Genomic DNA, 72,089 nt, shown 5'->3' with positions numbered 1-72,089 from the left:
TATATTCCCTCAAACTGGAGCATCTTTATTAGTGGCTGCATTATTTCCCCAGGAGTGTTTTAAAGTACCACAAGATGAGTGACTTAAAACAACGCAAATTTATTGTTTCATAATTCTGGAGGCTTGAAGTCTAAGAGCAGGGTTTCTCATTTCCAGTGGTTTGCTGGCAATCTTTGGCACTCCTTGGCTTGTAGATGCATTATTCTTATCGCTGCCTTCATCCCCACACTGTGTTCCCCCTGTGTATATGTTTGTCTCTATGTCCAAATTTCCCACTTTTTATAAGGACACAGTCTTATTTGATTCAGGTACATCCTAATGATCTTTTAACTCTATCGTCAGCAAGACCTTATTTCTAGATAAGGTCACATTCACAGGTACTGAAAATTAGGGCTTCAACGTATTGGGTGGGGTGGGGTGACACACTTCAATCCCCAACAGTGGCTAATGATTACATTCTATGAATTGGTCTAAATAGGCATTTAAAGTTCTTCTTCCTGTGAGATTTATGAGCTAAGCAGTGGAGATGCTAAGGAACTCATTTAATAAAGAGAGATGTATCTAAACTAACTCTTGGAATGCTTTTTTTTGTGTAACTCAATGAAAAATTCTACTACATCATGTAAATGTTGTATCATTTACTTACACCAAACTTTCAGTGTTTTCACTCTCTCTTTTATCTACCATTGCAGTTCCAGTGGAGATGTCTTTCTTTTTCAGTACTTTCAGGCTCCCTGGGTCTTATCATTCTCCTAGATTCTCAAATTCTCAGCTTTCAGAATCATCTAGTATCTTGACTTTTCAATGGCTTTTTACCTCACAGTATTATAATACATTTTAGCACTATAGACACAATAAAATTTTAAATTGTTAGCCTGATTATGCTGTTTTCCTACTTAAAGACAGTCAAATATAAAGAAATACCTCCTCATATTTGTAGGTTCCTATGATTCAAAATTCAATCAATATGCGTAGCATAGTATTCAAAACCTTGTTTAACTATCTCTAGATTGGGTCTCCAGCCATAGAAAATATATATGCAGCACAAACATGCCATGCACAGCCATACTTTTCCTTTTTAAGAAAAGTTTTTATCTTTATTATTAATTTTGTGGTAATTTTGCATTGTTACACTTACCCAAAACATATTTAAATTTTAAAAAGTTTGTAAATATGGCAAAGATAAAATAATTTTGCAGTAAACATCCATATACTCACAACCTAATTCCTATCATTAACATTTTACTGTATTTATTTATGACCTCTGTATCCATTCATTTACCAATCCGTTAAGTTTAAAGGTAAATTGTAGTCACCAATACACTTCTCAATAAAACTTCAGTATGCATATAATTAACTACAATTTAATATTTGTAGGGTTTTTTTCCCTTTTGATGTTAAATTTACCTATGGTGAAGTGTACAGATCTTGTGTATTCTCTGAGTTTCTCAGATGTGTAGATACCAAGTCCTTAATAAGTGGTGAGCTGATGGAGCACTTTGGTGGCTCAGTAAGTTATGTGTCCAACTCTTGGTTTCAACTCAAGTCATGATATCTTGGTTCATGGCACCACACTGACAACACGGGGCCTTCTTGGGATTCTCTCTCTCCCTCTCTTTCTGCCTCTCCCCCACTCTTGCTCTATCTCTTGAATTACAGTGTAATTTCAAGGCCTTAAGCACAGGGATATTCACTTAGGCTTCCACACTAACGTTTATAATCACCTTTATCTAAAGGAAAGATGTTACTGGAAAGACTTTTTATATACAGCATAATTTCAATAAGGTCTAGTTCTTTGATAACTTAGATATACATACTGCAGTGTTGCTGAATGTAATCAGAATAGTATTAGAGTTCCAGGAAGTATTCATATTGTTGTTGCAAGTTTGTAACCTTTGGCCAGTATCTTCCCAATTTACTCACCCCTAGCCTCTGGCAACTATCATTCTGCTCTGTTTCTGAGTTTACCTTTTTTTATATCTCACATTTAAGTTATATCACACAGTATTTATCTTTCTGTGCCTGACTTATTTAACTTAGAAGGCCCTCAATGTCCATCCATGTTGTTGTAAAAGGCAGGATTTGGTTCTTTCTCATGGCTGAATGATATTCATAAACAACTTAGATTGTTTCCATATCTTGGCTATTGTGAATAATGCTTCAATAAACCATGGAGTATATATATATATATATATCTTCAATATCTTGTTTTTATTTCCTTTATATACTCAGAAGTGTGATTACTTGATCATATGTTAGTTTTATTTTTAATTTTTTGAGAAAACGTCATACTCTTTCCATAATGGCTGTTCCAAGTTTACATTCCTGTCAACAGTACACAAGGGTCCCCTGTTCTCCACCATCCTTGACACTTGTTATAACTTATCATTTTGATGACAGCCGTATTAACAGGTGTGAGGTGATATCTAATTGTAGTTTTGATTTGCATTTTCCTGATGATTAGTAACATTAAACATCTTTTAATGCACCTGTTGATCATTTGGAGGCCATATTTGAAAAATGTCTATTCAGTTCCTCTGTGCATTTTTTGATTGGATTGCTTGTTTTTTTTGTTTTTTGTTTTTAAATTTAAAAAATTTTGAGTTGTGTGAGTTCTTTATTTATTTTGGACATGAACTCCTTATCCAAGACAAAGTTTACAAATATTTTCTCCTATTCTGTAGGTTAACTTTCTATTTTGTTGTTTCTTTTGTTGTGCAGAAGTTGATGTAGTCCCATTTGTTGATTTTTATTTTTGCTCTTGAATCTAGTGCTTTGTGTATCATATCTAAAAATTGTTGCCAAGGTCAATGCCAAGGATATTTTCACCTATATTTTCTTCTAGAAGTTATACAGTTTCAGCTTTCATGTTTAAGTTTTTGATCCATGTCAAGTTAATTTTTATGAATGGTATAAGAGAGGGGTTTGATTTCATTTTTCTGCATGTGGTTATCCAGTTTTCCCTACACCATTTATTGAAAAGATTATCTTTTCTTGTTGAGTATTCTTGGCTCCTTTGTCAAATATTAGTTGACTGTAAATGCAGGGGTTTATTTCTGAGCTCCTTATTCTGTTCCATTATTTCTATTTTTATGCCAGCATCATGTTGCTTAGATTACTATAGCTTTGTAGTACAATTTGAAATCAGGAAGTATGATGCCTCCAGCATTGTTCTTATTTCTCATAGTTGCTTTGCAGATTGCTTTGATAAATGTGGGATCTTGTGTGGTTCCATACAAAATTGAGAGTTATTTTTCTATTTCTGTGAAAAATGCCTTTAGAATTTTGATAGGGATTATATTGAATATAGATAGCTTTGGATAATATGAAAATTTTAACAACATCAATACTTCCAATCCAGAACAGTGATATCTTTCTTTTCTTTTTATTTTAATTCCAATACAGTTAACACACAATGTTATATTAGTTTTAGGTGTACAAAATAGTGATTCAACAATTCCATACTCATCATGACAAATGCACTTTTTAATTCTGTTCATCTATTTTACCTACCTACCCTCTATAACCTCTCTGGTAGCCATCTGTTCTCTTATAGTTAAGAGTCTGTTTCTTGCTCTCTTCTCTCTTTCTCCCTCTGTCTCTTTGCCCTTTGCTCATTTGTTTTTGTTTCTTGAATTCTACATAGAGGTGAAATAAAATGGTATTTGTCTTTCTCTGATTTATTTTGCTTAACATTATACTCTCTAGCTCCATCCATGTCATTGCAAATGACAAGATTTCATTCTTTCTGTGGCTGAACAGTACTCCGTGTGTGTGTGTGTGTGTGTGTGTGTGTGTGTGTGTGTGTCTGTGTGTTTGTGGATAGTAAGATATAGATATAGATATAGATATAGATATAGATACCACATTTTCTTTATCCATTCATCAGTCAATGGATACTTGGGCTACTTCAGTACTTTGGTTACTGTAAATAATGCTGCTATAAACATAGGGGTTCATGTATCCCTTTGAACTAGTGTTTTTGTAATTTTGGGGAGGGAGAGTAAATACCAGTACTGCGATTACTGGATCATAAGGTAGTTTTATTTTTAACCTTTTTAGTAACTTCCATACATTTTTCTACAGTGGCTACACCAGTTTGTGTTCCCAAGAACAGCATAAGAGTGTTCTTATTTCTCCACATCTTAGCCACCATTTGATGTTTGTTGTTGTTGTTGTTTATTTTAGTCATTCTGACACATTGGAACTGATATCTCATTGTAGTTTTGATTTGCATTTCCCCGATGATAAGTGATGGGAAGCATCTTTTCATGTGTCTGTTAGCCATCTGGATGTCTTCTTTAGAGAAATGTCTGTTCGTGTCTTCTGCCCATTTTCTTACTTGGATAATTTGGGGTTTTTTTGTTGGGGGGGAGTTGACTTGTACAAGTTCTTTGTAGATTTTGGACACTAACTCTTTATCATTTATGTCATTGGCAAATATCTTCTGCCATTCTGTAAGTGGCCTTTTAGTCTTGTTAATGGTTTCCTTCATTGTGCAGAAATTTTATTTTGAAGTAGCCGCAACAGTTTATTTTTGTTTTTGTTTCCCTTGCTTCAAGAGATCTATCTAGAAAAAAGTTGCTATGGCTGATGTCAGAGAAATTCCTGCCTATGCTCTCTTCTAGGATTTTTATGCTTTAAAGTATTACATCCAGGTCTATAATTCCTTTTGAATTTATTTTTTTGTATAGCGTAAGAAAGTCATCCACTTTCATTCTTTTGCATGTTGCTGTCCAGTTTTGCCAACACCATTTGTCGAAAAGACTTTTTCCCATTGGGTACTCTTTTCTGCTTTGTTGAAAATTGATTGACCATGTAATTAGGTTTTCTATTCTGTTCTACTGAGCTATGTGTATATTTTGTGACACTATCGTATTGTTTTGATTGCTACAGCTTTGTAATATAAATTGAAGTCTGGAAGTGTGATGCTTCAGCTTTGCTTTTCTTTTTCAAGATTGCTCTGGCTATTTGGGGTCTTTTTTAGTTCCATACAAATTTCAATACAAATTTCTATTGAGAAATCTCCAGCTTGCTTTATGGGTCTTCTCTTGTAAGTTAAGGACTTCTTTTGTCTTGTTGCTTTTAAGATTTTTCTTTGTCAGTATATTTTGCAAATTGAATCATAATATGTCTTCTTGTTGGCCTGCTTTTGTTGATTTTGATGGGAGTTCTTTGTGCCACCAAATCTGGATGTTTTTTTCCTTCCCCAGATTAGGGAAGTTTTCAGCTATTATTTCCTCAAATAAACTTTCTGCCCCCTTTCTTCTCTCCTCCTCCTCCTCCTCTTCCTTCTTCTTCTTCTTCTTCTTCTTCTTCTTCTTCTTCTTCTTCCTTCTCCATCTGGGACTCTTATAATACAAAGTTATTGTATTTGATGGAATCACTGAGTTCCTAAGTCTATTCTCATGTCCCAAATTCTTTCTCTCTTTTGTTCAGCATCATTATTTTCCATTATTTTGTCTTGTATATCACTAATTCATTCTTCTGTTTCTTCTGACATCCTGTGCCTTGCATCAAGCCTGTTTCCAATCTCAGTAATTGCATTCTTCCTTTCTGACTCAAACTTTGTTAGCTCTTTTATCCCTGTGGTAAGGGTCTTCCTGAAGTCTTCCGTTCTTTTCTCAAGCCAAGTGAGTATCCTTATGATTATTGCTTTAAATTATCCATCAGGCATGTTATTAAATCTGTTTAGCTTAGGACTCTGGCCATGGCCTTATCTTATTCTTTCATTTGGGTTGAATTCCTCTGTCTTGGGATCTTGTCTAGGTCACTGACTTTGTCTCTGTGTTAGAAAAAAAGTTATGTTTCCTATTCCTGAAAGTAATGGCTTTATGAAGAAAAGGTCATGTAGCTTCCAGGGCCTGGCACTTCAGGTTGTCTCTGGTGTGTGTGTGTGTGTGTGTGCTCTCCTGTTGTGTTTGGCTGCTCTTTCCTTCAGACCAGCTTTCTGCAGAGGCTCTCCTTTCCTGCAGTGGGCAATGTTCTTTCCCTGGTCAGAGTGTGCCAAGTGTGAAATGAGACCTAATGCTGCTTCCAGTAAAACTGGAGTCCTGCAGAACTCTCTGGTTGGTAGAGGTGATGTGGGCAAGGGTTTCTGCTGATATTATGGGTAAAGAGCCTGCTACACTGGGACTGAGCAAGCCTGACTGAAAAAGGGCAGTACTGGCAGAGCAGTGAAATACAAGACATTAGTGGAAAATTCTTAAACATTCTGCCCTTCTATCACAAATTCATGTCTCTTTTTTATTTTATTTCCTTTCACAGTGAAAATGATGTTCTACTTCCTATAAATTTTCTTTCCCTTTCTTGATTAAAAATTTTATTTCCTTAGATTATTTTCTCTTTAAAATTTCCTTTATCACTTAACATCTTTCTCATTTTTTTCCATATCCCTTTTACTATTCTTTCCTCACATAAAAGTCCTCAGTTCACAACATTACTAATAATAAACTACATTTATTGTGTAAAAGTCAAAATCAACAGAAAAAAGGAAAACTAAGTTTTCCATTATATGTGGTGTCTCCATACATTTTATCATCTAGGCACTTAGAGAAAAAAAAGCACTGAATAATTACATTAGAGAAAATGGGGTACATGTCAATATATCTAATCTAAATCTCATGTTTTTTTATCCAATCCTTACATTTTTTAAAATTTATTTTATTTTAGGGACATCTGGGTGGTTCAGTCAGTTAAGCATCCAACTCTGTTTTGGCTCAGGTCATGATCTCATTGTTCATAAGTTCAAGCCCTATGTCAGGTTCTGTACTGACAGTGTGGAACCTGCTTGGGATTCTCTCCGTCCTTCTCTCTGCCTCTCCCCTGCAAAAGGGACAGAGAGAGAGCAAAAGGGGCAGAAGGACAGAGAAAGGGAAAATCTTAAGCAGACTCCACACTCAGCACAGAACCTGATGCAGGGCTTAATCCCATAACCATGAGATCATGACTTGAACTGATATGAACTGGACACTCAACTGACTGAACCATCTAATCCTTACATTTTTATTCAAACTCCTTGAAGTAGTTGTCTATAGTGGTTGTTCTCAATGGAAATGATTTTGCTCACCCAGGGGACATTGGTCAATTTCTATTGATAGTTTTGTTTGTTATATCTTGGACATTGCTATAGACATCTGGTGAGTAGGGACCATGGGAGTTGACCAGTATGTCAATAGTCATGATGATAAGAAACCCTGATCTATAATAAGTTTATATTTTTCCAGACTAATCTATTACTAAGATTTCAGTGAAGGCTTTGGACATGTTTCTATACATAACTACTTTGACTTACAGTATTTGATATGAGAATCCATATAATCTCTGAAATCTAAACCATCCTAGTTATCTATGATACTGCATATTTTTGTCAGTTTTATTTATTTCACCATCCTTTCTCCATCAAAATTTTAAGAGAAAATTAAGCTCTAGTAACTTAAAACATTATATGTAATGGATTAACTTCCTCCTTGTATCTACGTTCCTTTGAGATCGACAGAATAGTCACTCAAATAATTTTCTGTAGGGCCTAATTCTTTTGTGGAAGATAAGGAGAGAAAGGGTGTACTAGAACATTAAAAAGGACATAATGAATAAAAATTCAGTAGGCAAATAGAAAGCAAATATGAAATGCTTAAACAAAGAAATGATAACAAAAACTAAGTGTAATTTAATTGAACTCTCCAGATAAAATACAAACATATCTATATTAGATTTTAAAAATGAGCTCCTGGAATATACACTGCATAATATTATTAATTACCATCATAAGACTGAAGAGGCAAAAGTTACAAAATAAAAGAATACACATGGTTATATCATTTAAAGAAAAGGGTTATATGAAGAGTTATAGTTATACCATATACCAAAGTAAAGCAGTTGTAAATTTATCAAGTAAATGGAACAAATTAATCTTTGAGACAAAGGCATTTTGAAAAAAAAAAAAAAAAAAAAAAAAAAAAAAAAAGAATTCAATTCATTAGAGGGGCCCTGGACAGCTCAGTTGATTAAGCACACAATTCTTGACTTGGCTCAGGTCATGATCTCATGGTTTGTGAGATGAAGCCCCATGGCAGGCTCTATGCTGTCAGTGCAGAGAGATTTGGATTCTCTTTCTCCCTCTTTCTGCCCCCCTCCCTCACTCATGCACCCATGCTCTCTCTGTCTCTGTCTCTCTCTTCAAAATAAATAAATAAACTTAAAAAAAAAAGAATTCAATTCACTAGAAATGAACACACTTTTAAGCTTGTATGCATCAAATAATAGAATTTCAGCATATACAATTACAGTTGAAAGAGTGTAAAATGTATAAAACCAGTATCATTGTGATGTTTTATTAAAATTTACTCTGTACTTATGAACTGAACAGACATTATTTAGTTAAAAATGTAAGAAGATTTCATTAAAACATATAACAAGTTAATATTGTAATTGTATTGATTTAGTTTACGTCTAAAATAACATTCAAGATTTTTGAGTTTTGACAAATATATACACCTCTGTTTCTACCAACCCCAAAAAGTGATGGGATTTTGATCATCCCAGAAAGCTTTCTTACGCCCATTTCCATCCACCCCTCTACCCTGAAGCAAATATTGTTCTGATTTCATTCATCATAACTGTTTGATGTTGTTGAATCTACCAGAATTTTGTTTCCATTATTGGTATTATTTCACCATGTGAATATATGAAAATTGCTTATCCACTTACCTATTGATAGACATTTATGTTATTTCTAGTATTTGGCATTTATGAATAATTCTGCTTAACCTTGTTGTACAACTTTTTTGTGTATATTTGTTTACATTTTGCTTGGGTAAATATCATGAGGGAAATTGTTACCTCATAACAGAGAAATAAGTTGAAATTTGTAAGACTCTGACAAACTGAATTCCAACTGGTTGTACCATTTTACATTCCCAACATCATTGTTTGAATTCATTGTAGTACAATGTAAAAACCAAAGAATTACAATGAATACAACCCATTTTATTCAGATATGACCAGTGTTACATGCACTTATATTTGTGTGTGTGTCTAGTTCCATGCAATTTTATCACATGTATGAATTCATATAACCACCAGCTCAATCATGACACGGAGCTGTTGCATCACCATAAGGATTTCACTCATGCTATCCCTTTATAGCCATGCTAAATAGCCAGCGCCAATCTCTTCCTTCTGTTCCTAACCCCTGGCAATAGCTAAACTGTTCTTCATATGTATAATTTTATAATTTTGAGAGTTTTTCTGAGCGTGTATATGGAGAAAAATGAAGAATTTGAACCATTATTGAAGTTAGCATACCACTCAGGAATGAAGCACATTAGAAAGTGCTAACTGCTAAGGGAAAAGAAAATATTAGCAATAAATGGGGACTACTGGGAGCTGCAAGAGAAGGTGGGGTTCAATTTGAATCGATCAGCCTGGACAGGCTGAGTGAGAAGATAATACTTGAGTAAAAACTGGAGGATGTAAAGGAGTTATCTAAGTGGATTTCTGGATGAAGAATTTTCCAGTCAGAGGAAGCAACCACAACAAAGTTCATAAGACAGGAACATGCCTGGTGTTTTTAAGGAATGGAAAGAGTCATGTGACTGGTGTGAAGGAGACAGGAGTACAGTAATTGGAGAAGAGGTCAGAAAAGCAACAGATCATATAACATCTAGTAATCTAATAACAACTTTGATTTTTAACTTGAGTGAAATAGGGAATGTTTTGGGTCATTGAGTAGAAAAATGACATGTTCCAACTTATGTCTTTAGTAAGACATTGAACAGTTATTATTGCTGTTGTATTAAGATTAGTCAGTACTGGGAGGAAAAGAACAAGGAGACTATTGTTAAAGTGATCTGGGCAATAATATATGGTATCTCTGTCTAGTTTATGGTTGCTAAAGTAGTGAATTGTGGTTGAATCTGGAGCAATTTTTCCCTTAAATTTTCCCCTTAATGACTAGACATTAAGGAGAACATAAATATGGGGATGAAATATCATTTCGACCAGAATTAAAAGGACTAAGAATGCATCTGAGACAATGTCTGAAAACCGGAGAGAGGAAGAAAAGTGAATAGAAAGAAAATGTGAGACGTTGCCAGAAAAGAAACCTCTGTCTAATTGCATAGTTGTTTATTGACTAATCAGAAGGCTTCTAAAAGGCAATTATTTATATAAGAATTTATTAGATGAGAGTGTAACTTGGCCTTGTGTGGTAGATCCTAATATTAACCCCTTTGCTTTAATATTTGCTTTCCCTATTGATTTGATTTCCCACACCTTTTCCCTCCCTTCAGCTTCCAGAATATTGGTCTCAAACCCACATGGCTTAGCCATGATCTAATAAGAAAAGTCAGTCACATGACAGGTATCTGGGTCTAACCAATTAGCAAGACTTAGTTCTGATTCTATCTCCCAACTTTTGGAAAACAGGAATGTAGCATATCTTAGTATTTCAATCATAAATTCTGATAAAAGGATATACTATAGAGTTTGGGAGTTTTAATCATTGTTGGAACAGAGGGAATAAAACTCATGTGCAATTGAAATAATTATATATTTATTAACTGCAAAAAAATTCCACAGTTAAATTATTGGAATTCATGAGTTTATAAAGTTATTAGATATGAGAATAATATTTAAGAACTAAGCACTTCTATAGAACCAAAATATACAGAACATACAATTTGAAAAAGGGATACAATTCACATCATCAAAATTACAAAATACTTGGAAATAGTATTTATATTCTTATATCTAATATCTATTCTTATATCTGTAACCTTATATCTTATTCTTATATTCTTATATCTAATAACCTTGATAAACTCATTAATGCTAATAATTTAACTGTGGAATTTTTTGCAGTTGCTAAATATACAATTATTTCACTTGCACTTGAATAAATACTAAGAAAAAGGCTCAAAACTTCAATATTCTAAGTTTATGTTTAAAATATTTGATCACAGGAGGGACAAAGATGGTGGAACAGCATAGAAGTTCTTTTTGTCTCTCATCCCTGAAATGCATCCAGATCAACACTAAACCACCTTGCACACCTAGAAAACTGATTTGAGGATTAACACAACGATCTGCACAACCTGAACAATGGAACTCAGCAGGTACACAGTGTGGAGAGGTGAACTGGGGGAGAGAGAAGCTGCGGAGGGCAGGGAGCTGATTTTTCATGCAGAGAGAGGATGGAGATGGGCATAGAGTATGGAAAAAGCACCCTCTCCCCCAAAAGCAGCTGGAGAGAAAGTGGAAGAGTAGAAACAGCTGCAAGAGACTGAATAAAAAAGGGAAAAAGGCAAAAGGAGAGGGTTTAAATTCAATTAAGACTTTATAAACAGGGGGAGTGCAGAGTCTGAAACTCTGCAGCTTGATAACTGGTGGTGATCTGGTGGGAAGAGTGAATCCCCAGGAGCAGAGTGGGGTCCGGGAGGTTCTCGGGCCACACGGGGAAAAGCGGTTCCACTGCTGGAAGGACATTTGGTAGAGACTGTTGAAGCTATCTATATGCTGTTTACAAAAGACCCGTTTTAGACCTAAAAACACCTTCAAATTGAAAGTAAGGGGATGGAGAATTATAAGTCATGCTAATGGTCACCAAAAGACAGCAGAGGAGCCACACTTATATGGGACAATCTAAATTTTAAAATAAAGGGGCGCCTGGGTGGCTCAGTCGGTTAAGCGTCCGACTTCAGCCAGGTCACGATCTCGCGGTCCGGGAGTTCGAGCCCAGCGTCGGGCTCTGGGCTGATGGCTCGGAGCCTGGAGCCTGTTTCCGATTCTGTGTCTCCCTCTCTCTCTGCCCCTCCCCCGTTCATGCTCTGTCTCTCTCTGTCCCAAAAATAAATAAACGTTGAAAAAAAAATAAAATAATATAAATTTTAAAATAAAGATGGTAACAAGAGATGAAGAAGGGCATTATTTCATAATTAAGGGGTCTATCCACCAAGAAGACCTAACAATTGTAAATATTTATGCTCCAAGTGTGGAAGCACCCGAATATGTAAATCAATCACAAACATACAGAAACTCATAGATAATAATACCATAATAGTAGGGGACTTCAACACTCCACTTACAACAATGGAAAGATCATCTCAGCAGAAAAATCAACAAGGAAACAATAGCTTTGAATGATGCACTGGACCAGATAAATTTAGCAGATATATTCAGAACATTTCATCTTAAAGCAGCAGAATACACATTCTTCTCCAGTGCACATGGAACATTCTCCAGAATAGATCACATACTGGGACACAAATCAGCCCTTAACAAGTACAAAAAGATCGAGATCATACCGCACATATTTTCAGATCACAATGCTATGAAACTCGAAATCAACCACAAGAAAAATTTTGGAAAGAAAAGAAATACTTGGAGACTAAAGAACATCCTACTAAAGAATGAATGGGCTAACCAAGAAGTTAAAGAGGAAATTAAAAAGTACATGGAAGCCAATGAAAATGATAGCACCACAACCCAAAACCTCTGGGATACAGCAAAGGTGGTCATAAGAGGGAAGTATATAGCCATCCAGGCCTTCCTAAAGAAGGAAGAAAGCTCTCCAATACACAACCTAACCCTACACCTTAATGAGCTGGAAAAATAGCAGCAAATAAGACCCAAAATGAGCATAAGACATAAAATAATAAAGATTAGAGCATCAATGCTACCAAAACAAACAAACAAACAAACAAACAAACAGAACAAAACAAAACAGTAGAACAGATCAATGAAACCAGGAGCTGGTTCTTTGAAAGAGTTAACAAAATTAATAAACCACTCTCCAACTTGATCAAAAAGAAAAAGGACCCAAATAAATAAAATCAAGAATGAAAGAGGAGAGATCACAACCAACACTGCAGAAGTACAAAAAAAATAAAAAGAGAATATTATGAGCAATTATACGCCAATAAAATGGCAACCTGGAAGAAAGGGACAAATTCCTAGATACATATAAACTACCAAAACTGAAACAGGAAGAAACAGAAAATTTGACATGTACATAACCAGCAAAGAAATTGAATAAGTAATTAAAAATCTCCCAAAAAACAAGAGTCCAAGGCCAGATGGCTTTCCAGGGGAATTCTACCAAACATTTAAAGAAGAGCTAACATCTATTCTTTTGAAGCTGTTCCAAAAAATAGAAATGGAAGGAAAACTGGAAACAAACTCTTTCTATGAAGCCAGCATTACCTTCATTCCAAAACCAGACAGAGACCCCACTAAAAAGGAGAATTACAGACCAATTTCCCTGATGAACATGGATGCAAAAATCCTCAACAAGATACTAGCCAACCAGATCCAGCAATACATTAAAAGAATTATTCACCACGACCACCTAGGATTTATACCTGGGATGCAGAGCTGGTTCATTATTCACAAAACAATCAATGTGATACATCAATCAATAAAAGAAAGGACAAAAACCACATAATCCTCTTAAAAGATTCAGAGAAAGCATTTGACAAAATTTGGCATCCTTTCTTGAGAAAAACCCTCAGGAAAGTAGGGATAGAAGGATCATACCTCAAGATCATAAAAGCCATATATGAAAGACCCACCACTAATCATTCTCAATGGGGAAGAACTGAGAGCTTTCCCCCAAAGGTCAGGATACCCACATGACAGGGATATGCACTCTTGCCACTGTCATTCAACACAGTATTGGAAGTCTTAACGTCATCAATCAGGTAACACAAGGAATAAAAGGCATCAAAATCAGCTAGGAGGAAGTAAAACTTTCACTCTTCACAGATGACATGATACTCTGTATGGAAAACCCAAAATATTCCACCCAAAAACTATTAGAACTGATCCATGAATTCAATAAAGTCACAGGATATAAAATCAATGCACAAAAATCGGTTGCATTCTTATACACCGGTAATGAAGCAACAGAAAGAGAATTCAAGGAATCGATCCCATTTACAATGGAATAAAACCAAAAACCATAAAATGCCTATGAATAAACCTAACCAAAGAGGTGAAAAATCAATACACTGAAAACTCTACAAAGCTTATGAAAGAAATTGAAGAAGACACACACAAAAAAGGAAAAATACTCCATCCTCCTGGATTAGAAGAACAAACATTGTTAAAATGTCAATACTACCCAAAGCAATCTACATGTGCAATGCAGTTCATATCAAAACAACACCAGCATTCTTCACAGAGCTAGAACAAACAATCCTAAAATGTGTATGGAACCAGAAAAGACCACAAAAAGCCAAAACAATCTTGAAAAAAAATCCAAAGCTGGAGGCATCACAATCCCAGACTTCAAGATGTATTATAAAGCTGCAATCATCAAGACAGTATGGTACTGGCACAAAAACAGACACTAAGATCAATGGAACAGAATAGAAAACCCAGAAATGGACCCACAAATGTATGGCCAACTAATCTTTGAAAAAAGCAGGAAAGAATATCCAGTAGAATAAAGACAGTCTCTTCTGCAAACAGTGCTGGGAAATCTGGTCACCAACATGCAGAAGAACGAAACTGGACCAGTTTCTTACACCATACAGAAAAATAAACTCAAAATGGATGAAAGACCTAAATGTAATACAAAAAGCCATCAAAATCCTAGAGGAGAAAACAGGCAACAACCTCTTTGACCTCGGCCACAGCAACCTCTTACTCAACACATCTCCAGAGGCAAGAGAAACAAAAGCAAAAATGAACTATTGAGACCTCATCAAAATAAAAAGCTTCTGCACAGTGAAGGAAACAATCAGCAAAATTAAAAGGCAACCGATATTTGGTAGAAGATATTTGCAAATGACATATCAGACAAAGGGTTAGTATCCATAATCCATAAAGAACTTATCAAACTCAACACTCAAAAAACAAATAATCCAGTGAAGAAATGGTCACAACACATGAATAGATACTTTTCCAAATAAGACATCCAGATAGCTAACAGACATGTGAAAAAATGCTCAACATCACTCATCATTAGGGAAATACAAATCAAAACCACAATGAGATACCACCTCACACCTGTCAGAATGGCTAACATTAACAACTCAGTTAACAATAGATGTTGGTGAGGATGTAGATAAAGAGGAACTCTTTTGTACTGGTGGTGGGAATGCAAACTGGTGCAGCCACTCTGGGACACACTATGGAGATTCCTCAAAAAATTAAAAAAAGAACTACCCTACAACTCAGTAATTGCACTACTAGGTATTTATCCAAGGGATACAGGTGTGCTGTTTTGTAGCAGCACTATCAACAATAGCCAAAGTATGAAGAGCCCAAATGTCCCTCAATGGAAGAATGGATAAAGAAGATGTGGTATATATGTATACCTTATATGTATATATATGTATACCTTATATGTATATATATGTATATATACACACATACAATGGAGTATTACTTGGCAATCCAAAAGAATGAAATCTTGCCATTTGCAACTATGTGGATGGAACTGGAAAATACCATGCTAAGTGAAATTAGTCTGTCAGAGGAAAACAAATATCATATGACTTCACTCATATGAGGAATTTAAGATACAAAACAGATGAACATAAGGGAAGGGAAGCAAAAATAATATAAAAAATGGAGACAGGGACAAAATGTAAGAGACTCTTAAGTATAGAGAATAAACAGCAGGTTTCTGGAGTGGTTTTGGGAGGGAGGAAGGGATAAATGGATAAGGGGCATTAAGAAATCTACTCCTGAAATCATTGTTGCATTATATGCTAACTAACTTGGATGTAAATTTAAAAATAATAAATTAATTTTAAAAAATAAAATAAAATATTTACTATTAAAAGAGATTTAAATTCTCAGAAAATTGGTATATGGATTCAATGAAATCTCAATCAAAATCTAAGCATAAGACTTCTGCTTTCGATCAAGATGGGGTAACAAAGGCTTGAAATAACAACAACGACAATGACAACAACAACAACAACAACAACAAAACCCTAAATAAAATACATGAAACAGTAAGTCTTGAGACATTCATCGTCAGACATTGAAGGACAATGATATCTGAGAGGTAGAAAACAAATGAAGGAAGTCCTACAATTATTCCAGCTGACTGCCTAGAGAAAGTTTCCAGGAACCCTGGAAAAACCTAACTTTCTCTCTCTGATTTGATGAATCAATCTAGGAATCCAGGGAAACCAAAAGTTGCTAGAGTTTGCAAAGTGCCAGAGAAGAAATAACTGCACACACACAGGGAGAAAATATCCCAGAAATCTGCAGAAGATTTCCCTTCAGTCTTCAACTGAACATTGAACAGTGAATATATATAAGGAAACTACCCAAGGTTGGAGAAGAACCACCTGAGAAGATTAGAGGAAACAATCAATGGAGTCCACACAGGGTCCAGAATAGTTTTTGTTTCTATTAGTTGAAGTGGAAAACCTCACAACTCATGAGACATCAGGTAGAGTACTCAGAACAGTTTTACCTTAGTAGTCAGGAGAATTTAGCTCTACACTAAACACAGTTTTTGATTCTGCCTAATAATCCTAAAAATAATGCCCCAAAGGATCACATCATGCCAAGAAATTGTGTTTTAGAACAAATGTCAAAACTATGGAATGCAAAAATATATATCATCTAATAAGGAAAATTAACAATGTTTGACATCCAGTTGAAAGTTATCAACTATTCAAAGAAGCAAGAAAATATGACCCACAAATAGGAGAAAAATCAACCAATTGGCAAGTAACCAGAAGTGACATAGATAATAGAATTAGTAAAGGCATTAAAAGTTAGTATAACTATATTTTATATGTTCAAGAAGATTAGAAAAGATTGACCATGTTAAGTCAAAATCTAGAAGATACTTTAAAAAGGCCCAAATCAAAATTCTAGGTAGGAAAGCTAAAATGTTAGACATGGAAACTACATTAGCTGTGATTAGCTGCAGGCTAGACATTGCAGAAGAAAAAATTAGTGAGTTCGAAGACAGAGTCGATACAAAATGAGATACTGAGAAAATAAGAACTTGGGGGAAAAATAAACATTGTATCAGTGAGCTGTGAGACAATTCAAATGTGCCAAAATATCTGTTTTGAAAAATAGTGACCCAAATTTATCTCAAATTCGATGCAAACTAAGTCCATAGATCATCTCTACAAACACTTAAAGCAAAGAAAACTAAACTAAAGCATGTTATAATCAAATTTCTCAAAACCAGGGATTTAAAAAAATCTCAAAAGCATCCAGAGAAAAAAGCAACATTGTATAAAGTGGAAAAAATATAAGGATGACAGCATATTTCTCACTTAAAATAGTGTAAGACAAATGAGAGAGGAATAATATTTTTAAAGCATGAAAAGAAATAAATATCATTGCCATCCTAAGGTTTATGTGAATTTCAAGAAATTCCAAGTAACTAAAACAATAGTGAAAAACAACAAAGATGCTGTGTCTGGCTCTCATAGCCATTGCAGTACAATGAGCTCAATAGAGATAGTTTGGGGGCAACTGAGAGTCAGCGAGGCACTGGGCAATTCTGTGCCTCACTGAGGAAAATAATTAAACATTTGCAGAGGAAATCCTAAGAAGCAGAGAGGAAATGTCATCATATGCATTCTCTGTGCAAACTTGTCAAGAGAGACACAAAAAAGAAGCACATAGATGTTTCAGTCAACTTCTCAGAGTTTTCTAAGAAGTGCTGAGAGAACTGGAAGATCATGTCTACTAAAGAGAAAGGAAAAGTTGAAGACATGGCAAAGGCAGACAAGGCCCATTATGAAAGAGAAATGAAAATTTATATCCCCCCTAAAGGGAAAACAAAAAAGAAGTTCAAGAATCCCAATGTACCCAAAAGGCCTCCTTTGGCCTTCCTCTTGTTTTGTTCTGAGTATCAACCAAAAACCAAAGGAGAAGATGCTGGCCTATCCATTGGTGACATTGCAAAGAAACTGGGAGAGATGTGAAAAAACTATTGCAGATGACAAGCAGTCTTATGATAATAAGGCTGCTAAGCTGAAGGAAAAATATAAAAAGGATATTACTGCCTAGTGAACTAAAGGAAAGCCTGATGCAGCAAAGAAGGGAGTCATCGAGGCTGAAAAAAGCAAGAAAAAGAAGGAAGAGGAGGAGGATGAGGAAGATGAAGAAGATGAAGATGAAGAATATGATGGTGATGAATAAGTTGGTTCTAGACATTTTTTTTTGTCTATAAAGCATTTAACCCCCTGTACAACACTCAGTCCTTTTAAAGAAAAAAATTGAAATGTAAGACTGTATAAGATATATTTTTAAACTGCACAGTGTCTTTTTTGGTATAAATTAACACACTACTGAATGTGTCTTTAGAAAGCCCTGTCCTGGTGGTATTTTCAGTAGCCACTAACCTTGCCTGGTACAGTATAGGGGTTTTAAATTGACACGGACATTTAAAGCAGATTCTTGTTAGTGCATAGCACAAATTAGTTACGTTGGGGATGGTAGTTTTCTTATCTTCCAAAGCTACTTATATGAAATAATTGTTCTGCTAGCTGAATAACAGCTCTGTATTTGAAAAAAAGAAGTTATAGCTGCTTTGTTGACATTCTGAATGCTTCTAAGTAAATACAGTTATATATATATATATATATATATATATATATATATATATATACCCTCAAAGATGGTGGACTCACACTTTATGATTTAAAATCTTACCACAGAACCATGGTAATCAAAGAAGAATGGTACTGGCATAAGGATAGACACATAGAGCAATGAAATAGAACAGAAAGCCCAGAAGTAACCTCTCACATATATGGTAAAATAATTTTTGATGAGGTTGCCAAGATCGTTCAATGGGAAAAGAATAGTCTTTTCAACAAATGGTGCTATGAAAATCTGATATCCATATGCAAAAGAATAAAGTTGGACTCCCACCCTTATACCATATACATACAAAAATTAATTTAAAATGGACAAAAACCCTTAAATTTAAAGTGTTTTTTTAATGTTTATTTATTTTTGAGATAGAGACAGAGAGACAGAGTGCAAGCAGGGAGGGACAGAGAGAGAGAAGGAGACACAGAATCTGAAGCAGTCTCCAGACTCAGCTCTCAGCACAGAGACCTATGTGGGGCTTGAACTCACGAACCATGAGATCATGACCTGAGCTGAAGTCAAATGCTTAACTGACTGAGCTACCCAGGTGCCTCAAAAAACCTTAAATTTAAGAGTTAAAACTATAAAACTATTAAAATAAAAGTAGATAAAATCTTCATGACTTTGAATTTTTGTAATGATTTCCTCCATATGACATCAACAATACAGGCAACAAAGGAAAAATTACATAAATTAGATTACTTTACCTTCTGTACATCAAAAGACACTATCAAGAGAGTGAAAAGCCAACCCACAGAATGGGTTGCACAGATGAAAGAAAGCTAATGAAAGTAGTAGTAAGTCAAAACCAGTAATAAATCAAAACCATAATACATAATGAACAAATACAGTTTAATCCTAGAAATGGAAGTTTTGTATAGCATTAAAAAAAGAATGAATGTGATTCACTATATTAACAGAATAAAGCAAAAAGAAAAAGAAAATTAAAAACAAATAAATAATGCACAAGTAACGACAAAAACTATGTGATCTTAGGTGGTACAAAAATTTTTTGACAATAAATGACAAGGAATGAAAATAAAATTATAAGAGAAATTAAATAGGTCCACAATAGACTTTAAAGTGAATGTTTATAGCAGCTTTATTCACAGTAGCCCGAACCCAGAAACATTCCAAATGTCCATTAGCAGGAAAATGGGTGGAAAAATTGTGGCATATTCTTATCATGGACTTCAACTCAAAAATATAAAAGGAATAAACTATCTACATATAAATAGTTTATACCATATACATGGTCTCAACAAAATTATTCTGAGTGAGAGAAATTAGATACAATAGTGTATTATTACAGTTATAAGAAGTTCATGAAAAGGCAAAAGTAAACCTTGAGGATAGAAAGTAGACCACTGTAGCCTGGGGAAAATTGATATCCTATATCTTCATTGAAGTATGGTTTATCTGGGTATGAACATTTGTCAAAATTTGTCAGTTTATACTTAGGATCTGGGCTTATAAAGGTATTTGTCTATAAATTGTACCTCAGTCATAAAAAAAAAAAGAGGTACTTGAACAATTTTCAGTTTGAGGGCAGAACCCCCAACAATCCTACTGGACCTTTAAGACTATTGAATTATAAGAAAGACACATCCTAGTTCTCTTTATGACATTAACATCTGGCTTGGAAGAGAGAAAAAAGAAAATTATTTTTCACCCTTTCATTGTTACCAGGCCTTCTCATATCTGCAATTTCGTCAGTCTCATATTTTTAAAAATTCTGCTTCACAAACATGGAACAAAGCCCTGAAATTCTCCCCTAGGAATATCATCTTTTCAAAAGAAAGAAATTCTATTTTACTACTATAGTCCTGTAGCAGTAAGATGTGATTTTCTTGTAAAATATGGCAATCCCTCTATTTTATGTGAGAAACAGAATATACAGACAGGGAGAATAAGGTTTATTTTTAAAAATGCAAAGCTACTGTCACCACTGGGGCAGCAACTAATGAAAATGTTTTGCTTTTTGGGTATGGTAACCAGCCTCCACAATGGCCCCAATGGCCCTCAACTCCCAGTAACTACACTCTTGCAAAGTCTTCTCCCACATTTTACCAAAACTGGTCTGGACATCTGTATGATTAACTGAAAGAACAGAAGTGATGGTATATCACTTCCAAGAACAAGCTATAAAAAACATTACACCTCTGATCTCTTTTTTTCTCTCATCACTTGCTCAACTGCATGTCTTGAAGATTATAGATAACTCAGTGGAAAGGCAGGCATGTTGAGGAACTGAGGTCTTCAGTCAATAGCCACGTGAATGAACTTTCCTACAAGCAGATCCTCCATCCGCAGTCAAGCCTTCAGATGACTGCAGGTCTAGCCAAAAGCTTGATGGCAACCTTATGAAAGACTACAAGCCAAACTACCCAGCTAACCTGTCCTTGAGATTACTCATGTCAGAAACTAGTAGAAATAATATGCATTTGTTGTTTTTAAGCCACTAGATTTTGGAGTATTTTATTACACAGTAGTAGGTAACTAATTGGTATCCCATCATAATTTCTGTGGATTACAGTTACTCACTTATCATCATGGTCCCAGAAACGCATGCCTATGTCCAGAATTCATCCAGTATTTTTTCTTTAAATGTAGCAGCTTTGCACTTGATATATAACTTTCTTTCAGCTTAATTACATTACATATTTGAAGACACAGAATACCCTGCCTTGACCTGCAAAAAATAATCCCCATCTCCTCTGATACAAGAATCTCACTGTTATTTCCAAAATACTGCTTATCATGGCATTATCCTAGCTTGATGTTTGGTTGGTAAATCATAGACATTCACTCCACTATAGATAACTAGTAATTTCTATGTGAGATTTTGCCTCCACAAATGCCAATTTCCCTTGTTCTACATGCCTATCCAAGAGCCTAAGTCAATAATGGGAAGAAAATGAGAGAAAGAAAGGACACTGAGTTCTTATAGGACTATTATGTATTTTTGCCTTATACCTCATTCTATCCTAGTTATAGATGACTTGGGCCTAGGCACAGGATAATTTGGGACAGCACAATTAAGTGGTTTATCCCATTAATTTGAAATGTAAGTTGTCAATCAAAAGTATGGAAAAGTTTTAGGTCTCTTGACAGTACCTGAAAGAGAAAGGTTATATTTCCTCTTTTCCCTTAAAGTCTCTATTTAACCTATTGATGGTAAGGAAATGCTTGCCTGGAAGGAATGTACTCACCAGTGTTATTTTCCAAGAATGTTCACCCAAAACCTAAAGCAGAATTCGTCTATACTACTTGCCTCAATCTTTCTTAGGCAGTGACAATTGGAGCTTTACCTTCTTCAAATATTTTCACCTGTCCGGCTTTATGTATAGAAGCTTTATTTTCTTCTTTCTTTCCTAACCTTTTAGAAAGACCAGGAATAATCTTAATAGAGGAAGTATCCTCTAATGTATCCTATTATTCTTGAATTAGGATAATTCATAACATCTCTTATCTGCCTTGGGTGGAATGAGAAAGCAGGCAGAGGAAATGGAGTTAGGAAAAGAACTGCAGACTTCTTCTATATCACAACCTTCAAAAATTATAAATTAATCCCAAATTCTGCATAGTAAGAATACAAAACTTTTTAAATGTTTGGTCAGCCAACAAGCCATGTACCAATTTTCATTGTCCTAGCTTAGAGATATATATTCTAACAGCACAATAAAGCCTGGCATCAAAGTCCATTTGGCTACTCAGCTGGTTTGAAATATTAATCCTATTTCTTGATCTGCAGTACTCAACTCTAACTTCCTGCTAGGTTTATCTGAAGAGCTTTACAAAAAGTACCATTGCCAAGGTCCCACCTCAGACTAATCAAATAGAAATCTCTTGGGACTGTGGGAGAAAAACAGAAATTAGGGCTATGAATTGGTAATTTACAAAATATTCTCAAGTGATTTTACTGTGCACCCACAGACCTAGGCTGACATGTCCATGCCTCCTATTCTTTATCTAGTGGCTCAGGCTGAGCCTTCAAGGCAGAGTGAGGTGGAAGGGAATGCATAGTTCAAGGACCCTCTTATCAATATTGGAACTCTGTTCTTCTCATTAAGAGCTTCACCCACAATTAACTGAGTGTTCTTTATCAATATCACTATCTTCATGAGTGTAAAGATACTGTGGTGCCTCAGGGTAATTAAAGTATAACTGGCCTTGGAGTAAAGTTATGGTAGAGTCCTTTGGTTCCATCTTGAATGTGTCATTTCCTTTTCTTTATCTTCTAAATACTTTGACTTCAAAGAATACATTAGTCAAGAGTGACCTTTGAAATAAGATTGCACAAATAAGAACTTGCTTATGAAGAAACTGAAGGTCATTACTCTGTAATTACACCAAATAAAATTTATAGCCATCTTATAAATGTAGAGAAGCCAGTCCAGACTTCCATATGAGAACAAAGGCAAAAGAAATCTCGAAAAAAAAATTAAACTTCCTTATAACTTACAGCCCATTGACAAGTACTTGCGATGAGGCAGGGTGACCCTCTTCCAGGAACACAACTGGGTCAATGTTAATACTTTGCTAGAGGCAAAAGGCAACCTCAGCTTGACATTAGACTGATCTCCAAGATCCTGTAAAAATCCCTGTGGAAACTTCCTTCATCTCTACCACCCAAGATATATGATAGCAATCATCCTCTAAACATATGGCCCACTGACATACATTTGAAGTGTCTCATGACTAAGGTTTTACATACACAGTAGATGACCCCTCAAGGTCCTGAAAACTTTGCTTCCAAATTCCATAGAGACTTACACTATCCCTAACCGTCTCCCAACTTGAAAGTATATAAACAGTCACTCCTCACAACCCCAGTGCAGCTTTCTGCCCACATGTCTTGTACCCATGCTTTAATAAAGCCACCCTTTTTGCACTAAAGACTTCTGAAGAATTCTTTCTTGACAATTTGCTACTGAACCCAACATTTCACATGACTTATATCTATTATATTAATTAGTCTACTTAATTTTTTTTTCCTGAGGGGCACCTGACTTCAGCTCAGTTCATGATCTCAGGGTTCATGAGTTCGAACCCCACATTGGGCTTGCTGCTGTCAGCACAGAGTTCACTTTGGATCCCCTGTTCCTCCTCTCCCTCTGCACCTCCCCTGCTCATGCTCTCACCCTCAAAAATAAAGAGAGAGGGAGGCAAACCATAAGGGACTCTTTAATATAGAGAACAAACTGAGGGTTACTGGAGGGGTTTTGGTGGGGGGATGGGCTAAATGGGTGATGGGCGTTAAGAAGGGCACTTGTTGGGATGAACACTGGGTGTTATATGTAAATGATGAATCACTTAATTCTACTTCTGAAATCTTATTGCGCTATATGTTAACTAACTTGGATTAAAATAAAATTAAAAAATAAAATAAGCAAATGAATAAATAAAACATAATATTTTTTCCTGAGTTATTTATAGATAAATTAGAAGATTGGGAGCTCTATTTGTCATTCTAGCATGTAAGTTTATAAACTGTGGATAATCTTCTGATGAGGACCTTCATTGTTTCTAACTTGAAATATTCTGTAAAAGAAAAAAAAAAGGAAGAAAGAAGGAAATATTCTGTAAAGTGTAGTATATTGGAGTGTCTACAGTTTTTCATCTCAACTTGTAACCTTTAGAAAAATCTTCTCGTGATCTCAGATCTACTGATAACCATTGAAATTCCATCTCTACACCAAAATTGGAGGATTTAAAAAGTTGTGGTCTGAAATATAGACTGCTGAACATTTCAGACATCCTTTTTTTGTCTGTCTGTAAGCTTAGAGAGGAATTTCTATTAAAAGAGGAAGAAATTCTAACTCCAGCCAGGCTACTAATGTCTTAGATACCATTTTTAAATTTCCAAAACAAATGGCTTGATTTTTTTCCTTCGTGGATTTTCCAAAATTATAAATGTAGCTTCAATCATTACTTAATAATGGGTCACTTCTGGTGGTTTTTGTTTTGTTTTTAATAGTCCACAATGGATCCTTGAGTATAGGACGGGGCGGTGCAATAGATGATCATAAGGTAAGTACCCTTAATAAAAAGGACTGCAGTATAAGGGGGTTTGCATGGCAATGGTCAAGAAATATTGGTCTGCACTGCATCCTGACATTTGGAATTACTGGTCTCAGGACAGCTGCATTCTCTGTGTTTTAAACATCCTCTCTGTAGTGGATAGTGAATGCTGGAGCTGAACTAGTTAGAGTTTGATTTACCATTTTCCAGTTTATACATTTTAAGTCTTGCTTTCTTCACCTATAAAATGGAAATAATACCAAATTCACGAGGTATTGTAAAGATCCAATGAAATGCTATACATGAAATTACATAGTATTGGGCGCCTGGGTAGCTCAGTCATTAAGCATCTGACTTCAGCTTAGGTCTTGATCTCATGGTTCGTGAGTTCAAGTTCCACATTGGGTGAGCACGAGACCCACTTCAGGTGAGTTCGAGCTCTGCTTCAGGTGAGCATCAGCCTCGCTTTGGGTGACCTCGAGCCTCTCTTCAGGTGAACTTGAGCCCCACTTCAGGTGAACACAAGCCCCACTTCAGGTAAAAAAACAATAGGCACCACGCTTCGGGTGACCTTGCTTCTCTCTCTCTCTCTCTTTCTCTTTCTTTCTCTCTCTCTCTCCCTCTGTCTCTCTCCCCTCCCCCACTCTGTCCCTCATGGGATTCTCTCTCTGGCCCTCACTCACTTATGCCCTCTCTCTCTCTCAAAAAAAAAAAAAAAAAGATAGAAAAATGTTAATTGGGCACTGTGAAAACACTGAATATTAGTTTTGGCTTTGGTTATTAATTGTCAAAAGGATACTGGTATTAACAAGAAATCCACAGGCCCAAAATGGAGCCATTTGCCCCCAGGACAGCAAACCATGACTTAATTGCAATTTCAACTTGCCAAGAGTAGGATTTTAAGCCAATCTATCTGGAATTTTCCAGTCAGCATCAATGAGGTGATTTGTCACAAGGGTCCTCGGCCTCCCAAAGGAAAATGAGGTAATCCATGTACTAAGACCCCTTGCCCTGACCTTTCAGGGAACACGACCATGTTTGAAAAAAATTTTTTTTCTTTTGCTAATAGCCTCTTCAGCATATTTCTTCCATTGATGTTTAGTTATCACAAACTACCTATGCATTTTTGCAAGCAGTGATCTGAGAATGTATATAAATGCCATTTTTATTACTTTATATGTAATCAGAACCATAGCCAACCAAAAAAGGCCTGGCATTAATTTATGGGTAAATTATATTGTTCTTGTCTTTGATTCCTTCCTGACTTCATTATTAATACAAAAGTTTTCAATTTTATAACTGTGCATCCTTGGTTCACCTGCATAGCTCTCTTAGAGTAAGTGAATAAATGGTTAACTTCATAAATCGGTCAAGACACTTTCACCAAAAAAATTCATTGCACGGTTAACCATTTTTTTTCTCTTAAACTGGCAGAACTCCTGTTCAAATAGTATACAGTACATGATTTTAGATATCCAACAACACAAACTATATTTCAGGAAAAAGTGTGATTTTCACAAATAAAATCTTGATGCAGATATTGTAGCTTTGGTCTCCAAAATCAAGAGGATAGTGGAATATTGTACACCTGAAACTATATAACACTGTATGTTAACTATATTGGAATTAAAATTTTAAATAAATAAATAAATAAGTAAATAAATGGGACTGTGGAATGCCCTCGTGTGGGGGATATGGAACACAGAACTGACTTCAGCGAGTCTAGATTTATATGATATCACTGGCGGCATTTGCCATTAAGCAGTGGCATAGACTGCTTGAAAAAAGCAGAAGGAAAAGAAAATCCTTGTAGTTACCAAAATAATTCCCAATGTATTAATTATTCAGCAGCAATAATAAATAATATTGATATATATGCTAGAGATTTATATTTTTTAAAATAATGAAACATCTAATTTATGCAAAAAATGAATTTGGTGTCTTCTGTGACAGAAAACAAATGCCTTCCAGATGTGGCATGATGGCAGGACCATGCCTCCATCTCTTGGTTCTGCTGTCCTTCAAGTGGACTTCAGATCAAGTTAGGGTCCATCTTTAGGGTAGTCCACAGTATTGCTAGCCTCACGTCTTAACAGATTTAAGTCCAATAAAAGATACAGAGCTTTCCATCTTAAAGCTCTCATAAGTCCAGAATTTCCTCTGAAGAGATCAACTTGGATAGAATGCTTCTTCCCGAAATAGTTACTGTGGCTGAGGAGATTTGATATATGAACTGGTTCAGCCTTAATCACTTATTTTTTATTGAAACAATTTTTTAATGTTTATTTATTTTTGACGGGGGCAAGGGGCAGAGATAGAGAGTGAGAGAGAATCCGAAGCAGGCTCCAAGCTCTGAGCTGTCAGCACAGAGCCTGATCAGGCTCACAAATGGTGAGGTCATGACCTGAGCTGAAGTTGGATGCTTAACTGACTGAGCCACCCAGGCGCTCTGTGCCTTAATCACTTATTTAACCCAAAGTCTGGGGTTTTGAGCCTCACTCAAAATTCATGTGTCAAAAATATGAAAACAAGATTTCTCAAAAGAATTTTGGCGTTCTCAGGAGAAAAATTGGGAGAGGATGCTTGGTGTGAAAATATAACACATATTTATTTTAAGATATAGAGTAGAAAATACCAACTATGGAATGTTAGAAAACTCTCGCTCTACTTTCACATTGGCCATGGTATATATATAAACTTTATTTTTTTAGTCAAAACATTACTCTTTGAACCCTGCTGTTTCCTCTTCTTTCTTATGGGCTCTCACTGGGGGCTTTGCTTATCCTTCTGGGATAGGGAAACTGAAGGGGCTCCATGAAAAATAAACTGTTTTTATCTGCACCTCCACCTTAGGCCTTATGGTTCAGATAATATATGTCTTCCTTATAGAGGTCAAGGAGTTAGTGATTTCTTTGGAGTCTTCCAGGGCAGTAGATGACATCTAAGGAGTGACTGGGTGGGGTCATCATTTACATTTTCCAGACCACTGACACCATGACCCGTGGCTCCCAGGCATAAATGGCTTATTGAGGACACCTAAACACTCCTCTTTGTTTTAAGCAGCTCCTGGATACCTGAGAAGATAGGTACACCAGACCACAATCCTCAGTAAAAGCTCCAGGCCCCAAGAAAAGATGAAACTCTCTCTCCTTTCCTTTCTGAGTCTCCCAGACACTCTGTCTATATCTGCTCTCTATGTCTTCCATAAGCTCTGCTCTCACTTTCTCTCAGCTCATGTTTGATTCCACCCTGTGCAAAGCCAAGGACCCTTTGGGCTGGTTCTGAGGGAACCCCGTCTGGGTCCTTGGACCCAGCCAGCCTGCATCACTTCTGTCACAGATGGTTCTACTACCTACCTCTTTTCTCTTTTCCTTTTTCCTAAGCAGATATTAAAGCATCCTCTAGTCCTCTGCCTTCAAATGCCTAATTTAAAAGGTGCTATTGGGGCACCTAGGTGGCTCAGTCAGTTAAGCGCCCGACTCTTGATTTTGACTCAGGTCATGATCTCACAGTTCATGGATTTGAGCCCTGCATCGGGCTCTGCTCAGACAGTACAGAATCCTGCTTGGGATTCTCTCTCTCCCTCTCTCTCTGCCCCTCCCCTATGCTCTCTCTCTCTCAAAAATAAATAAATAAATAAACAAACAAATAAACTTTAAAAATTTTTAAAAATAAAATAAAAATTGCTATTAACAGTACAAAAATTTCCAGCATTAGTTTTCTCCCATTATTCCAGGGATATATACTAATTATTATTGTGTATGTCTTACACATAAACAGAATTTACTACTCATAGAAGACCTACTTTATACTGTTAAATAACAAGATTCAACCAAGTAAATTTGAAGATCTAATTAGCTTTAATAAACAATTCATGAATCAGGGAGTACCCCATCTAGCAAGTAAAGAGGTGCTCTAAAGGAGCAGAGTTGTACATTTTATTAAACTCTTCACTCCTTATGACTTTCCTCCACATTTTCTCCCTACCACCCACTCAAACGTATTTGTCCAGTCTTTTTTTGTAAGTTTATTTATTTATATTTTAAGTCATCTCTATACCCAACTTGGGGCTCAAAATCATGAGTCTCCAAGATCAAGAGTCTCATGCTCTGTGGACTGAACCAGTCAGATGTTGCCCCATTTTACACCAGTTACACTTTTGCTTCTATATTGTTAAGGATATTAATATTGATATTCTTTTTTGTATACACACGTCTTCCCTTTTTCTAACTGGTTACCTCCAATCTGAGTACTGACAGAAAACATTCACTTTATGATTATATAAAAGTTGCTTTTTTTGTTTTTCCAGGTTCAGTGCCATAACTCCTGGGTAGACTAATGGAGTCTAGTATCATACCAGATCATGTATCTGTTCTTATACTTCAGCAATCGCTTAAGATCATGCCTTATACTTCTTTAAAATACTTTGATTTTTGTCAAACTATCTTTTCTACCAAGCTCCCCATTCCTACATATGTGTGTGTGTGTGTGTGTGTGTGTGTATATATATATATATATTTTTTTTTTTTCCAGGATAATTTGTTCTCTGAATGTTATGCACTTACATCTTGGACAGTTGTCATTTGTGGTCTTCCACTGTCTTTGAACACTCTCCCTAGTTACTGTAATCTTCCCACATTACAGGCTTTCCCGTCTTGGTGGAATACAGACAGTGGTGATACAAGGTGTTTCCACTAAACAACTCCTATGAGGGCGAGGCGTTTTATTACTGCCCATGTTCATCAGAGTCTAGCTTTCTAATTACCAAGTAGTTTGTGTGCCATGTAATATCCTTTAAGACAAACCTTTGTAGCTAAAACTTGGCAGAAGTAGATCCTTTCCTTTCCGGTTTATAATATTGATGGAATCACAGTTTCCCCAAACTTGAAATATTTTCCTCTGAAACTCTGGCTCTTTGTTACTTTGAAATTCTTTTCAGTTTTCAACTGGGTTGGATCCATTTTCTTGGTTTAGGCTTCATTTCTCTGGAGTATTATCTTCAGGATCTTCCTAGAGGCACATGCAGTAGGTAAAATTTCTGCAACCATACATAACTGAAATATTATTTTCCCTAAAATACTATTTAATTTATACTCTAGCTAATTATTAACTTCTTAAACACTTCATAAATTAGAAGACATTGTTCCACTGGTTACTATTACATAATGTTACTGATGGAAAACGAGATGCCAGTTTGATTCATGTCCTTTTATAGGTAGTTTTTTCATAGAGATTTACTTGGTGAAGTTTTCCCTCTGTCCCAGTATTCTGGCCATCTGTTGAGTGTTTTCAATCTGAAGACTCTGATCTTCCCTCATTTCTGGAAGATTCTCTTCTATTAGGTGCTGAATATTTCTTTATATATATATATCATACATATATAAATTATGAGTATATTATACATATAATAATATATTATGTACAAATATTTTTATTTCTTTTTACTGTTCTCATTTTTAATAAATTCTTTCTTAATTTATAAATAAGTTAATGAATTTTAAGAATGGTGGACTCCACTATGTGTCTATTTACATGCATTTATAATAAATTTTTATTGAAGTATAGTTGGTGTACAATATTATATTAATTTAGGTGTACAACATAGTGATTTGACAATTCTATACATTACACAATGCTCATCACAATAAGTGTAGTTGCTATATGTCACCATATATTATTACAATATTATTAACTATATTTCCTATGCTGTACTTCCCGTCCCCATGATAACTCTATTTTATGACTGGAAGTTTGTACCTCTTAATCCCCTTCACCCATTTCGCTCATTCCTCCAGCCAATTTTAGAATGGTTTTAGATTTATAGACGAGTTCAGAGTGAGTGCAGGTGTTGCCATGTACTCCATCCTCCTTTCCCCTCATTAGCATTTTTTACATTTGTGTGGTGCTATAGTCCCACTAATGAACCAATGTTGATGCATTATTATTAACTGAAGTTCATATTTTATTCAGATTTCTTTAGTTTTTACCTAATTCTCTTTTTCTGTTCTAGGATTCTGTCCAGAATACCATATGACATTAATTTGTCATGTAAACCTTGGATACTCTTGGCTGTGATAGTTTCTCAGACTTTATTTTTAAAGTTCTGACAAAGCATTTTATACAATGTCCTTCAATTTGGGTTTGTCTTCATTTTTCTTAAATGGTTAGACAAGAGTTAGATATTGGTGGATGAAGCCCACACTCTGTTGAATGAGGACAGTTCTCATCACATCATTTTGAAGATATATAAAGTCAACATGACTTATCACTTTTAATGTTAATCTTCATTGCTTGATCTTAATCTGGATCATCCTAATCCTCAGAATCTGAAAAATATGTTATATTACAGAGCAAATAGGGATTAAGATAGCAGAAAAGATTAACGTTGCCAATCAGCTGACCAAGAAGATTATCCAGGGTTATCTGAGTGGGCCTAATGTTATGACAAAGATCTTTAAAAGTGGAAGAGGGATGGGGCACCTGGGTGGCTCAGTTGGTTTAACTTCCTACTCTTGATTTCAGGTCAGGTCATGATCCCACAATCGTGGGACCGAGCCCCATGTCAGGCTCTGTGCTGATAGTGTGGAGTCTGCTTGGGATTCTCTCTCTCTCTCTCTCTCTCTCTCTCTGCCCTCCCATTGCATGCTCTCTCTTTCTCTCTCAAAATAAATACTAAAAAAAAAAAAAAAAAAGGGAGATGGAGATAGAACAAAAGGTCAGAGTGATGCCATATGCGATGAACTTAACCTACCATTTCTGGTTTGAAGATGAAGGATGGAGACCATGAGCCAAAGAATATGAGCAGCCTTTAGAAGCTGGAAAGCCAAGGTGACAGATTCTACACTACAGCTTCCAGAAGGGAAGAATGGAATCCTGCCAACACCTTGATTTTAGCCCAGTGAGACCTGTCAGACTTCAGAAATTTAATATGATAATTTGTGAGATAATTTGCAAGCTACTAAATTTGTGGCAGTTTGTTAGAACAGCAATATAAGACTATTATAAGGGTGTTTAAAACTCAAACTGTTATAGTTTGTCTATTTCTCTATTTAGTTCTATAAGTTTTTGCCCCATGTACTCTGATATTCTGATGTAGGTTCATATGTGTTTAGGATTATTATTGTTTCCTCAAGTTTTTATGTAAATTCCAGTTAGGTAACACATAGTGTAATATTAGTTTCAGGTGTAGAATTTAGCGATTCAACACTTACATCTAAGGATTGTTATATCTTCTTGGGGAATTAACTCATTTATCCTATGTATTGCCCTTAATAAAATTAATATAAATTAATCTAAATACTTCGGCTTGTTTTCAACTAATGCTAATATGATTTATCTTTCCTTATCCCTTTGCTTCTAAGTATCTGAGTCTTTATCATTTAAAGTGAGTTTCTTAGTGACAATGTATAGCTGGGTGTTGTCTTTTTTATCTATGCTGACAATCGCTGTCATTTGATTGGTGTATTTAGCCCATTCATATTTAGGATACTTTTTTATATAGTCAGATTAGTATCTACTATCTTTGTAACTGTTTCCTGTTCATTGCATTTTTCTTTTATTTTATCTCCTTTTCCCTTTTTCTGCCTTTTCTGGTTTTAACAGAACTTTTTAAATGATTGCGTTTTACGGTCTCCTTTAGCATATCATTTATACCTCCTTTAAACCTTTTAGGGATTTACCTGAAGCTTAACATATATATTTTTAAATAATCTAAGCTCACCTCAAATAACACTATATCACTTCATGTACAATGTGAATATTTTGTAATAGAGTACTCCCAAATCCTCTTTCCTATACCTTGTGATATTGCTGTCACTCATTTTATTTATCCATATACTGTAATCACCCAAAACACTGTTATTATTGCTTTGAGCAGTTATATTTTATATCTGTTAATCATAAGAAAAAAAAGAAGGTTTAATTTTATTTTCATTAAAATTTTTTTTTAAAGCTTGTTTATTTTTGAGAGAGAGAGAGACAGCATGAGCATGGGAGGGGCAGAAAGAGGGGGTGGTGACACAGAATCCGACGCAGGCTCTAGGCTCTGGGATGTCAGTACAGAGCCCAATGCAGAGCTCAAACTCAGAAACCTCGACGTCATGACCTGAGCAGAAGTCAGACATTCAACCCCAATACTCAGGTGCCTGAGCCACCTGGGTGCCCCTGACCTTTCTTTTTTTATGCAGATGTAATTTTCTGATCTATGTCATTTTTTTTTTCCTGTCTGAAAAACTCCTTTTCACATTTTTTTTGCAGGCCAAGTATACTAACAGTGAATTCCTTTGTTTTTTGTTTGTCTGTAAATCTTTTTTTTTTTTTTTTCAGTTTTGCTACATTTTAATAGTAGGTACTTTATGGGATTAGTTTTTCAGTCTTGTGAGCAACATCAAGCAGAAGGTACTGAGTACCCCGCAGGGTACAGAATGCTGCCAAGCACCTCAGAACATTTACACAGCTTGGAGAAGATATGGTTCTTGCCCCCTTGAGTAACTGACAGTCTGGGGTCTGACAACTCCCAGTCAAAGTGTTGAGTAAACAACAAAGTAATTTATTAAGGCAAATTATTCATCCCTCTGAGCTATTGTGGACTGAATCATTATGGAATTAATCTAATCAAGATGAGAGACAAGACTAAATTTGGTTGAGAATTCTTTTAGACTCAAAGTTTTTAACATCCCTCTTAAACAGAACTAACAGACAATTGGGGCGCCTGGGTGGCTCAGTCACTTAAACATCTGACTTTGGCTCAGGTCATGATCTCACTGTTTGTGAGTTCAAGCCCTGAGTTGGGCTCTGTGCTGACAGCTCAGAGCCTGAACCCCCGCTCTGTATTCTGTGTCTCCCTCTCTCTGCCCCTCCCCTGCTCACTCTCTTTCTGTCTTTCTCTCTCAAAAATGAATAAACTTAAAAAAAAGAAAGAACTAACAGATAACTGAAAGTAAAGACCAGCTTTTTTGAAATGCAAGGGTTAGAACACTTAATTGTAACTACTTATTTTAAAAAGCAAACATTGAACAGTATGACTAGGGTTATTACACTAGTTTAAAAACAGTCCAAGTATTGGCGCTGCATTCTCCTCATACTAGCATTGGTCATTTAAAACAATGAATATTAAATATGTGAGTTCTACATATAACCCACAGAAAGCCCACCCCAAATCTTAATCTATGTATCCAATATCTACCTCATGTGTGCTCTGGAAGTTTTATTTATACTCCATTAAGTTGAAAGTAATGTAAATAGGGGCACCTGGGTGGCTCAGTCAGTTAAGCATCTGTCTCTTGATTTCGGCTCACGTTATGACCTCAGGGTAGTGGGATCGAGCCCCATGTCAGGCTCCGTGCTGGGCCTGGAGCCTGCTTAAGATTCTCTCTCTCTCTCTCTCTCTCTCTCTCTCTCCTTCTGCCCCTCTCCCCTGCTCACACACTCTTTCTCTCTCTCAAATAAATAAATAAATAAGTACATACATACGTAAATAAATAGTAGTATAAATAGTCAAATTATAATAAGCTAATGACCTGTGTATTTAAATATGGTTGAAAGTCAATACATCTAAATAGGAAATAATTGACAGCCCTATCTACCTATATAAAGAAACAGCAGAGGAACTCCAGATTTTGCACACTCACCACTTTAAGAAGAGGGATGCAGGCTTTAAGATTTCAGTCAGTTGTCAGAAAAATAGCAGTTACTACTACAGTATCTCATTAACATTAGCATCTGACTCAAATTAGATTACATGACTTAGAAGACATTATAAAACCACTAAAAATCTGTAATTGTTCTGAGATGGTTCCATCATTAACCCTAGAATCACTATCAGAAGGAATAACAATATGATGTTAGAACAGCAGCTAGTCAACATGAGTACAAATATGCTCTTTCAGAAAAACAATCTGATCACCTGGGAAAATCACAGTCTCCTGAAGGGGACTTCCTACTCACGAAGCAGTCAGTCTTCATTACTTCCTCTCTTCATCCCTCGAAACCAGTTCTCTGCTTCTTGTCTGAGCCATTCCATGTATTTCATATAAATTGCATTGTACCATTTGTGACCTCTTGTATCTGGCTTTTTTTACTTAGCACACTGTTTTTGCTGGATATATAATTCATTCCACTCTACTGAAAGATTCCAATTCACTCTCTCTCTCTTTTTTTTTTTTTTAATTTTTTAAATGTTTTTATTTTTGAGACAGAGACACAGCATGAGCAGGGGAGGGGCAGAGAGAGAGAGGGAGACATAGAATCTGAAGCAGGCTCCAGGCTCTGAACTGTCAGCACAGAGCCCAACGCGGGGCTCGAACTCATGGACTGTGAGAACATGACCTAAGCTGAAGTCGGATGCTTAACTGACTGAGCCACCCAAGCGCCCGTAATTCACTCTCTTCTTGCTTACATGGTTTCCAACAAGAAGTTAGCTGTAATTCTTACCCTTGTTCCCCTATGGACAATATGTTTTTCTCCTGTAGCTTCCTTTGAAATTTTCTATTTGTCTTTGGTTTTATACAGTTTGACTATAATGTGCTTAAATGTGATGTTTTTAGTGTTTATCCTTTTTTGGGGTGTTTTTTGAGCTGTCTGTATCTGTGTCTCTGTGTCTGTCAAAAGGTTTGGTAAGCTGTCAGCCATTATTACTTCAAATATTTCTTCTGCTTTCTCTTTTCTCCTTCTGGTATTCCAACTACACAGATGTCACATATTGTGTCACAATTATTGGATATTCTGTTCTCTTTTAGTCGTTCTTTTTTCTTTTTTCTTGGATTTTATTTGGGAAATTTCTGTTCACCTCTCTTCAGTTTCACTGACTTTTTCCTTGGCCGTTTTGAGTTTACTGACAAAAAAAAAAAATGCCATCAGATGCATTCCTCATATCTGTTACTTACCTTTTACTTCTAGCATTTCCATTGGGTTTATTTTTATAATTTCTGTGCCCCTGCTTATATTACATGTTTCTTTTTTTCCCTACTGGAACCCTTACCATTTTGTTTATAATTATTTTAAGTTTCCTGTCTGATAATTACAACTTCTATGTCATATTTGAGTCTCATTCTGATGCTGAATTTGCCTCTTCAGACTTTTGTTTGTTTGTTTGTTTTTTGTTGTGTGTTTGTGTGTGTTATTTTTGTTTTGTTTTTGCCTTTTGGCATGCCTTGCAATTTTTTGCTGAAAGTCATAAATGTTGGATGAGGTAATAGGAACTAAAGCAATTAGGCCTTTAGTGAGAAGATTTGTGTTAATCTGTATTTAATGTTTTCTGTAGCATAGGCACTAATGGCTTTAACTTCTTCTGCTGTCCTCTGTTGTCCTAGGCCTTGGGGTTTCACCATGTACTGTTTTCTAGATTCCAATTCTAATTTCCTTTCCTTCCTTTCCTTTCTTATTTCTTATTTGTCCCCAAGTTTATAGAAGTATGTTATTTAGTTTCCAAATATGTGGGGATTTTTGCAGGTATCTTCCCAGGTTGCTTTCTAATTTAATTTTACTGTGAACAGAGAAGATACTTCCTACAATGTGAATCTTCTTAAATATATTGAGATATAATTTATGGCTCAGAAAATGATCTCTCTTTGTAAATATTCTGCATGAATATGAATAGAATGTGCTTTCTCTTGCTGTGTGGTATGTTGTATAAATGTCAATTAGGTCATGTTAGTTGGTGGTTTCATTCAAGTCTTCTATGTCCTTATAATCTACTTATTCCATCAATTATTGAGAAAAAGGTATTAAAATCTTTGACTATATTTATGGATTTGTCTGTTTCTCCTAATTTTATCAGATTTTTATTTATAAAATTTAAATGACTGTTAGATAATATTCATCATGTATTGTTTATGTTTACTGCAAATGATTATTGTTATCTAAACATTTAGTATTGTAATGTTCTCTTGATGAATTGATCCCTTTATTGTTATAGAATGACCTTCTTTATTCTGGATAACATTCTTTCTTTGTTCTGTAATCTACTTTAATGTTAATAGAGCCATTCCAGCTATCTTTTCATTAATATTTGTAAAATATGTCTTTTCCCATCCTTTTAATTTTAACCTATTTGTGTTTTTCTATTTATTTTTCTTGTGGTCAGCGTATATTTGGGTATTTCTTTTCTTTTTTTAAAAAATTTTTTTTTAATGTTTATTCATTTTTGAGAGACAGAGGGAGACAGAGCATTGGCAGGGGAGGGGCAGAGAGAGAGGGAGACACAGAATCTGAAGCAGGCTCCAGGCTCTGAGCTGTCATCACAGAGCCTGACACAGGGCTCAAATTCACGAACTGTAAGATCATGACCCAAGCCGTAGTCGGACGCCCAACCAACTGATTCACTGAGGTGCCCCAGGGATTTACTTTCTTAACCAACCCAACAATCTGCCTTTGTATTTAATGTCATTATTGATATGGTTCAAGTCTATCATTTGTTTATTTTCTATTTGTTCTATCTATACTACATTAACTTTTTCCTCTTTCTGTTTGAGTTAGCTAATTATTTAAAAAAATTAATATAATTTATTGCCAAATTGGCTAACATACAGTGTGTATAGTGTGCTCTTGGTTTTGGGGGTAGATTCCCACGATTCATCGCTTACATACAACACTCAGTGCTCATCCCAACAAGTGCCCTCCTCAATGCCCATCACCCATTTCCCCCTCTCCCCTACCCCTCATCAATCCTCAGTTTGTTTTCTGTATTTAACAGTCTCTTATGGTTTGCTTCCTTCCCTCTGTTTGTAACTATTTTTCCCCCTTCCTTCCCCCACGGTCTTTTGTTAAGTTTCTCAAGTTCTGCATATGAATGGAAACATATGATATTTGTATTTCTCTGACTGACTTGTTTCACTTAGCATAATACCCTCCAGTTCCATCCACGTTGCTGCAAATGGCAGGATTTCATTCTTTCTTTTTGCCAAGTAGTATTCCATTATATATATAAACCACATCTTTAATTTTATTTTGAGAGAGAGAGAGCATGAGCGCGTGAGCAGGGGATGGGCAGAGAGAGATGGAGAGAGACAGAATCCCAAGCAGGTCCCTTGCTGTCAGCATGGAGCGTGATATGGGGCCCAAACTCACAGACTGTGAGATCATGACCTGAGCCAAAACTAAGAGTCCTATGTTTAACCAACTGAGCCACCCAGGTGCCCCAAGCTGATTATTTTTTAATGATTCATTTTATTTCCATTTCTGGCTTAATAACTGTAATTTTTTGTTATTTTAGTGAATGTTCACAGTTTATAGCATTCACTTTTAACTTACAGCGTTCTAACCTCAAATGCTGTTAATACTACTTCATGTCTAGTAGGAGACTTACAGCAGTATTTTTTCATGTCCTCCCTCCTGGTTTTTGTGCTCTTGTTGTCATACATTAAATTTTTTCTTCTGTTATAAATCCCATTCTTCATTGTTATTATTTTTGTTTAAAGTGTCTCTTATCTTTTAAAACTTTTAAACAAGAAAAAGAAATCATTTTAGAATTCCTTATACAGATACCATTTCCGGTGCTCTTAATTCCTTTGTATAGATACAAATTTCCATTGGTTACCATTTTTCCTTCTGTTTAAAGGGACTGCTTTTACCATTCTTGTAGTGTGGGTCTGCTGGTGATGATTGCTTTTTTTTGCTTGTCTATGAATGAAAACATCTTTATTTCACATTTGCTTTTGAAAATTTTTCACTGGGTATTAAATGCTATTCTGATGATATATATTTTTTCCATGTTTCTCACTTACACTGTTTACAATGAGAAATATGTTGTCATCTTTATCTTTGTTTTTCTGAACATAATTTAATTTTTTTGCTTTGGCATCTTTAAATCTCTGATTTTACGCAATTTGATTTGCATATGCTATGTATTCTCTGTATTTTTGTTCTTTGAGTTCATTGAAATTTGCTATGGAATGAATGTTTATGTTCTCCCAAAATACATAGGTTGAAGCCTAATCCCCAAAGTGATGATGGTGTTTAGTATTTCCACCTTTGGTAAGCAATTAAAACATGAGAGTGGAGCCTTTATGAATGGCATTAGTGTCCTTAAAAAGGAGACCCCACAAAGCTCCATAATCCCTTCAACCATGTGAAGACACAGTGAGAAGACAACCATCTACAAACCAGGCAACTAGCTCTCACTAGACACCAAAGCTAAAGGCACCTTGATCTTGGAATTCTCAGCCTCCAGAATCATGAAAAATGAATTTCTGTAGTTTGTATGTCACTGAGTCTGTGGTATTTTTGTTATAGCAGCCCAAACAGACTAGGACAGCTTTTTAGATCTGGAGTTTATAATGATCAAATTTGGAATATATATTTGGCTCTTATTTTCTCAAATCCTTTTTCTGTCCTCCCTTCTCTTCTTTTCAAAAACTTCAATTGCCTTTGTATTGGGCCCTTTAAAGTTTTCCCACAACTCACTGATACTATTTAAAAAATACTTTAAAAAAAATGTGCGGCACCCGAAAAGCAAATAACCCAGTAAAGAAATGGGCAGAAAACATGAATAGACACTTCTCTAAAGAAGACATCCGGATGGCCAACAGGCACATGAAAAGATGTTCAGCGTCGCTCCTTATCAGGGAAATACAAATCAAAACCACACTCAGATATCACCTCACGCCAGTCAGAGTGGCCAAAATGAACAAATCAGGAGACTATAGATGCTGGAGAGGATGTGGAGAAACGGGAACCCTCTTGCACTGTTGGTGGGAATGCAAATTGGTGCAGCCGCTCTGGGAAGCAGTGTGGAGGTTCCTCAGAAAATTAAAAATAGACCTACCCTATGACCCAGCAATAGCACTGCTAGGAATTTATCCAAGGGACACAGGAGTACTGATGCATAGGGGCACTTGTACCCCAATGTTCATAGCAGCACTCTCAACAATAGCCAAATTATGGAAAGAGCCTAAATGTCCATCAACTGATGAATGGATAAAGAAATTGTGGTTTATATACACTATGGAATACTACATGGCAATGAGAAAAAATGAAATATGGCCTTTTGTAGCAACGTGGATGGAACTGGAGAGTGTGATGCTAAGTGAAATAAGCCATACAGAGAAAGACAGATACCATATGGTTTCACTCTTATGTGGATCCTGAGAAACTTAACAGGAACCCATGGGGGAGGGGAAGGAGAAAAAAAAAAAAAAAAAGAGGTTAGAGTGGGAGAGAGCCAAAGCATAAGAGACTGTTGAGAACTGAGAGCAAACTGAGGGTTGATGGGGGGTGGGAGGGAGGAGAGGGTGGGTGATGGGTATTGAGGAGGGCACCTTTTGGGATGAGCACTGGGTGTTGTATGGAAACCAATTTGACAATAAATTTCATATATAAATAAAAAAAAATGTGCGGTTTATTTTGGATCGTTTCCATTTTTATTTATTCAAGTTCACTAATCATTTATTTCTGTAACTGTTAATCTGCTGCCAGTCATAGCCAATGTAATTTTCATCTCATTCCTGGTCTTTTCCAACTAAAGAATTTGAATTTGGGTCTTTCTTTTAAATGCATATTTCTAGTGAACTTTTTGAATATCTAGAATACAGTGAACTTTTTAAATATCTGGAATATAGTTACAACATCTGTTTTAATCTCCTTGTCTATTTTTTTTTAATTTTTTTAACGTTTATTTATTTTTAAGACAGAGAGAGATAGAGTATGAACGGGGTGGGTCAGAGAGAGAGGGAGACACAGAATCTGAAACAGGCTCCTGGCTCTGAGCTGTCAGCACAGAGCCCGACACGGGGCTCGAACCCACGAACTGCGAGATCGTGACCTGAGCTGAAGTCGGCCACTTAGCCGACTGAGCCACCCAGGCGCCCCTCTCCTTGTCTGTTAAATCTCTAATACTTTCATCAGTTCCATGTCACTTTTAATTTATTGATTTTCTGTTCATTATGAGTTGGATTTCCTGCTTCTTTCCAAGCCTCGTAATTTTTGATTGGCTGTGAATTTTAACTTGAACTCTGCTCTGGAATAAAGTTAGATACTTGTAAATAATTTGATCCTGTTGAGCTTTGCTTTTAAGGTTTGTTCATCAGTATTGGATCAGTTTAGGTCTAATTATTCCCTGCCACTGGGGCAAGACTCTTCTGGGTACTCTACTCCATATCCACAGAATTTACCAGGGTTTTCAGTATAGTTCACAGGAGCACATTCTCTTCTTACCCTATTTAAACACTAATTATTGTTTCCTCTAGTCATTTCATTTTAATATGACAGTTTTGATTGGAAGGAGAAGAAGGCCTTTTCCTCACCTCTGCTGGTGTCTATACTTAGAATTCCCCAAAATATATAGTTATTTCCCTTATTAATATCTTGGGCAAAGCAGTAATAAAATGTCTCTCTCTTTCTTTAATAAGATAAATACTTCAATATGCTCTCACTGCATTAGTTTTCCCAGACTGCTATCATGTTGACATCATCACATTTGTTAGAATTGGATTGTGATTGATATTTATTTTTTCTTTCCTCAAATTATCCTCACATTTAAGATATAGCTTAGCTTGCATCAAATTATAATTTAACTTTTCTCCTTCAGCATTTGAAAATAGCACTATTTTGTCACTTTTATTCAGTGTTGCAATGGGAAATGTGAAGAGGTTTATCTAACTTTTACTCCTGTGAATACTGCTTTAGAAGTGCTACTTAAATTATGGTTCACACACCAGTGAACTATATTAACTGTTTCTTACCACTTCTTTACAAGATAAATATAGAAATAGAGTATTTCTAGCATTTAGAGTAAATTGACAGAGAAATTTTAAGAATGTTGAATCTAACAATAATTACAACTTGTAATTGTATGCATGTTTTTTATTGACTTCATTTTTACAATAATTTGTTTTAGAAAATTATCAGTCTGTGATATATTAAATATAAAGCAATAAACAGCACTTATAACAATAACAACTACAACAAAAAGTTTCTCTGCAATTCAGAAACACTGCTGGATATAGTCAGAAACTCTGGTCACAGGGACTCATGGACCTTCAGGCCAAGAGGCCTCATAATCAGTGAGCCTGAGGTCACCCATCAGAACTGTAATCTGGGTGGCTCAGTCGATTAAGCATCTAACTTTGGCTCAGGTCATGGTCTTCTGGCACTCACATGCTTCGTGAAGTCAAGCCCTGCATCAGGCTCTGCATTGACAGTGTGGAGCCTGTTTGAAATTCTCTCTCTCTCTCCCTCTCTCTATCCCCCTCTCCCACTCTCTCTCTCTCTCTCTCTCTCAAAATAAATAAACAAACTTAAAAAAAAAAACACCCTAGCAATCTAGAGTTTACAGAGAATGGGCTATTATCCTCACAGTATGGGTTCTTCCTCTAAGTCACTTAATATTACACCTATAAGGAGAGCTTCATGGATTTAAGGTTGAAGTAAGGATAGAGTGACCCAGAGAAAGTTGCCTGGGTGAAGGAGAAGATGTGGGTACCCTCAGTCATGTCATAGAAAGAAATGTCATTATCCTCATAATCCAAAAAAATCGCAATCTTTTGTGGACACTTTTTTATCAAGAGACACTCTTGCAGAGAAATGTTTTGGAGGCAATAGGTGAGAGCCCTGTATTCACATCCTTTCTTCTCTAAGACTCTGAATTTCTTGTTTTGTAGATCTTTGGATAACTCCCTGCTGTCTGTGGGATTCTCATAAATGCCTAGAGTCCACTCATCAGCGTCCTTAACATCCACTTCCCAGTAATGTTTTCCTGAGGTGAAGTCTTGCTGATTCAATGTGATAAGGTTGCAGTCTCCTTGCTTATCCCTGAGAGATAGATCGTGTGTTTCCTCTTTGAAGTTCTCTTTTCTCTCTGGGTCAGAATTATTCTGATGAAAGATTTCCTGATTTACAGTCACAGTGGCTGAGGGTAAAGAAAAGGAAAGGGAAGGGCCAACATTATATATTTCAGAAAGTTGTGCAAGCGAAACCTTGGAAAAACAGGATCAAGTAGTGAAAGAACACCTATCCCCTGAATGTGTGTGTACTGGGGGAGGTAGAGCTGTGGAGTGCTCTCACCTTGGGTGCAATTTACTTATCTCTTCTTATATTACCTATGTTATTATCAATGTCTTGGCAGAGTGCCAAAATGAGCTGAGACTTGTAGTGTTTATTTGAGAATAGTGTTTTTCCATGTTCTTTACAAATTAGAACGATGTTCTTCAATTAGTAACAGACTCCATGTCAGCTGACCTCTTTAAAAAGAAGAATCAAGTTACTCTCACCATTTTGAGCACTTGTTACTCAGTTGGGGATCTCCTCAATAGGGGCTACAATTTCTGTTCAGAACCAAGTGGAACCCCCACCACACACACATACACACACAGAGATGAGAAAGCGTGGCCATTATATGAAAGCAGAAATGCAACCAGAGTAGCTAATCCCAGCAGCAATTTTCAGTTCAGGCCAACAGTTAATGATCTTCATGTTCTTGCTTCTCTTTACCAGAATAATCGTACTTCTGTCTTTTCAACTAGGAGGTAATGTTAGGAGGGAAAAACAGGGTACCCTCAGGTAGGTTGGAAACGAGTCAGAAAAATAAACAAAGAGCCACTCACCAGGCTGGAACTGTTCCTTCCTCCAGTCTGTAAAAGAGCAATACAAATTGAGACTGTGATGGAAGCATACCCACAGAATGAAGATGAGATACACACTTCCTCTCCTGGATCATTGCTGTCTCTTCTCAGCTCTCTTTCCGTCCTCTGCTGAGCCCCTTGAACAACGGCAGTGTCCAGAAACTACAAGACAAAGGATGTACTTCCTGCCTGCTGTCTCAGATTAGAAACAATCCCCTCAATTGAGCTGATGCTGCAGAAATAAGTCTGGAGAACACTTGGGGCAGGGTCTAGTGTCCTAGGCACCTAAGACTTTTGTGGCACTCCTCACTGAGGATGAAAGTTATAAAATGTCATTGTATATTTTATTTTGTTTTGTTTTGTTTTGTTTTGTTTTGTTTTGTTTGTTTTAGGGTTTTCCCAGCCTATGACCACTTCAGAGTAGAGTTAAATTTATGACCAAGGTTTTTAAACTAAGCTCTTTTATTTGGATACTTGTAATCAGATTTTTAATATTTTTCTCCAGAGACAGATTTCTCATGGGGGATAGAACTACATCTGCTTCTGCCTGGGGCCACTTCTCTTATGATAAGATTTATGATTTTATTTAAAGATTGGATATTCTCTTAGTGTCTTGGGGCAATAGGCAGATAAGAACTTATCCATAATTCTTGATGGTCTCTCACTGACCTGCCCTCTTCTAAGAAGGGTAGTACTCTATATACAGAATCAATGAATATGTGAGTCAAGAAGGACATCTGTGATCATGTATTCCAATCTCTTCATCTTAGAAATAAGGAGGCTGAAGTAAAGAAAGCAAAAATGACTGAATTCCTCAGCTGTAATTAACTGATAGATTTGGAACTAAAACCCACATATCCTCATCCTTACTATACTATACTTTGCTCTCTCTTGTAGAATCATGGAACATGTTAAAGCAGTTCCGGAAAGAAAGCTTTTAATAGAAACTGCTTACCTGACTTTAGCCTTTGAGAGGGGCTTCTTGATCTTCTCTTACCAAAGCATTTACCAGACTGTGTGCATTTGCCCGGTTCTTAGCTTACTCATCCCTCCCACCCCAAGTTTAAGACCATTCAAGTTCTAAATGGTCAGAGATCATGGCTATGCACCAACATCTAACACAATATCTGGCATATAAAAATTGCACAACTGTATGTTTAAGGAATGACCTAGTATGCTTTTGAGGTCTAACTCTGTATTACATATGCACACACACTCTCTTAAACACATACAGTACATGGGCACAGGTATTAGAAGATATAAAATAGCCAATTCCCTCTACTACCAGATAAACATATTTTTACAAATAATATTCAAATATTTTGAGAGATTGTTTTCAAACTTAAACCTTGTTCTTGTGTACTGAACTTTACTTTCTTTATTTATAGGTAAAATAAATAAAATCATAATATCTTTTTCTCCAAATGTGAAATGTAACATTATCTTCTCTTTTGAGCTTTATTCACAGTATAGGAGTGCTGATATCATATAGGATATTCTTTATTCTTCTTAAGTCTCATCAAAATCGCTCTGAATTCTTTCTCTTCCTTCTCCATTGTGGATAGGTTAACAATTTATGTCAAGTCCTACTCTATTCATGTGGAATTTACCAGTCAACAGTTATTTCTCTTTAGCTCTGAAAAATAATTGAATATTTGAGCTCCCAAATACAAAATACTATAGATTGGTACCAAATAAATCTTCACATCTTGCAAGTGGATGTGTGCTTGTGTGTGTTTATGTCTCCGCTTATTATACTCAGAATATCAGAGGCTCATGGAAAGAGCTAAGTCAGAGAGTTACTTACCAGGATACAGCAGGGCCTTCTTCCAAACTAAAACAGAACAAATCCAGTTAAGGCAAGCCAAGACATCCAGAGCCTCACATTCTTCTCCTTCCCCCTTAATTTTTTCCACCAATCACTATTAAATCTTTCAGTCTTTCTCTCTGAGGAGAGGGAGCTGAGAAAGTGTTGGACATCAAAACATTGAGTGGTGTGGGAAACCCAGTTGCTTACCTGCATGGTATAGTGCCTTTCGCTGTTCTGAAAGAAATGACATTCAGTGAGAGACCCAGAACAGATGTCAACAGGGGAGCAAATTCTATACAGGGCATGAGAAGAAGCAAGACTCACCAAGTTCTTTCTTGAGGTTCTCTGAAAGAAGAGATAAAAAATCCATCAAACTGGGTTTTAGCTGCTCTTGAATTCATGGAGTAGCTGAATCAATTCCATATGGCCTTCCCTTAAGGGTCCATAGTTAAGTAGGTGAGAAGGATTAGCAATCTAATCTTGACAAGTGCTAGGAAATGACAATCTAAAAATGACAAGTGCTAAGAAAAGTTACATGGGAAATGTCATGGGGTCACTGAGGAAGGAGGGCCTATGCTTCATGAGAAGGTAGGAATTTTTAGGTTCTTCAGAAGCTTATTCTCGAAGGAAGAATAGGAGGAGAAGATGGGGGAAGACATTTACACAAGGAGAAACAGCAGCATAGGTTGGGTACAGATGCATGAAGGGCATGGTGTGGTTTGAGGAGCCCCACCTTAGAGGCCTGATGATCACTGCCCACAAATCTCCAAGCTTCCCACATGGTTTTCTCCTTTCCATAGGATTCCCAGCTTTATGGAATTCTTGGTACCCTCTATTTTTCCTGGGGTCCCTTGGCAACCTTTTATTTTCCCATGTACATTATACATCCTATACCCCCAGCTGTTCCATGAACATCTGATTTGTCCTGCTGTTCCAATTTACCTTTCGCCTTAAGTGCCAATTCCTTTTCATTCTCCATCTGATCTCTTTCCTGAGATTCTTTCTTCCTTTTATTTACTTCTCTTTCTTTGGCTTGGTGTTCTCTCCAGCCAATGTAGCTGATCCCAGTGAGGAGGAGCACTAGCGTAGGGACTGTCCCAACCAGGGCTGCCTTCCATGGAGACATCCTGGGGAAGAAGGGCTCTGACACAGGCATGTGAAGACACAGTGAGACTAGCCTAGAGGCTATCCTGCCCTCTCTCCAGGGCTCCCTCAACTCTGTTTCCCCCCTCCCTCCCCTCCCCACACCCCTGCTCTGCCTTGGGGTTTGTGCCTCACTCACCTGGGAGGTAGATGGCTGACACTTTCTCCTGACCAGAGAGGGGATTCTGGATGGAACAGGTCACATTGCCCAGAGAGCTATCTGTGACCACAAGAGATGCTTCCACATGGAAGAGCCCATCTTCATCTTGGGTGTGAGACTCAGTGAGAGACTGTAACTTCACACCCATCATGTCACTCCATTGTACCCTGGGTTTTGGGAACCAGCCTTCTGCAGAGCACAGTACTCGTATCCCACCATCCTCAGGCCCCATCATGTGAACATGAGGCACAGAGCCCAACCCTAAGGAGAGAAGGCATGTTCCTAAGGCCTGTGGTCCTTGGGGTTTAGAAGCCCCTAAGGCTGAAGGCCAAAGTGCCCTCACTAGACTGATGAGCAAACTGAAGCTCAGAGGTCAAGAAACCTCTTGTAGTGAGTGTTAGGCCAAACTGTGATTCCTTTTTGAAATCAACTTGATGCCTTTGCACTATATTTGGACTAAGAAAGCTTTGGGGTCATTTCACGGATAGGAAAAAACAGGTACAATTAAAGCTATAGAAGGAGTTTAATTCTATAAATTGTCTTTTCCTACTGAATGTATAAAATTCTACTAATGTCTGAGGGTGTCAGTACCAATCTGAATTAATATTAGTTTATTTTCTGGAGCCTTTTAGGATACCAAAACAACCCTAAAAATATTGCCCTTTTTGGTGTTTAAAAGTGAATAGAGTATGTAGTCATATCCTCACTATATAGTTTAGGAAACTGATATCTTGCAAGGTAAATTAGCATATCAATATCAATATATGGAAGATCATAAGAAATGCCACGTTAGGAATCCAAATGTCCTCATTTTTCTCTTTGCTTTACACCATGAAGCACACTTCTGTGCCAAGTTGACATACCTATAACATGCAGCTCCACAACGGCTTCTTGGGAACTGTGACCATCCTTAAAATGACACCGGTACTGGCCATGATCAGAAGCACGGACATGTTGGATCAGCAGGGCCACACCCCCTTTGCTGATGGAGTCCCTCACCAACTCTGTCCTGCCACGGTATTCCAGCATTTGCTCCCCACTTTGTTCCTGTCCATTCTGGTACACAAGCACAGCAGGGGAGAGTTGGGCTCGGTACCACCGGATGTGCATGTGGGTTGCACTTTGCTCAGGGGACAGCTGGCAAGGCAGAGTGGCATCTGTCCCTAGCAGAACCACGGTTGGCTCAACCGGTCCCTTTACAGAAAACCCGGACACTGCATGAAAATCAGACAGATTGGGGGAATGAGTGAAGGGGTGACAAAAGCCCCAACTGTATTTTTCTTTTTTTAAGATTTTTTTTTTTGGGGGGGCGCCTGGGTGGCGCAGTCGGTTAAGCGTCCGACTTTAGCCAGGTCACGATCTCGCGGTCCGTGAGTTCGAGCCCCGCGTCGGGCTCTGGGCTGATGGCTCAGAGCCTGGAGCCTGTTTCCGATTCTGTGTCTCCCTCTCTCTCTGCCCCTCCCCCGTTCATGCTCTGTCTCTGTCCCAAAAATAAAATAAACGTTGAAAAAAAAAAATAAAAAAAAATAAAAAGATTTTTTTTTTTTTTTGAGAGAGAGCATGTGTGCCCATGCACACATATGCACACACAAGCAGGAGGGCAGAGAGAGAGGGAGAGAAAGAATCCCAAGCAGGCTTCACATTCAGCATGGAGCCTGACTTGGGGCTCCAGTTCCACACTGTGAGATCATGACCTGAGAAGAAATCAAGAGTCAGTTGCTTAACCCATTGAGCCACCCAGGTTCCCCCATTTAATACATATATACATATACACAAGGAAGAGCTTTTCTTTTTGATAAATTCTTGTAAAATTGCTGAATCAACATGTATAGAAATGAAACATTTTAATACTCCCTGCCTAACTGACATCAAATTAAAGAGATGTTAACAAAAAAATATCATTATTGTAAACTCATGCCTGGTTTGTCTATAAACCTCGAGTCTGAAAACTTCCTGAGGGACCTTTGTATTTATGGAAGGACTCAAGTCCCAGAAAAAAAATTTTTTGTCAAGCGTCATAACCAGATAGAGCCCAGAGATCCTGAGTCCAAATTCTTTATGCTCAGACTTGGGTTTTCTTGGCAGTGTGAACATTATAAAGTATGTTTTTAACTGATAATTACATCAAAATTAAGCAGGCTAAAATCACCCATACTCAATAAAGATTTAGACAAACATAGCTATGAGTTTTTTAAGGTCTACCTAAAGTAATAAGGGGTGTTGATACAAAGATCACTCCCATTCTTGGCCAGAACTTTCCAGCATTCTGTTAGTGTGAACAGTCACGGTTTTCCCCCAATATTGACTGCCTTTGAGAAGAGATACACTGGCGACTGATGAATGACCAAGTATTTTCATCATCTGAGAAGAGCCATTGAAAACAAGCCAATAAATAAAAAGCCTGAGGGAGAACACTGACCTGTTGAGTACCATGTAGACACCTGGAGAAGGAGGACAGGAAGGAGGAAGCCAGCACAATAGCCAGGAGAGCCCACCATCTTCTTCAGAACAGAAAGGAAAAGCACAAAATATTCACTCTGACAAGGAAGAAGTACTCTGTAGGAGAAGCTGGTGAGTAAGTTAGCAGGAAGAAGGCTTTTAGGAAAAAAAAAATCCCCTGTTCAAAGATTTACTTTCATACACAGTTTTTTGGCTGTTATTCCTGACAGACCACTACCAATTCCAACCCCTCCCCAATGGGTTTTCCTTCCCTCTCTTCTTTCTGAAAACCAACTGTTTCTCCAGCAGAGAAACTATAAACCATTCTCTTGTGCCCTGGGGGTTCTCTTGTTTATCTATGGACTCATCCTCTCACCAAAGCTCTCTTGAAATTGAAAACCTTGAGTTCATTTTGAGAAATGAAAGCAGACACAAAATTAGTCCACTCCTATTAGCCGATCTAACTTCCTCCTTCTTGCATTTATTCACTGATTCATTCATACATTTATTTATTTGTTTGACCACAAATACACTTGTGGCTTAACTCCAGAAAGAGAAAGGAGTTTTCTCTCCATGTGACCTGGAGCTCAAGCCCTTTTGTTTTTGGGATCCATATTTCCCACAAACTCACCTCCACATCACCACACATTTCTTTCTCACATCCAGATTGAGCCAGGGGCTTCCTGGAAACTCCTGATCTCCTCAGCGCAACTACAAGGCCCAGCTCCAGAGACAATTGGTACCTGGTTGTTCTTGTGGTCAGCATCCAAAGGTGTGGCTGTAGGGGCTGGGAGCAGCAGGTTTCCAACCCATCCCTGGATTGGAAAATGTACTTAGGAAGGGCGGCAAATGGAGCTGCCAAGAGGCGCTGACAGGTGAATGCCTCCCCTAGAAGGAGTCGAATGAGGAAGTCACAGCCTGCCTGCAGCTCTTCCTGTTACTTTGAAAAGTAGAGGTAATAGAATTAACCCTAGGGGACTTTGGACTGGGCTAAGATATAAAATGATAGGAAGTCTAAGGTGTGCTTTGGTCAAAAATGCTCACGTCTTCCTACCTGCAAAGGGCTGAAATCACATTATTCAGGGAGGGAGAATCCCTTTCCTGTGTGATATTCAGGGATGTTGGTCATCCCAATGTTTAACTCACAAAGTTAACTGATTAAGAGAACAAGAACCACAAATACAGCCTTCCTCCTATCACACCCCAAATGACACTGGAAACCACATGCTGAGCTGTGCAGGGGAAAACAAGAGGTCGGAAATGGAGGGCTCTGTACTCTGAGGAACTTAGGGCTGTATATCCAAAAACTTTAGGGCTCCCTAAAGTAACATGGAAATAATAACACAATTGTACTAGTCCCAGACCTAGAATGTGCTCAAAAGGCGTTTCTTTCCATTTCACATTCTTTCCAAGTCCAAGTCATGTTTTTTCATATCACACAAAGTTTACAGATAATTAGGGACACAAATAGCAATTGCGTAAATATTAGTATGTAAGCCACTAGCAGTCAGGTGAAAGGGATACCAAGATTCTAAATAAATATTCTCTAGAGACAGTGAGGTACATTTGACTCTTTAAAAATAAAATTTATGGAGATATAACTTGCATGCAATGGAATGTATGGATTTGAAATGTACATGCCAATGAAGTCTTACAAATGCTTACACTCATAGAACTACCACTTCCCTCAAAATACGGAACATGTTTGTCTCCTGAAAATTTCCCTCATCTTTACTGTCAGCCAATTCATTCCAGGAAAAACAAACAGTATTTTTATATGAATCATGATAGCTTAATATTGCCTTTCCTAAAACTTCAAAAACAATAAAAAAAAATCATACAGCATGTCTGCTTTAGCATTTGGCTTCTTTGTATAAACAAAATGTTTTTTTTTTTTTGGAGATTCAACCATGTTGTATCAGCACATTTAAAAAAATTTTTTTTATTGCTGCATAATATGGCATTGTTTGATTATAGTACAATATGTTCTTTTTAAAAAAAATTTTTTTTAAAATGTTTATTTATTTTTGAGAGCGAGAGACAAGAGTGTGAGCAGGGGAGGGTCAGAGAGAGATGGAGACATAGAATCTGAAGCAAGCTCCAGGCTCTGAGCTGTCAGCACAAAGCCTGATGCTGGGCTTGAACTCATGAGATCATGACCTGAGCAGAAGTCAGATGCTCAACTGACTGAGCCACCAGGTGCCCCTACAATATATTTTTCTACAGTTCTTTTCAGGGTTGCTTTCCCACCATCTCTCACTCCCTACTCGTCCCCTCAAGCCCTCTCCCATCATGTAGGGCAGCCCTCGCCTCTGAGCACTGAGCTCTGACATCCACCTAATACGTTAAGTCTGAAGTATTTGGGAATGAGAAGGGAACGCTGAAAGAAAAAAAGTGAGGGTTAAAGATACTACTTACCTCTTGTTTACTTTGTGATTTCTGAATATGCTTGTGTGTGTATTCTGTTCCCAAATGTAAATAGATCAATATACATTTCCAACAAAGCTAGAAAATAAATGTGAAAAATTCATATGTATATATTAAGACATTTTTTCCCAATAATAGAGAATTGTTTGAGGAAGTCAATCTGCGGAGAATATTTTAAGGGAATTGCATCATGTCTATAGCAGTGTTCATGTTTTTAAGGGGAAAGGTGAGGAGGGAGGGTAAGTGAGCACTACAAGATATTATTCATTTCGAAAAGCAGTTTTAAGACAGTGTGAACAGTATGGTCTTATTTGCTTAAGAAATATGAAAGGATAGACATCGAAATCACAAAAAACGGTATCCTGTGGTATTTATTTTTGAGTGATACAAATATGGGTGTTTCTTTTTTATATATATATTTAAATGTTTATTCATTTCTGAGAGACAGAGGGAGACAGAGTGTGAACAGGGGAGGGGGAGAGAGAGAGAGAGGGAGACATAGAATTTGAAGCAGTTTCCAAGCTCTGAGCTTAAGTCCCACGCAGGGCTTAAACCCACAAACTGTGAGATCATGGCCTGAGCCGAAGTTGGCCGCTTAACTTACTGAGTCATCCAGGCGCCCCCAAAATGGGTGTTTTTTTTTAATATGAAATTTATTGTCAAATTGGTTTCCATACAACACCCAGTGCTCATCTCAACAGGTGCCTTCCTCTATGCCCATCATTCATCCTCCCCACCCTCCCATCATGGATAAAGAAATTGTGGCTTATATACACAATGGGATACTACTTGGCAATGAGAAAGAATGAAATATGGCCTTTTGTAGCAACGTGGATGGAACTGGAGAGTGTTATGCTAAGTGAAATAAGTCATACAGAGAAAGACAGATACCATATGGTTTCACTCTTATGTGGATCCTGAGAAACTTAACAGAAGACCATGGGGGAGGGGAAGGAAAAAAAGAGTTAGGGAGAGAGCCAAACCATAAGAGACTCTCAAATATGGGTGTTTCTATCTGTTATTTTTGCTTATCTTGAATTTTCAAATTTCTCTCACATAAAAAAGTGAAGAATAATATGTATATAAAGATTTTTAAAAATACAAATGTGAAGTACAATAGGAAGGATTCATTTGTAGGAAATGCAGGACTGAAGAAACAGTCAACATTCCTGGGAGTGAAAAACTGGCTTAAAGTAGAAACCAAGTGAAAGGCTCAGATATGGGAGTAGACACTGCTGAAGGTCAAAATATTGGGCGAGAGCACTTGGTGTAACATGGAATGTTGCATCACTAAACTGTACACCTGAAACTTACACTGTATGTTAACTAACAGGAATTTAAATTAAAACTTAAAAGAATATATTGGGCTAGAAAAACGGGTTACTGGATTCTTCCAGAATCTGATATTTTAAATCAAAGAGATAAAATCTAAGAAACATAAGTTAAATTAAGTGCATTAGATCCAGAACTTCAACATTCATCTAATAGGTTTTCCAAACTGGGAAGCAGAATAGGGCCCAGAATCAGAAGAAAGAGTACTTCGTAAAGAGTTAGATTATGGGAGGGAAAAAAGATGTCACTTATGCATGAATTTTTAAAAAGTTTTAGAATCCCAAACAAATAAAAAAGAATCTCAAAGCTTCCAAAGTCCAAAAAAATCCCTCATGTACAAGAGAAGAATCAGATTCCATCATACATCTGCCGTGTTGAATGTTAAATTATTTGCTAGAAAACAATTCAAAGTAGTCTTTACATCCCTGAGTAGAAACTAGAATTATCTAAGTGACAAAATGAACATCTAAATGTAAGGGCAAAAGACATTTCTGGACAAGTAAGGAATCAGAAGTTTCCCCCTCACAAAACTTCTCTTATGTAAAGAGGGAAGAGTTGGAGGTTTTGACCACAGGGGCTTGGAGCAGGGAGGTTTGGAGATACATCTCATGCTCTGTTTACTCCACTTGGGTTGGAGTAAGGTCGAAAGATAGGAGATTTGGTAGATGTTGTCTACTGAAGTTAGCTACCTAGGAATGGAAGAGCCACATGCTGACTTTGTGTTTTTGTTTTTCTGGTAGCCTCTCCCAAAAGAGCAGTTGCCTCCAAGAGAAACTGTGTGGCTTTTCTGTGGTAGTGACTTATTTCATAAATTTAAATTCAAGTATCATTCACATTCATGTTGAATCCCTGACTGGTTAGAAAATGTAAATCCAAATCCTTATTGAGATTACATACTTAAGCAAGTTTCAAAAAGAATGCTTGAAATAAGCAGATATTTTGGTATTTGTTTATATAAGAACAGCTGGAAAAGATCTGGAACTCCCAGCACAGTGGAGGAAGGAGTTAGATAAGTGTCACACTGGGTTATTTCTACTAATCCATGTTAATTGTCTGCAGTGGATTTATATTAATCAAAAATTAAGAGAAATTGTTGGATCTCACAAAGTCATAAAGGTTTGATATAGCATAGTTTATATAACATAACTTCTATAACTTCATTTATATGTTTCTATAATAGTTCTGTTAATTTCTGACTAAATTATAACTAAAATTCCTTTTTTTTATTTAAAAAAAATTTTTTTAACGTTTATTTATTCTTGAGACAGAGAGAGACAGAGCATGAACGGGGGAGGGGCAGAGAGAGAGGGAGACACAGAATCTGAAGCAGGCTCCAGGCTCTCAGCCATCAGCCCAGAGCCTGACGCGGGGCTCGAACTCACGGACCGCGAGATCGTGACCCGGGCTGAAGTCGGACGCTCAACTGACTGAGCCACCCAGGTGCCCCCTAAAATTCCTTTTTGAGTTCCCAACTGATTTTGTGTTTTTTAATTTTTTTAATGTTTATTTATTTTTGAGAGAGAGAGAGAGAGACAGAACATGAGTGGGGGAGGGGCAGAGAGAGAGAGGGAGACACAGAATCTGAAGCAGGCTCCAGGCTCCGAGCTGTCAGCACAGAGCCTGATGTGGGCTCGAAATCACAAGCTGTGAGATCATGACCTGAGCCAAAGTCGGATGCTTAACCAACTGAGCCACCCAGAAGCTTCTGATTTTGCATTTTTTAATTCAACTGTATGCTATTATCACCATCCAAAAGTCATTGTTGTTACTAAATGTATCTATTTGAAAGGACAATTTTGTTTCTTTGAATTTCTCTGAATGTTATTTTTTAAAAAATTAATAGCGCCATATCTACAACTGTATTAGAATGTGTCTGGTTTGTATTTATTTCTTGTTCTCTATGTCTCTTATAAACCATTTATAGATATTTAATCTTAGACACAGAGTTTCAAAAATGTAAATTAGAGTTTTTAAAAAATTTTTAGTCTCTAACTCAGAATTTCTGTCATTCTAAGCAAGAAACAATTATTCTAGAATTCATAGACCTTAAAGGGTCTTCAAAACAAAAATGATTTATGTAGACAGGGGACAGTAATCTCATCCTTACCTCTCCCATTATTTATAGCATTGAATGAAGATGAAAATCTAAGAGGATCATTTGGGAAATTTTAATACTGTTTTTCTTTTATCCTTGTTGAGATGGATAAAATCTGGATGTTAGTGGAGAAAATTTCTGTCTGGGAGATGAGTTAGAGAGTATGAATGTGCCCATGTCTTCTCAGTTCCCTGCCTAATGAAATGAGGGAGTCCAAAATTCTCATCAGAATGGCAGACATATTGTGGTGAATGAGCAAGACATTAAAATAAAAATTGCTAACAACTTACACATAATCTATAAGTTATTGACACTCTTCTAAGTGCTTTACATACACTTGTGTACTCCTCACCCAAAATAGGGTACATACTATTATCCAACCCATTGTCACATGAGGAAACTGAGGCACAGATAGGTTGTGTAACTTGCTTAAAATCGTAAGTTGTAAATAGCCTCACCAGGATCTTAACTCAGGTAGTCAAGTTCTAGTATCTATGCTATTAACCTAGACAATATACTTCTCAGAAAGAAAGAAATGACTTGCTTTTGATCCTGTCTATATTTTATAAGCAAGTAATCATTAGATAGATTTACTATACATGACAGGTCAAAGTTTTCTTTCCTTATCTTATTTTACTTTCTGTTTTGAGTGTGTCAGTATCGTCAAAGAGAAGTATACTACTGAGAGATTCCTATGTAGGGGCCGTCTTTCTTCCAGTTGTCTCAACCCCCTTAAAAAACCACCCCAGGCTTCCTCCTAGACCCCATGTTTTGCAAAGTCTGATATCCTCTTGGCATCTTGGAGATACCTGTTGGCAGCCAAGAGCAGGTAACTGGAAGGAATGGATGAGAGTATTTATCCATGGTGCCTGTGGCCTGAGTCTGAGAAGTTTCAGAATGTCTTCACTTCTGTAAGAAGAATGTAAAAGATGTGAGTGTTGCATTTTTGTGGGTGATGGGCAAGAGAGAGGGAAGTGAGAGCATTTGGGCAAGGATCCTAAGGGCTGACTGACAGAGGACAAACCAAGTTATATGTGCTCCTCCATCAGATAGGAATGTGGTGGGGGGTGGGCGGTGAGGGGAAGTAGAATTTGTTGAAGCCAAATTAATGTTTGTACTAAAGCCATCTCTTTCTGTGGTTGCTCATTGCCTCCCTTCTGTCTCTTTGTCCATTGGAAAAAAATATTCTTGAGTTAGAGAAGAATTTAGAGAGACTGTGGACAGATTTGTCATTGCAGAACTTGGCTGTTGAGATGAAGACTGTTCACTTGGAGGGACTGTTCACTGGGTGGCTCAGTTGGTTAAGCATCCAACTCTTGATTTCGGCTCAGGTCATGGTCTCATCGTTTGTGGGATCAAGCCCGTGTCGGGGCTCAGCATGGAGCCTGCTTGGGATTTTCTCTCTCTGCTCCTCCCCCTGCTCTCTCTCTCAAAATAAATAAATAAACTTTAAAACAGACTGTTTCCTTGAAAAGGGAAACAAAAGTTCTTTTTTTGGGAGTGTTAAAGGCTTCTCTGATGTTCTCTGAGAGACACACTACAGTTGTTTGAGAGCTTCTGGAGGCCATTTCTTAGAATCACTGCAAATTGTCTTAACTATGACTTCTTTTTTTTTTTAACCTTATGGATCCCATTTTTGTCTTTACCCTAGCTATTTTCAGGACCTTACTCTGTGTCATACTGTTGTCTGCTCTGGGAAAGATGGTGGGTTTCCTGGACTTCTCTCTGCTAAGAGACTTCTTCTCTCTCCTACTTCTCCAGGTGTCCATGTGGGGCTCAGGTAAGAATATTTTATATTTTGTACTTTATATTCTTGGATTCTTTTATTCTCTGAACAGAAGGAGTAAATTACCCTATCACTATATGCCTGGGTTAATTACAAATCCTTCATTTTGATATAATGATTTATCTGCCCATACATGAGGGCAAATAAGCCATTATATGATTAGTTTAGAGAGAAAGACCAGCTGGAATTATTTCACTAATGCCTTCTAATTCACTCAGGTCTCTGCTTCATGAAGAACACATTTTTCTGAGCCCAAGACCTAATTAAAAACCCTGGTTTCATGATTTCCCAACACTCTTCCCTACTTCTTCATAGAATTTCTCACCATTGCAATTAAAAAATTATTTGTTCAATGAGAGATTACCCTATTGATTGGGTAGAGATACTCTTTGTCTTGTGCACCACCATCTTCAGTCTGAATGTTTGCTACAGAAACTAGTGTATGAATGACAATGTCTACGGGCTTCTACTGGGCCAATAATGATGCTGTATTCCAAAATGTCCAGACAGGTCATTGATATTCTTTTCACTATGGCTCTATTCCACAGATTCATTCTTGGTTATCAGCCCCTCAGAGCCAATTGTAGCCATGCTGGGCATGGACACAGTGCTGCCCTGTCACGTGTCCCCGGCCATGAGTGCAGAGAATATGGAGCTGCGGTGGTTCCGTTCTGAATTCTCAGAGGCTGTGTATGTATATCAGGATGGAATGGAGCAGGTGGGAGAACAGCTGGTAGATTTCAAAGGGAGAGCAGAGTTGGTGAAAGATTACATCACTGAGGGAAGAGTATCTGTGAGAATCTACAGTCTCCGGATCTCAGACAGTGGAATATACAAGTGTTTTTTTAAAAAAGGCAGTGAATTTCAAGAAGCCACTTTGGAGCTGAAGGTGATCGGTAATTGTCTGAGAACACAGATTGTTCTAAGGGAATGGAAGTGCTCTGCATTTGATTTCTGGCAAGGATGGTGAACAGAACAAAGACAAAAAGGTACATATTCTCGGAGCTGGTCAACGTCCTTGACCCTGGGTTTAATCCGAAATTCTCTTAATCTATTTATACATTTATTGTGCTGTACTTTAATATTCAATGACTTCCATAAGTATCTGCCATAAAAAATCGATCATTTATTTCTCTGATATGTCTCTCCTCACACATTTTGAAGGAAGACACCATGATTCCCTAAAATTACCATCAGAGACCATAGTCCTAGTTGGCTGCTGTGTTGGGTAGAGGCTCAGCTGGGAATGTCAGTGGTTGAGTCTTGAATGCACTGTTTGGAGGAAGTGACTATGGGGGTTGGGCAGGGTGGACAGGTATTGCAGAGAACAAAAGTTGTCACCAGAGGATTGAGGCCAGAAAATAACTGACGCTCAGTGACTAAGTGAAGCAGAAGTAGAGGAAACCATCAACTGCGTAGCTTTTGGGAAATAAAAAGGCCCTGAAGAGAGAGACCAGTGTGAAAAGCTGGAATGACTGAGCCTTGGTCCATAGGACGTTGAATTGGCCACTGTCAATTTTGGCACCATTGGTGCTGTTTTATTTTTAATTACAATAAAATTATAACTCATTGTATCAAACTCCAACAATTCAAAAAATATAGAAAATATAAGTTGATAATCCTTCTGTCCTTCTGTCCTTTCAATATTCCTTTTTCTCCTTTTTCTCCTCCAAAGTAACTATCAATACCAGATTGTTCTATGTCCTTCCAGTTATATATTTATATAAAGATATCACTAATTACATATAATATTATATATAATTATATATAATTATATATATTACTATATATACTATATACTATATATAGTAATATATAATTATATATAATAAAATAATAGTACAATAATATAGTATATATTATATAATATAACAATATATGATTATATTATTTTATTATATATTATATATTATAATATATGTTATATATTATATAATTATTATAATATATTTATGTAGCAGACCTTAATCTCTGTTCATAAACTAACCTTTAAAATGTTTATTGTAACTTGTTTAAATACAAAATTGAATCTTTGAGCCCCCAGCCAATCGGGCTAGTGTGAAGCTTTGTCTTAGTTCTTACTGGGGCTTCCTGCCCCTCTTTCTCTTGAGTAATCACTGTGCAAAGGTCCTATGCAGCCCAAAGCATTCAGGATTCAGCTCCAGTCTTGGGCCCTCACTGGTTAGTGCTAGGATGATCATCATCCCAGACTTTGTTAATCTCTTCCATTAACTGCAAAGATTAAGTTACGGATATTATTAAAAACTTTTGATGCTACCCTTCTAGAAGCCCTGAAGATCTCTGTCTCTTTGTCAGGTTTTGAGAAACCTCCCATTCAATCTACCAAAGCTTCCTTCTGTTCCCCGTATAGACACTAGCCCATCAACATTCTTCTTTCCACCCATACTGCACAATTACTTTCACTAATTTGTACACTCAGCAATACAGCAAGAGAGTTGTCTTCTCCATTCAGTTATGCTTTAAGCCAAAAAAATATTCCTGAAGCTGAAATATTACAGTTGGAATCAGGAGAGGGGAAAGTTTAGAGGAAAACTTAAGTAAGTTAATTTAGCACAGTTAACACATTAAAGTGTCAAGTAATTTTCTGCTCCAAATACACACACTAATATTATTTACAATATTTCATGATATATTTTTTCTATAACTTGCCTTTTTCTCCTTTACAATATATGAGACAGATTATAAAAAATTATGCTTTTTAACGTCTAAACATATTTTCATTATATAGAAATTCCATAATTTATGTTAATATTTACTTTTTAATGAACATTGACAATTTTCAATTTTATATTATCGCAAAAATCATAAAATACATATATTTGCATGAAAATATGCAGCAATATAAATTGATATAATATAAACTTCTCAAACAATTAACTTTATAACATAATTTTTTTAATGTTTATTTATTTCTGAGAGACAGCATGAGTGGGGGAGAGGCAGAGAGAGAAGGAGACACAGAATCCAAAGCAGGCTCCAGGCTCAGCTGTCAGCACAGAGCCCTACACGGGGCTTGAATTCACAAACCATGAGATCATGACACAACCTGAAGTCAGACGCTTAGCCGACTGAGCCACCCAGGTGCCCCTATAACTTATAACTTTTTTATCCTATACTTTAATAATTCCAGTTTCAGGATAACCGTAATGTCACCCTGACAGTCTAATAATTGTTCCAGTTTTTATTCTTAACAGTATTTATCTATACTTTTGATGACATTGAATATTATTTTTCTTTTTTTCTTTTTTTTTTCATTCACATAAACTTGCTTAATATATTTTTTTAAAGTTTTTATTTAAATTCCAGGTAGTTAACATACAATGTAATATTAGTTTCAGGTGTACAATATAGTGATTCAACAACTCTATACATTACTCAGTGCTCATCATGATAAGTATACTCTTTAATCTCCTTCATCTTTTTCACCCATCCACCCCACTTCCTCTCTCATAACCATCAGTTTATTCTCTATAGTTAAGAATCTGTTGTGCTCATGAACCATTTTACTCACTTCTATTCATTTCCTTTGTTCAAGAGAGTTGGTACCTCCCTCAAGTAATTCTGAAGATTTTCTTTCAGGTTGCTTTCTATTTTTTACAAGTGTGTCCTTCCCAGGCAAGTCAGTATCTGACAGTAAAAATTAATAGTTTCATTATAATTTTTAGCCAAAAAAGACAATGTCTCTGAGGTTTATAATATATTTCCTACATCTGAGGAATTGGAGTAGGACTGAGCCAGAACTAAGAAGAACCATGTCAGGAGATAAGTTTAAAAAGTACAAAATAATATATAGCCTTAGAAGCCAGGATAGCCATTATTCTCAGAGACAGTGGATTCTTCTAGCATTCTAGTAGTGTAATGTTTTAATATGGGTGCTGGATCCATTAGTAGACCCAACCTGTGAAAAGTTAAAAAGGAGAGGTTGTGGAGGGAAAATAAATAAATGAGAGTGTAAAAGTGAAAAACATATTGACTCCTTCATGGAATCATTTCACCTGGCTATCTTCATCTTTTTGTTATTCTGTACTCAGAGGAAGAAAGAAAATTTGGAAAACATTACAAAATGAGATTGTTTAAGGAAGTGACTACAAGACTCAGTTTAATCACAGAAAGGTAGTGGTTCTAGAGACTTCAGTAAGTGGAATGGATAGATATAGATATATTGGTGTGTTCCTGAAAGAAATTAACATTGGTAAAATTTGCTCTGCTTTTTTCCTTCTATGGCCAATTGTAGATATGCCTGGGTAGAGAAAATGTGATAGTCATCAGTATGAAGACCTAGTGTCAGCTTCAAATCTCTTGAGATTTTATTACAATTACCCGTTTACCTCATAAGAGAAGAAAACAAACCCTCTCCTCCCACCAAGAATGATGGTGCTTTGTCCATATCCCCACACTGGTGTTACTGTATAAATTAGGGACTTCTGGGCCAAAAGTGTCCACGTCTCAAATGAATGACTTTCTCCTCTCCAGGTCTGGGTTCTGGTCCTCATGTTTTCATGGTAGGTCCAGAAGGTACAGGAATAAGACTGACATGCACAGGCAAGAGGTGGTTTCCCCAGCCTGAGGTCCAATGGAAAGATGCAATGGGAGAGAAGATACCATCTCTTTCTGAGGTTGAGACCCAGGATGACGATGGGTTATTTCAAATAGAAGCATCCCTCATTGTAAGAGACAGTTCAAAGAGAGAAGTGTCCTGCTCCATGAAGAACCCCTTCTTTGGACAAGAGCAGGTGGAAACCATTTTTATCCCAGGTCAGTGTTGCTCATTTGGGGGACAGGATAAGGGTAAGGAAGGGACATTTAAGAACTAGGATGGAGTAGGATTGCTTGGTGTATGTTTTTAATCAAGTCTTTGGGACCTCTGTATCAGAATCCTTCTTCCCTAGGACCTCCCCTTGGATGACGGCATTTGCTGTGACTTTTATCATACTTGGGATATTCCTGGGTGCTGTTGTGTTTTTGGCCTGGAAAGAACGCCAGGAGAAGAAGAGAGCACAGGAAGCCCAGACAGAAAAAGAGAAAGAAAGTAAAGACAAAGGTAAAACTGTGAATCAGATTTGGTGGGATCTGTGAATTTATGGGTTTGTTGGCTGTATATATAAAAGTATGCATGGTATGATCTCAATTCTTGTATACTTATGAAGGGCTGTTTTGTGACCCAGTATGTGATCTATCTTGGAGAATGTTCCATGTGCACTCCAGAAGAAAGTCTATTCTGTTGCTTTGGGATGAGGAGTTCTAAATACATCCGTCAGGTCCATCTGATCCAATGTATCATTCAGGGCCCTTGTTTCTTTATTGACCGTGTGTCTAGATGATCTATCCATTTCTGTAAGTGGGGTGTTAAAGTCCCCTGCAATGACCACATTCTTATCAATAAGGTTGCTTATGTTTGTGAATAATTGTTTTATATATTTGGGGGCTCCCGTATTCAACGCATAGACATGTATAATTGTTAGCTCTTCCTGATGGATAGACCCTGTGATTATTATATAATGCCCTTCTTCATCTCTTGTTACAGCCTTTAATTTAAAGTCTAGTTTGTCTGATCTAAGTATGGCTACTCCAGCTTTCTTTTGACTTCCAGTGGCATGATAAATAGTTCTCCATCCCCTCACTTTCAATCTGAAGGTGTCCTCAGGTCTAAAATGAGTCTCTTGTAGACAGCAAATAGATGGGTCTTGTTTTTTTATCCATTTTGATACCCTATGTCTTTTGGTTGGCGCATTTAGTCCATTTACATTCAGTGTTATTATAGAAAGATACGGGTTTAGAGTCATTTTGATGTCTGTAGGTTTCATGCTTGTAGCGATGTCTCTGGTACTTTGTCTCACAGGATCCCCCTTGGGATCTCTAGTAGGGCTGGTTTAGTGGTGAGGAATTCCTTCAGTTTTTGTTTGGGAAGACCTTTATCTCTCCTTCTATTCTAAATGACAGACTTGCTGGGTAAAGGATTCTCGGCTGCATATTTTTTCTGTTCATCACATTGAAGATCTCCTGCCATTCCTTTCTGGCCTGCCAAGTTTCAGTAGAGAGATTGGTCACGAGTCTTATAGGTCTCCTTTTATATGTTAGAGTGTGTTTATCCCTAGCTGCTTTCAGAATTTTCTCTTTATCCTTGTATTTTGCCAGTTTCACTATGATATGTCGTGCAGAAGATCGATTCAAGTTACGTCTGAAGGGAGTTCTCTGTGCCTCTTGGATTTCAATGCCTTTTTCCTTCCCCAGATCAGGGAAGTTCTCAGCTATGATTTCTTCAAGTACACCTTCAGCACTTTTCCCTCTCTCTTCCTTCTCTGGAATACCAATTATGAGTAGATTATTTCTCTTTAGTGCATCACTTAGTTCTCTAATTTTCCCCTCATACTCCTGGATTTTTTTATCTCTCTATTTCTCAGCTTCCTCTTTTTCCATAATTTTATCTTCTAGTTCACCTATTCTCTCCTATGCCTCTTCAATATGAGCCGTGGTCGTTTCCATTTTATTTTGCAGCTCATTTATAGCATTTTTTAGCTCCTCGTGACTGTTCCTTAGTCCCTTGATCTCTATAGCAATAGATTCTCTGCTGTCCTTTATACTGTTTTCAAGCCCAGTGATTAATTTTATGACTATTATTCTAAATTCACTTTCTGTTATATTGTTTAAATCGTTTTTGATTAGTTCGTTAGCTGTTGTTATTTCCTGGACATTTTTTTGAGAGGAATTCTTCCGTTTCGTCATTTTGGATAGTCCCTGGAGTGGTGTGGAACTGCGGGGCACTTCCCCTGTGCTGTCTTGAATACCTTGCGTTGGTGGGCAGGGCTGCAGTCAGACCTGATGTCTGCCCCCAGCCCACTGCTGGTGCCACAGTCAGACTGTTGTGTGCCTTCTCTTCCCCTCTCCTAGGGGCAGGATTCACTGTGGGGTGGCATGGCCCATCTGGGCTACTTGGACACTGCCAGGCTTGTGGTGCTGGGGATCTGGCATATTAGCTGGGGTGGATCGGCAAGGTGCACAGGGGTGGGAGGGGCAGGCTCAGCTCTCTTTTCCTTCTGAGATCCACTTCGGGAGGGGCCCTGTGGCACGGGGAGGGAGTCAGACCTGCCGCTGGAGGGATGGATCTGCAGAAGCACAGCGTTGGGTGGTGCAAGCAAGTTCCCTGGCAGGAACTGGTTCCCTTTGGGATTTTGGCTGGGAGATGGGTGAGCGAAATGGTGCTGGTGAGTGCCGTTGTTCCCCGCCAAGCTGAGCTCTGTTGTCCAGGGCTCAACAACTCTCCCTCCTGTTGTCTTCCAGCCCTCCCGTTCTCCAAGCAGAGCTGTTAGCTTATAACCTTCCAGATGTTAAGTCCTGCTTGCTGTCAGAACACACTCCGTCCGGCCCCTCCGCTTTTGCAAGCCAGACTCTGCTTGGCCGGTGGGCCGCCCCTCTGCCCCGGCTCCCTCCTGCCAGTCCGTGGAGCGTGCACCACCTCACTGCCCTTCCTACCCTCTTCCATGGGCCTCTCGCCTGTGCTTGGCTCCAGAGACTCCGTTCTGCTAGTCTTCTGGCGGTTTTCTGGGTTATTTAGGCAGGTGTAGATGGAATCTAAGTGATTATCAGGACACGGTGAGCCCAGCGTCCTCCTACACTGCCATCCTCCCCTGTTGGCTGTATATATAAATGGCATCTATAGGAACATAAAGATAGGAGTGTACTTAGTTAGAGTCCCAAGACCTCCAGTAAGACATGGAGCCTAGGATCTTCTCTCCAATGGAGAGAGAAAACTCACTGCTATAAACATGGAGTTAGAAAAAAAAAAATGGTCACAGTAATTCTCAACTAAGGTGAATTTCTTGATCTAGGTATATGGAAGTAGTGTTCAGGACCTGAGCTTAGGAAATGTAGTCTGGACTTTTTTTCCATAAAATGTTTTGTTATTTTCTTTCCTTTTTAGAATCACTTGAGAAAGAGCTTGGTAAGTTTTCCATTTTTCTTTGCTCTAGTACAAGAAATAGAGTCCTTACTCCATGCTGGTACTTTGCACCTCATAGGTTGTTATTCCTTTTCAGGGAGAAGAAAGCAATTATATCAACAAGGTAAGTTATATCAGTGTTGTGGTTGGACCAGTAATCTCATCTGTCCCTCTGTTCTTATACCCTATTCACCTTGCTAGTGAGGAAGGATCCCCCACCCTAATTAGGATAAGATGGTTAGACACATGACATACAACACTGGACATATGAGCTTGACAGCAGTTTATTAATCACCTATACTCCTATCCTGGGGGAGGAGGACACCACAAATCATGCAGACCACATGGGTTTTCACTTGGGAACAGAGTGAACCAGCAAGGGCTGAGGGAAGCAGGCTTTTTAGTAATAATAAGATGAAATTCTACTAGTCTCCTTGGAAGTATATGATTGGCTTGTCTGAGTAACTTTTCAGGTTGACAGGAAGGTGAAAGCCGTTAGGTTGAGGACCAGGTGGGGTTCAGCTGGCTTGACTGGTAGGGAAATTAGTTGAATGTGGAGATTTTCCTGCTGATTGGAGGCATGTCTGGTGAGAGAAGGGGAGCTTATGGCGTTTAGAGCCCTGTGAGGTCCAAAGATGTCAAGGCAGCACATGAAGTTTTAGGCTTTACAATACACTCTCACAATTCAAGTTTATCTTATCCTTCTCCCAAAAGAATCAGAACCTCCTATTCTATCACAGATATGTTGGCAGAATGTGGAAAATGTGAGAAATAGAACAGGAGACTGAAGGAGACAAATACCCCAGAGCTGTCATTGAGGTGATTAATACAGAAATATAGCACTATTATAAATCTTCATATCTCATGTGGTTGTAACAATTTAATAGTCTGGAGTGAAGGTCTTAAGGATGAGAGAATCTAATTCCTTTGTTTTATTTCAGACTGGAGAAAAGCAAAGTTATATGCTGGTGAGTAACAGATGTCTTGGGACTTCAGGCACCCCAGGATTTCATGAGGCAATTCTAGGGCATTTTTCAAAGACATGCTATATTCTGGAAAATTGACTTTGAATGTGGGACTTCAAAAAAATACAGGGGATTCTCTCTCCTAGTTGAGAAGACATGTTCTTTTTTTTTCAAAAAATTTTTAATGTTTTATTTGTTCTTGAGAGAGAGAGAGAGAGAGAGAGAGCATAAGCGGGGGAGAGGCAGAGCAAGAGAGAAACACAGAATTGGAAGCAGGTTCCAGGCTCTGAGCTGTCAGCACGGAGCCTGACGCGGGGCTCGAACTCACGAGCTGTGAGATCATGAACTGAGCCAAAGTCCCACGCTTTGCCAACTGAGTCACTCAGGTGAGAAGACATGTTCTTGATGTATTTTCTTATATGAGTTTTTTTTTTCGTTTTAGACTGGAGAAAAGAACAGTTTGAAGCAGGTGAGTGACCTTATTATTTTGACCCACACAATCTCTTCTATAACAAATTAGAAACTCTTACATTTATATAAACTCTCAATAAAACCTGGTTGGTTTTTCATTTCATGGCTTTCAGTTCAGTCTCAATCTCATTCTGAAATGTGAACAGATTTCTTACTTTTCTGATATCATTCATTCATTTACAATTAATTTATAGAACTGTTTATTCAGGGTCAAATAAATAAAGGATATCTGATCTCTGATTTCATGGAAAAATACATGTACAAGTTGTAATGAAGGTTATGAAAGAACAAGAGATTTCCATGAGAAAAATATGGTGGATTAAAGGAATTTCCCTGAGGAATTGACTTCTCAATCTGGGACTTAGTGATACGGTGGATTTATTCGTGTGAATAACACTGCAAGAGCAGTTCAGTAAGAAGGAAGTCTATTACATCAACCTGAGACAAGGACTAGCTCATTGTATCTCAGTGTAAGTGGAAAACTATCTTAGAGTCTTTCCAGAATTATGAGTTGATTATCAGTTTCTAGTACATGTTGCTTTACTCTGAATATCCCTGCATCCACAAATGTTTCCTAGTTAATTCAATCCTCCCCAAATTAAAGCACATTCTAGTATTCCCACATACAAATTCTTATGAGAAAAATTCTGACTATTGACGATGTTTGATTTCAGAAGAACAGATTAATTATTGCTGGTATCAGTACTGGAGTCTGCTATTACTACTGGTATTAGTGTTACTATAAATATTGGAAGCTAAAAAATTTACCAAGCGTTCATCATGGGCAAGACCTAGTTCTGAGTTCTCTACACATTATCTTGTTTATTTCTCACAACAGTCCTATGCTGAGGTATCATAATTGTATCCATGATTATGAGGGTAAAGTGAAGCTGAGAGAAACAAAGTAATTTCAAGATCACCCTTACTAAAGACAGAGTGATTATCAAAATTCAGATCTTTCTGACTACAGAGCCTAAGATTTCAGCCATTAGAAATCTAATAAGAGTGCATGAGAAGTGGGTGACTTAATTATTACATAATAAATGATTCTAAATGAAAATGATACCAAAGAAGCTTAAATGAAAGTAGATACACTGTGACTGGAATATGACAGGGCCTAATTACTCAGAGCAAGCATAAAGTGACAGCATCTTTCCTAAGGACAACCACTGTCAATAGTGGAATGACCTATCCCCCCCCCCCCCCACATTTGCAGTTGCTGTTACTCTGGATCCAGACACAGCTCATCACAACCTCATCCTATCTGAGAATAGAAAACAAGTTTCTTTAATGGGAAATGCTCCTCAGAATTGTGGTGCTTCAGTACACCAAGGACAAGGGGAATCTGAAACCATCTTCAGTGTTCTGGGCCAGAATTGCTTTACCACAGGGAGACATTACTGGGAGATAGAAGTCAATATAGGCACAGAAGTTGGACTTGAACCTAGATGGGCTGTGGGTGTTTGCTCAGATACATCAGAGAGAGATGAGTGGTTTGTAGAAAGTCCAGAGAAGAATTTCTGGGTGATTGCATATAACAAAGGAGTTCTCTTCACCCACCTAGAGTTTCTGTCACTGAGACAGCATCCTCAAAGGATAGGAGTTTTCCTGGACTTGGAGGATAAGGATGTGTCCTTTTACAACATGGTTGATGGATCCCACATCTATTCCTTTACTGGAATCACCTTCTATGGGACCCTCCGTCCTTATTTAAGCCTTCAGGGTGCTGGCACATATGTGACCATCTGCTCAGCTTCAGATGACACTGAAAATTACCCTGAGTCTTCTCCAAAGAATCATTTAAAGAGTCGTGATATGGGTGTTGCCCAAGAAGCTAATCCTCTATTACCTTCATAAGAGGTGAAATGTCAGCACTTCTGCTGTCTCTGCTCAGGCTTCTTATAAGTATATTCTCAAAGAAAGCTGCCCTGGGCGCCTGGGTGGCTCAGCCAGTTAAGTATCTGACTTCAACTCAGGTCATGATCTCACAGTTCTTGAGTTCAAGCCCCACGCTGGGCTCTATGCAGACAGCTCAGAGCCTGGAGCCTGTTTCAGATTCTGTGTCTCCCTCTCTCTCTGCCCTTCCCCCACTTGCACACTGTTCTCTCTCTCAAAAATAAATAAACATTAAAAGAAAAAAAAAAAAAGAAAGCTGTCCCTGTGTGGAGAGTAGGCCAGCTTCACTAGGTACATTTTCAGCCCGTTTCAAAAAGAGAGGCAGAAAGAGAAATGGGACAACTACAAAATGTCTGGGGGAGTTTCCTCTCACATTGGTTTTGGGGAAATTCAGTGTCTTTTTTGAGCAGCAGCAAGTTGTCACAAGAAAATCCCAAACAAGTGCATGGCCTCTCTTCTGTTCTGGTACTCAGTGTGTGTTGAAGTAGCATTTTAAAAACTACATTTAAAGGGGCGCCTGGGTGGCGCAGTCGGTTAAGCGTCCGACTTCAGCCAGGTCACGATCTCGCGGTCCGGGAGTTCGAGCCCCGCGTCGGGCTCTGGGCTGATGGCTCAGAGCCTGGAGCCTGTTTCCGATTCTGTGTCTCCCTCTCTCTCTGCCCCTCCCCCATTCATGCTCTGTCTCTCTCTGTCGCAAAAATAAATAAACGTTGAAAAAAAAAATTTAAAAAAAATAAAATAAAATAAAAAATAAAAACTACATTTAAAGAGGGGTGCCTGGGTGGCTCAGTCGGTTAAGCATCTGACTTCAGCTCAGGTCATGATCTCACAGTTTGGTTCGTAACTTCGAGGCCTGCATTGGGCTTTCTACTGTCAGCGCAGAGCCTGATTTGGATCCTCTGTCCCCCCTTTCTCTGTCCCTTCCTGGTCACACTTCTTTGTCTAAAAAATAAATAAACATTTAAAGAAACTGCATTTAAAGACAAAAATCTCTCTTCTTACTAGTTTTGTTATCAAATATGAAGGAGGGGGTGGTGTTTGAAGGGAAGAATCACAGTTGAGTAAATTCTTGATACATGTTACTAGTGTTAGAGATACACAAAACTGTCCAAGTTTTGTGAAAGTTAATAGCTCAGCTTGTCCTTTCTTCAGCCATTGACCTCTAAACTTGGAGTCTGCCATGGGGTAGGGAAGACTAATATAAAACTATAAACCATTTGAGCAGGAGCCCAAGACTTCTGTGAGAGAAACCTACCCACCCCCCACATACACACACCCTCTTTGTTGTTGTTTTTTACCAAATTCTCACTGGTTAGCAGGTCCTGAATGGTGCCCTATGTGAGTATGTGAATGGAAAAGGAATTGATGTTGCAGTTTATGTTTTTAGAGAAAAATGTCAAATAAGAATGAAGAAACATCTACAGGCTTCATGGAGAAAAAGTCATTGAGAATGCTGATATGTGTATATATATATATATATATATTTTTTTTTTTTTTTCTTTCTGACCATCTTCTTCCCACTCTTCAGGGTTTCTTTCCCTTTAATGCAACTAAGCCTATGTCTTCAAGGATATAAAATATGAGCTTCTCCTGTTAAAAAAGCTCCCTCTTCCTGGAGATAGAAGAGATCCACTTAGATTTGTATACACTATTAACGGATCTTTAAACCATACGTCTCATTATCAACCTCTCTTGGAAGATGTATCTCCTTAGCAACATTCTGCTGATGCATTATAGCCAGTATTGAAACCCAGGAAGAATGAAACCAGAGCCCAGAATATTAAATTTACTGACAGTAAACGGAGGGCTTATATAATAAGCAAGCAAAAATAGAGTCAGGAGAGAGGTAAGTGAATGGTGGACAAGCATTAATAGCCATAATCAAATGGACATGGTGGATGAGAAGGGATTTCTGGACATAAGAACCCTTTACATGGAGATAACCACAAAATAGGAACAAATGGGATTGAAACTGTGATATGGAACAGGAAGGATAACAGGTTGAGTTTTGGATATTTTACGTTTGTTATATACCCTGGACAATCAGCATGAGGTTTCCAGATGTGTTTTTAAGTATCTCAACTGAAGAAACTACAGAATGCTTCCACCTGTTACTCCTCCACTCATTTTTTTGTTTTAGAAAGGCCAGCATAAAAGCACTTTTATTGCAATAATAAAACTTGACATGCATATGTAGTGTGGGGAGGTGGGAGTGGGTAGACAGCAATAATTTCTCTCACCAAATCATTATGCAGGACAGCAAAGGGTGAGAGGGGGGAAGAAAAGCAAGGAAACAGATGAGCAGGGGTAGCTGAACATCCAAAACCAGGAGACACTGAAGCTTTTCTCAAGACAACACTCAAGGGTTTGTCATGATGTCTGGACTTTCATTGGATGACTATAACCAGCACCTTCAATTTAAACTCTAAAAAAAATTTTTAACATTTATTTGTTTTTGAGGGGGGGAGGGGCAAACGGGAGGGGCAGAGAGAGAGGGAGACACAGAATCCAAAGCAATCTCCAGGCTCTCAGCTGTTAGCACAGAGCCCGACACGGGGCTAAAATCCATGGACAGACCATGAGATCATGACCTGAGTCGAAGTCAGATACCTAATTAACTGACTGAGCCACCCAGACGCCCCATCACTTTAAACTTAAAAAAAATGTTTATTGGGATGCCTGAGTGGCTCCATCGGTTAAGCATCTGACTTTGGCTCAGGTCATGATCTCATGGTTTGTGGGTTTGATCCCTGTGTGGGGTTCTGTGCTGACAGCTTGGAGCCTGGAACCTGCTTCGGATTGTGTGTCTCCCTCTCTCTCTGCTCCTCCTCCGCTTGCACTCTGTCTCTCTCTATCTCTCAAAAATAAATAAAAATGTTAAAAAATTTTTAATAAAATGTTTATTTTGAGAGACAGAGAGTGGGGGAGGGCCAAGGAGAGATGGAGAGAGAACATCCCAAGCAGGTTCCATGTTACCAACACAGAGCCTGACACAGGGCTCAATCTCATGAAGCATGGTGACCTGAGCCAAAATCAAGAGTCAGACACTCAGCCAACTGGGCCACCCAGGTGTCCTTTCATTTTAAACTTTTGATTAAAGTTTTTACAATTGGGGAAGTAGAGCTTGGATAGCTATGAAATTACAAAAGTCCTGAATATCCATTAAAAAAAACCACAGGATGGAAAAAAAATAGTAATAATAAGCCAGGCCACAAAGAAGGTTTCAGAGGTCCCTCCTAGCCTGGGCACAGATACCTGTAGTGTCCAGCAACTCAGTGAGAATGATCTGCCTATGGCCCAGCAATAGCGCTGCTAGGAATTTACCCAAGGGATACAGGAGTGCTGATGCATAGGGCCACATGTACCCGAATGTTGATAGCAGCGCATTCAACAATAGCCAAGTTATGGAAAGAGCCTAAATGTCCATCAACTGATGAATGGATGAATGATGAATGAATGAAGAAGATGTGGTTTATATATACAATGGAATACTACTTGGCAATGAGAAAGAATGAAATCATGCCATTTGCAGCAACATGGATGGAACTGGAAGGTATTATGCTGAGTGAGATAAGTCAGTCAGAGAAGTACAGATATCATATGTTTTCACTAATATGTGGATCTTGAGAAACTTAACAGAAGACCATGGGGGAAGGGAAGGGGAAAAATTAATTACAAACAAACTGAGAGGGAGAGAGGCAAACCACAAGAGACTCTTGAATACAGATAACAAACTGAGAGTGGATGGGGGATGGGAGAGAGGGGAGAGAGGGGTGGATGGGCATTGAGGAGAGCACTTGTTGGGATGAGCACTGGGTGTTATATGTAAGCCAACTTGACAATAAATTATATTAAAAAAAACAAAACCAAACAAACAAAAAGGCAGAGGGTTTAACGGGAGACTGGCATGGTATATTGGAGGCAAGGATCTCCCACTCCCCACTTTAGTTTTAGGTAGGACTTTTAATTTGACCCAAGGACATGTCTCAACTTGGAGAGCAGGCCCTCAATAACACCTCAAATCTGCTATGACTTAGCAGTGCAGCAGCAAGAATGTTTAATATATGACAGATAAAAATTTCATCCAAAATAATAAAATAAAGATTCTTGCATTCTCCCCCACCCAACCCACACCAATTCCTATTCTAAAGTTAACCCATTACCTGTGCTGTTAATACTTGACTAATACTTACATGGAAACTTAGATCCAAAAGACTGAAACTGAACCTTCACCCCAAAAGCAAAAACTAAATAAAATGAGTAACGACATTTATGGCATATAGTTTAGTTCAACACACTTAGGGGAAGAAAGGGAAAGAGCAAAGAGCTGGGTGCCAGAACATATTCAGTCAGGGTCATGTTTATACAGAGTGTTGTGGAATGTCAGAAAAAGCTCCATATGATTCACATGTGCTTCTGGAGGCACTGGATCCCTCCAT

At 37.6% G+C, this 72,089-nt stretch overlaps 3 protein-coding genes and 2 pseudogenes across 3 annotated transcripts; 2 read left to right on the top strand and 3 right to left on the bottom strand.

The window, feature by feature from the left end:
• Positions 1–5,981: 5,981 nt before the first annotated feature.
• On the top strand, positions 5,982–18,359 carry LOC121021865 (high mobility group protein B1-like; annotated as a pseudogene).
• A 23,035-nt stretch (positions 18,360–41,394) lies between these two features.
• On the bottom strand, positions 41,395–47,032 carry LOC121021864 (butyrophilin-like protein 1). Its single transcript, XM_040462545.1, has 7 exons — positions 46,990–47,032; positions 46,262–46,543; positions 45,893–46,122; positions 45,187–45,208; positions 44,977–45,003; positions 43,152–43,178; positions 41,395–42,457 (listed from the first exon to the last, which is right to left on the bottom strand). The coding sequence occupies exons 1-7, from the start codon at positions 47,030–47,032 to the stop codon at positions 41,943–41,945; spliced, it is 1,146 nt and encodes a 381-aa protein (XP_040318479.1). The 3' UTR covers positions 41,395–41,942.
• Positions 46,727–51,054, bottom strand: LOC121021860 (butyrophilin-like protein 1). The gene is made up of 4 exons (XM_040462541.1): positions 50,972–51,054; positions 49,353–49,536; positions 48,702–48,783; positions 46,727–47,496 (listed from the first exon to the last, which is right to left on the bottom strand). The coding sequence occupies exons 1-4, from the start codon at positions 51,052–51,054 to the stop codon at positions 47,090–47,092; spliced, it is 756 nt and encodes a 251-aa protein (XP_040318475.1). The 3' UTR covers positions 46,727–47,089.
• Positions 51,055–56,232: 5,178 nt separating this feature from the next.
• LOC121021863 (butyrophilin subfamily 1 member A1-like) lies at positions 56,233–67,753 on the top strand. Its single transcript, XM_040462544.1, has 9 exons — positions 56,233–56,355; positions 56,910–57,257; positions 60,856–61,137; positions 61,256–61,423; positions 64,301–64,321; positions 64,416–64,442; positions 65,260–65,286; positions 65,726–65,752; positions 66,971–67,753. Exons 1-9 carry the CDS (start codon positions 56,277–56,279, stop codon positions 67,609–67,611), a joined length of 1,620 nt encoding a protein of 539 aa, XP_040318478.1. The 5' UTR covers positions 56,233–56,276; the 3' UTR covers positions 67,612–67,753.
• Positions 67,754–71,513: 3,760 nt separating this feature from the next.
• The window catches only part of LOC121021861 (peptidyl-prolyl cis-trans isomerase FKBP1A-like), a 943-nt pseudogene continuing 367 nt past the window's right edge, over positions 71,514–72,089 (bottom strand).

This window comes from Herpailurus yagouaroundi, unplaced genomic scaffold (assembly GCF_014898765.1).
Source record: "Herpailurus yagouaroundi ecotype Mexico unplaced genomic scaffold, PumYag 332, whole genome shotgun sequence".
NCBI lineage: Eukaryota > Metazoa > Chordata > Mammalia > Carnivora > Felidae > Herpailurus > Herpailurus yagouaroundi.
The sequence above is the reverse complement of the archived record's forward strand: the minus strand, read 5'-3'. Positions and strand labels throughout refer to the sequence as shown.

Bases quoted from the DNA above. Each gene is read 5' to 3' on its own strand.
- LOC121021864 (XM_040462545.1), bottom strand. From the start codon at position 47,032: ATGCTAATTTACCTTGCAAGATATCAGTTTCCTAAACTATATA. The intron at 45,004-45,186 runs GTAAGCAACTGG...GTTCTGTTTTAG, and splicing joins AAAGGCACTATACCATGCAG to TTTGGAAGAAGGCCCTGCTG. The intron at 43,179-44,976 runs GTAAGTAACTCT...GCTCTTTTACAG, and splicing joins GAAGGCCCTGCTGTATCCTG to ACTGGAGGAAGGAACAGTTC.
- LOC121021860 (XM_040462541.1), bottom strand. From the start codon at position 51,054: ATGTCAGAGCTCAGTGCTCAGAGGCGAGGGCTGCCCTACATGATGGGA. The intron at 48,784-49,352 runs GTGAGTTTGTGG...TCTGTTCTGAAG, and splicing joins AAATGTGTGGTGATGTGGAG to AAGATGGTGGGCTCTCCTGG. The intron at 47,497-48,701 runs GTCAGTGTTCTC...ATTTTCATGCAG, and splicing joins GTCTACATGGTACTCAACAG to TGTCCGGGTTTTCTGTAAAG.
- LOC121021863 (XM_040462544.1), top strand. From the start codon at position 56,277: ATGGTGGGTTTCCTGGACTTCTCTCTGCTAAGAGACTTCTTCTCTCTC. The intron at 65,287-65,725 runs GTGAGTAACAGA...TTTTCGTTTTAG, and splicing joins AAAAGCAAAGTTATATGCTG to ACTGGAGAAAAGAACAGTTT. The intron at 65,753-66,970 runs GTGAGTGACCTT...CCACATTTGCAG, and splicing joins AAAAGAACAGTTTGAAGCAG to TTGCTGTTACTCTGGATCCA.